The sequence below is a fragment of the Raphanus sativus genome, chromosome 1, assembly GCF_000801105.2.
Source record: "Raphanus sativus cultivar WK10039 chromosome 1, ASM80110v3, whole genome shotgun sequence".
Classification (NCBI taxonomy): Eukaryota; Viridiplantae; Streptophyta; class Magnoliopsida; order Brassicales; family Brassicaceae; genus Raphanus; species Raphanus sativus.
The window spans coordinates 21,134,875-21,194,773 of NC_079511.1; the positions used below are offsets into that span (position 1 = coordinate 21,134,875).

Below are 59,899 nucleotides of genomic sequence, written 5' to 3' on the forward strand. Positions count from 1 at the left end.
CTTCTCTTCTTTTTCTAGCACACTCTCTCTCTAAAGCTCTGATATCTGCGGCTCTTGGAACAAGGTTTGATGTACCCTTGCTCCTCAAGTTCATACACCTGAAAATCACAAAGAGGTGAAGAAGAGAATCAGTAACTTACAAAAATAAAAATGACTTAGTCTCAAGCAAATGACTAAATCTCAATGATCAAATCAAACTCAGAATTTGGCAACGGCGCCAATTTGATGTTAGGAGTTTTGAGGCTCCTAGGTCAAATGATAGTATAGTGATAGTAAGTTGTCAAACCAGTTTTGAGGGATTCAAATGCAGAGAGAATGCAAGTATTTGCCTAATCTAAGTGCAGCCAGTGATTTGATGATTTCTAAACTAATGATTAAAGCTAATGCAAAGCAATAAAAATGATACTTTTAAGCTATTGGAAAGGAGAACTCATGGGTATAGGGATTTCAGACCTTGGGTGATCAGGTTTCGAACTAAGGATGACAAATGAATCAATCAAACTATTAACCTTAAGCCTAGACACAATTCTAAGCAAGCTCTATGTCTAGATGAATGCTCATTTGCTAACATGTCTCAAACATCAAATGTCTTTGGTTGAATAACATGCAAGCAATCATTACTAACAAGTCTATTAGCTATCTTAGCATCTTTAACAACAAATCTCTTTGGCAAAGTACACTAAAAGCCTAGGAGAGTTGACTCAGGCATTTCATCAAACACCTTTTGGGTGGGAAATGCCTAGAGATCACCCTTTGAGTGGCCTACTCAAATGATGCATTAAGATCACTCTACTAGCAAGGAACAAGTATGATCTACACCTAAAACATCCTAGAACTAACCTAATCACCCTTAATCACCTTAACCCATGAATCCAAAAGGTGATTACTCACTAATCTCCATGATTCCTCTTAAACCCATGGTGGATTTCAGATGAATCATATAGAGAACTAGAAAAGAAAATCACAAGAACACAAGAACAATCAAATCAAAAGAGAACTTTCTTGAGAGAGTTTTGTGTATTCCATAGATAAAAGATAATCTGCCAAAAGGTGGCTACCACCTCCTTAAACATTAGGTTTTTCAGAGTAAAAACGTGCATAAGAAATTGCAAAAAGGTCCTTGAAAAATCATAAAATCGTGTAGCAAAAGGGGCTGGAGCGACCTTGGGGGGTCGCTCTGAGAGGTCGCTCCAGCCTCCATTTTTGTGTCTCCGGGCGATGAAAACGCGAGCTACTTAGGTGGGTCGCTCTGGTTGGTCGCTCTGGTTGGGAGACCTTGGGGGGTCGCTCCGGAAGGTCACTCTGCGGTTCTCGACCAGGATGGATATGCCTCTAGTAAATTGATCGTAACTTCTCCATTACATCTCCAAATGACTTGAAACCACTTCCATTAGAAAGCTAACTCAATTTCCTGTGTCTCCACTAAATCTTAGCAACAGAAGATTTCTCTAAGGCCTCCATCCATGCTCATATTTCACCCCCTTTTTGATCATAATGCTTCCAAATGTCTCCAAGAACTCCATGTGGTGTTCCAATACCTGATAGAAACATATGTATGCCAAATGCAACCTAAACATGTCTAAATCCTAATCTATATGATGCAAATGCTTATGAATGAATGGTTAAAACAATGCAAATATGCAAGATATCACTTACCTAAACAAAACTCCAAAATTTGATTTATAGAGGATATTATTGTGATATTTTTTTTACATCTGAATTGTGATATATAGAAAGTCTTAAGAGAATTGATTTAGCTACATATGTCACCAAAGTGCACTTATCTTTTCCGGCACACATCTTTTTAAAACTTCAGAGTTAAGCGTGCTTGAGCTGGAGTAGTGGAATGATGGGTGACCTATCGGGAAGTGATTCGCGATAGCGTGCAAGTGAGGTCAAAGCACGGAGAAATGTCATATAGTGACTGCAGGTCAGTAAATAATAATTTTGTGCCTTTTAAAAAATTTATGCACCGACCGTTGGAACATGATAGGGCCTACGGGCCGAGAAAGCGGGCGTGGATGGCGCATTAGCCGGTCGGGGTATTACATGTGGTATCAAAGCCAGGTTAACCATCTCGGTTCTGATCCGAGAGGCGTCTTGAGACCTGTCATGCCGAGGACGTTGCATTCTTTGAGAGATGGTGAATTGTAACATCCCGAGTTTTGATATATGGAAAGGCTTAAAAGAATTGATTTGACTACCTACATCACCAAAGTACGCTTACTTTTTTCGACAATAATCCGTTTAGAACTCCAGAGTTAAGAGTGTTTGAGCTGAAGTGGTGGAATGATGGGTGACCTATCAGAAATTGATTCACGATAGCGTGTAAGTGAGACCAAAACACGGGAAAATATCATATGGTGACTGCAGGGTCGGTACACAATGATTTCAAACCTTTTGAAAAATTTACACACCGACCGTTGGAACGAACAAGCGTGGATGGCCCATTAGCCGTGGACGGTCGGGGCGTTACAATTTTATTTAATATTTTATAGAATGATAGATGTGATTTTATATATGTAAAATATTTTATTTGTTGTAAAAGATAAAAGGAAAAATTGCCAATAGAGAACAAAAAAACAAGGGTGTTGTCCCTTTGGTATAAATCTTTTTTTGTCCAATTTTTCTCCTTTTTACCATTTGTATTTCTGAAAACTAATGAAATAAATAGTTTTGTGAATCAAAAAAATATTAAAAATACAAACAATTAATAAAACACCTATATGCACAAGCTGGTATTTTTTTGTTTCAAAAAGTTGATAAATAAAAATTTGAAAATACGTTCTAATAAAGGTAGAATGTGCCTTCTACGGAAAATGGTATAGTAGAAAACGATTTCTAAACTAAACATATTCATCTACTATTTTTAGAACGTACATTCTACTATTTACTAAATTTCTAAATAAGTGGAATGCGCATTCTACTAATCCTAAAGCTATCTACTTTTCGTCCGAATGCATATTCTACTTTTATTAAGTATTCTAAATTTTGCGGAATGTGTTTTCTAAAATGTACTCTTACGTTCGACAAAAAAAAATGTACTCTTACGTCTACTAAAAGTAGAAAGCGTGTTCTAGATTTTTGTCAATCTTCTAAACTTTTAGAAGGCGCCTTATACGGATAAGATTACCTGATTTTTGCGAAAATTAATGAAAGTTTCAGTTAAGGAAATATTCTAAAAATCTCCTAAAAATATTCTAACTTCTTAAAACGTGTTATTTTCGATTTTACTTGTCAAAATTTTTTTAAAAAATGATTTTCCCTTGTCTTCTTCATTAATCTATGGTTTTTCCATAGTTTTTCTTTTATTTTTTTTCATAAATTCTTGTTCTATATGATACATATCTATACAACATGTGGTGTTTTGAATTTAGGTGCAATTTTTTGTAAAGTTTTATTTTTATTTTATAAAGTTACAAATTTTATTTTTATTAAAAACTTATTTTTATTAAAAAGTTCGATAAAATTAAAAAGGTTACAAACATTTTAAAATTTTTATAAAAATAAAACTTTGTAAAATGTTTTTTAATAAAGTTAGTTTAAAGTTTTTATTAAAAAAATTGTAAAGTTTTATTTTTATTTTTATAAAGTTTAAATTTTTTATTTAATTAAAGTTTTATTAAATACGTTTTAAACGTTTTATAAAAATAAAAATTTGTAAAATGTTTTTAATAAAATTTGTAAATTATTTTTAGTTTTACAAAGTTTATTTTTATTAATATAATTTAAAAGTTTTATTTTATTTTCCCTTTTTAAAACGTTTATAATTAAATTTTTTAAAATTCTTTTAGTTTAATGTGTTTAATAAAATTCTAAATAAACTTTATAAAATTTGTAAACTTTATAAAAATAAAAATAAAACGTTACAAAAAGTTTTTTATAAAAAGTTTAAACAAACTTTATAGAAATACAATTTAATATTTTTTAATTTTTATTAAAAATTTTGATAAAATTAAAAAGTTTACATACATTTTAAACTTTTTATAAAAAATATAACTTTGTAAACTGTTTTTTTATTAGGTTGATTTAACGTTTTTTATTAAAAAAAAATTAAATTATTTTTATTTTTATTTTTATTAAGTTTTACAAAGTTTATTTTTATTTAAAAAATTAAAAGTTTTTATTTTTATTTTCCCCTTTTAAACGTTTTTAATTATTATTATTTTAAATTCTATCAGTTTACTGTGTTTAATTAGATTAATCAATGGTTAGTTTTGGGATTATGAAAAAAAATTATAAAGAAACAACTAAATGATGGTTTTATACTATAGGGACAACCATGCTGAATTTTTGTTCCGTTTTGGCAATTTTTCCAAGATAAAATTAGTCGTAGCATCTGGGAAAACTAATAGCACTTTTTATTTCTCAATTTGAAGTTCTTTAATAAATTAGAATAATTTCAATAATTGTTATTTATATTTATTTAAATTAATACTTTTGAGCATATATTGAATATATGTAAGTAAAGTTGTAATAATATTTTTTACATTCTAGTTCTCATGGTTATTTCGAAGTTATTTTTTACATTCTACCTCTCATGTTAAAAGTTAAAGTGGTTAAAATATATGTGCCTTAATGAATAATTATGTAATACTTATATAAGTAATTTGATATATAACTGCCGACATAATTTTGTTTCAGAAATATTTTTTTTCTCATGTTATGAGCCACATATTATATTCTCTATTAAAAGAACTACATTTTTTATCTACAACAAAAAATCATAATATGTTCATTTCATCAATTACATATATATGACTGTTTACATTATCTACTAATTATATAATAATTTTATAAAATATTAATAAATATGAGTATTTTAATAATAAATCAAGTTAATTTTAATTTTAATTAAATTTAATTATAACAAAATCTATTGAGAAAAAATCTAACAAAATCTAACTAAAAGTTTTAAATATTTTTTAGATGCATGCATTTATTAATTTCTTAATTAAAATAATATATTATTATTAATTAATTTAAAAATATAATATTATAAAACAAAATATAAAATCCAAGGCTATTTATATAAATTTAATAACTATAGTCTATATTTTAAATTAAATTTGAAAATAATGATAAATTAATATATTTTAAAAAGTTATTTTTATTTAGTTAAATAAATAAAATATCATTCACTATTTAAATGTATAAAAGATATTATACATTAATAATGTCTTACCAATAAAATTATAAAGTTACACAATATATAATACTAAAATGAATTATATACTTAAAACATTTGCGATAATATCAAACATTATATATTTATAAAATGAAAATTACCTGCATGGACATGCGGGGAAAAAATCTAGTTAATCATTATTATCTTGGGATTCTCACATTATATAATCCTTATAATCTAAATTTATATAGGTAAACTTGTGTATATGGATAAGTATAATATACACATAGGATTATATCACGTGCACATGAAATATTAAAATGTATTTGATTTACAAAACCATGATAATGTTATATTTGTTATATCTTATTAATTTATCTTATACTTACTAATGTGAGCGTTCCTATTATTTTAATTTGATGTTTATTTTATTTGTTTGACTGAATAAATAATAACATTGATTTTAAAATTAATAATACATTTAATAATAAATATTCAAAAAAATAAAAATGTTATTTTCATATTAAAACTCTATACTAAATAATATTTTTTTCTTTAAATTATGAAGTTTATATTTAAATATATGTAAGTAAAAAATAATAATATTTATAAATCTTCAATTATTTTATAAATAATATTATAAGATTTTTATGTATAATTTGATTAAAGTTCTAACTAAAAATTTGGGGATACAAATAATACATATTTAAACATTTATATAATAAATAAAATTAATTAAGATTACATGTTATCTATAGAAACAAGGATTAGTTACATATTCATATCTAATAATTAGATTTAGGTAAGCTGGCTTTCCTTTTTCTTTTCTTTTTTTATTTTTCTGAAACACAACTTTCCTTTTTTCACATATTCTATTTTATATATAAAGGATTGACCCATCAGTTTTTCATTCACTCATCAGTTTTTCTAGAGGTTTCATAACTTGTTTGAATCTTGAACCGATAATCGTCAAGGTGTTTTGAGATAGTTCTCAGTCGTCATGGAGCGTAAGATAATTGACTTTGAGCAAGGATGGGGGAATATACATGTAACGACCCGAATTTTGGTTTCAGTATTTGTTAGCATGCTAACGGCCGTGCATTTACATGAGACCCAAAATTTGTCTATAAATAGCCATCTCTTAGTCTTTGCAACATTGTTTTCTCCACCTGCAAACAAAGAAAAAGAAAATGAGAAGTTGAGAGAGAGAGAGAGTTCAAGAAAGAGAGAATGAGAAACCTTTGAAGTGAAGCCACAAGAGAGTGTTGATCATCAACGGAGCTCGCCATCGACCACTGCACGCCAAGACCAAGTCGAGCTCGTCCTCACCGTTCACAACAGCAAGAAACCGCCGGAGACCACCATGCTTTTAAGCTTTGTTTCGGCCGTTTTGGTAAATCGCCCATATCTTTTTAACCGTTGCGAATCTGGTGCATGCAAAGCCACCATCGCGTTCCTCTCGTCGAGACGAATCCGTAGCCACCAGAATCGCCGCAATCGGAGCTAGGACGAAGCCGTACGCGCCCTCCAAAGTTTCGCCGGAAATCGCCTCCGCCACCGCCGGACCACCGCTGCTCCGCCGTAGTTCGCCACCGTCGCCGCCGCCGGACCACCGCTGCTCCGCCGTAGTTCGCCACCGTCGCCGCCGCCGGAACACCGCTTCTCCGCTGCCGGACCGCCGTTACCGCCGGTAAGCCTCCGCCATCACCGCCGGTGACTGGCGCCGGTGACTCGCCGGTGACTCGGCCACTCGGCCGAGTCGACTCGGTGAGTCAACTCGGTGACTCGGTCAACCGGTTGGTTTGACTGGTTTAAATTAATTGCGAATCGGTTAGGGTAAACCGGTTGGTTAAAATTAATTAGATTTCGGTTAGGGTAAACCGGTCGATTTAATTAATTAATTAATTTAATTTCGGTTAAGGTTAAACCGGGCGGTCCAATTGAAATCGATTTAGGTTAGACAAACCGGCCGGTTATCTCAAATTGATTTCTGGTCAAGGTTTGACCGGGTTGACCTTTGACCAGCGGGTTGACTTTTCCGTAGACTTTGACCAGACCCGTTTTCTTTTTTTTTTTTTGTATGAATGTTAAATTTTATTCATCAAAAAGCCTTTTTACAATCAATGAAACATGAATACTTGTGCAACAAGCAAAAAAACCAAAAGGAGAAGGAACCTAACAACACGAAAACCAACTTCAAAAAATCCCTATTCCAAGAACCCCCATCCCCCTCAAATTGACCATGTGAAACAAGTCAAATTTGGAAATGCTATAAAGTTCTCCTCATTAAAACCCATATTAGAGAAAACCCAAATGGGACAAAACTCTAATAGGGAAAAAGAGTAAGAACCTTATAGCTAGGGGATAAATCTTTTGACAAACCTTCCACAGCTCCCAACCAATTTTTAAAAACAACTTCAAACACTCCGACAACCCCAAAAGCTCCAAAAGCTCCTAATCTCTTGTGCTGAACCAGAAAGTAAGAACTCCCCCCATGCCCTTCCCGCTATTCTTTGCTACCAGACTAAGCTTATTCCTTATGCTCTTATCAACCAACTTCTGCAAAATACGAACAGGAGTAGCTTTCTCTCCATGCTTAATCTTATTCCTTTCACGCCAAATAGCATAGAGAGTTGCTTGGAAAGCATATCTAATGCAAAAAGACCAATGCCTACCTTTATCATCACCACACAGCAAAGACACCATGACAGCCCAGTCATTAGAGTAAGATCTTTGCAGAAGACCAGCCGCTATATATTCCCAAATTTGAGAAGAGTAGGAGCAGCTAAAGAACAAATGGTTTCTTGACTCAGTTGCCATATTACAGAGCACACAAGTGGAGTCAACACTACTATCCCATACAGAAATTCTGTCCATGGTAGAGAGCCTATTAAGCATAGCCAGCCAAGTCATAAACGCAAATTTCGGAGTGGCCTTTGGGAACCAGACAGCTTTAACCCAATCACACCTTCCATAATTCTTCCTGATCATTAACCACGTCTCTTGAGTCAAGAAAGTTTTCTTGAATCCAGATCTTCTCATCCAAAGAAACCCATCCTCTACATTTTCATTCAATTTCTCTTTGACCTTAGCCAAAACTTCTTCAACGGAATTAAGAATCTCCACCCGATGTCTTTTCCTTCTTCTGATACTCAAACAGGCGTCCTCCACTGTAGCTGTTCTCTTAATCCCCAAATCAGTAATACCTCTATCACCTAGAAGATCAATCAACGGACCAAGGTCTGACCAGTTATCGAACCAAAAGGAGACATGTCTACCATTCCCTATCTCACATTTTAAGAAACTCTTAGCAATCTCTCTTAACTTCAAAAGCTTCTTCCACATCCAAGAGCCAACTTGAGTTTGCTCTTTAACTTCCCAAAAACTCTTACTCTTCAGTAGATAAGTTTTAATCCAACGCCCCCAAAGCGAATCACCCGATAAAAGCCTCCATATGATTTTTAACCCATAAACCAGGTTCACTTCCTTAAGCACCCGAACTCCCAAACCACCTTCATTAAGTTGCTTACATACATCTTGCCAAGCAACTTTGGCACCAGTGGATTTGAGAACCGGACCAGACCAAAGAAAGGAAGCACACAATCTCTCAATCTCTTTCATACATTGACTTGGCAACCTGAAAACAGAAGCCCAAAAGTTAACAATACTCAAGAGGACCGCCTTGATCAACTGCAGCCTTCCTGCATAAGAAAGGAAACGACAAGTCCATGTACCAATCCTGTTTCTAATTTTCTCCAATAGAGGCAGATAATGTTGACGTTTCATTCCTTTAGTCAAGAGGGGAAGGCCTAAATACTTCACTGGAAGAGAACCAACAGAAAACGGAAAGTTCATCAAGATTCTACTCTTCTCTGCTTCAGAAACTCCCGCCATATAAAGGGTAGATTTTTCAATGCTAATACTCAATCCCGACCACTTTGTAAACTCATCAAACACAGAAAGAGCCCCCTCTATTGACTCCTTAGAGCCTTCAGCAAAAATCATCAAGTCATCAGCAAAACAAAGATGAGTGAGAGACAAAGATTTGCACCGAGGATGAAACTTGAACTTCTGATCACGAACAGCCTTATCAATCATGTGAGAGAGTACATTCATGCACAACACAAAAAGATAGGGAGAAAGAGAACACCCTTGTCTCAGCCCTCTTGAACTTTGAAAATAGCCCCCAAGCTCACCATTAACCTGAACTGAAAACGACGGAGTAGTTATACAAAGCTTAACCCAATGAATGAATTTCCTAGGAACACCAATTGCCTCAAGGCTTTGAAGAACAAAGGACCACTGAACAGAGTCAAATGCCTTTGATACATCAATCTTCATCACACAACGAGGAGGAACAACTTCCTTATGGTAGTCCTTAACAAGCTCCGAAGCTAAAAGAACATTTTCCATCAGAAGCCTACCACTGATAAAAGCCGACTGGTTTTCAGTAACCAACCGAGGAAGCAAAGTCTTGAGCCTGTTTGCAAGAATCTTCGAAACTACTTTATACAGAACATTGCAACATGCTATGGGTCTATAGTCCTTCATATCCAATGAATCCGTCTTCTTAGGTACCAACGCAAGAATAGTTGAATTTACCCCTTTAGGAAGAAAACCAAATTTAAATACAGATTGAACCGCCATCAGAAAGTCATGAGCTACCACCGGCCAAGCAGTCTTATAAAATTCACAGGGAAACCCATCTGGACCAGGGGACTTATTCGAAGGCATTTCAAATAGAACTTTACGGATTTCCTCCAGCGAAACTTCAGCTTCCAACCTGTAACAATCTTCCTCCGTGCAACGAAAATCCAGAAGATCCCTCAACTCCTCCGTTGTAGTACCAACATAAGTATCAGGCTTAAGATTAAGCAGCTCAGAAAAGAACCGCACAGCTTCTTCTTTCACTTCGGACTGGCTAGTCACAATTCTACCATCCATACATCTCACTTCACGAATGGCATTCTGAGCTTGTCTAGATCGAATGGCATTGTGAAAAGTTTTATTATTCAAATCACCTTTGTCTAGCCAATGAAGTTTAGCCCTTTGTTTGAGAGAATGCTCCTCCAAACTAGCAACATAGAACCACTTCTCATAAGCATCCACTTCCTCTTTTATATTATCATCATTAGGATTTGACAAAGTTTGCTGCTGCTTTTCACACAGAATGCCATGAGCTTCCTTAGCCCGCTTCGTAAGATTACCCAGCTTATCTTTCCCTATCTCTCGAATAAGAGGCTTCAGATTTTTAAGCTTCCTAGAAAACCTGAACATTGCAGAAGTTGAGTGAAAAAGCTCCTGAGTAGAATCCCAATACTCCTTGATCTTTGGAATAAAACATGGCAAACTCCCAATCACATTTACATACTTAAAAGGCCTTCTTAACTTTTCACTAGGCGGAAGCATTTGAATCTTACAGCGCATATGATCTGAGCACCCACCAGCCTCAAACACTGAATAAGCATTTGGAAAACTCTGAAAAACTGCTTCATTAACAAGAACCCTGTCTAATTTCTTACAGATCACCCCATCTTCTCTTTTATTACACCAAGTGAAGAGCGGCCCTTGATAACTCAAATCAGACAGATTACAACGAAGCACCATCCTCTGAAAGTCTCTCATACCACAAGGCGGCCTCCCCGACTCCAAGAAACCAGAACTCTCTTCAACTTCCAAAATTTCATTAAAGTCACCCATAATGATCCAAGGTTTATTTTGAAACAGACCTGAATCATTATGATGACAGAGATCCTCCCATAAAATCTTCCTCTCCTCAGCGTTATTACTAGCATAAACTCCAGTGTAAAAGAAAACCTCCCTATCCTTCAGCTCAACAGCACAAGTGATCAGTTGGTCTGATTTATATACCGGAGTTATACTAACCTCATCCTTCCAAACAAACCAGATCCTTCCCCCTTGACTATCTTCATAATTTGTCATATGAGACCAACCACTAAAGACTGAATTCAGAATTCTCACCGCTTTGTTTTCTTTGACTCTTGTCTCCAAGATACATCCAAACTTCAACTCATTGCCTCTAACCCACTCTTTCACTATGGAATGCTTCAAAGGTTTGTTGAATCCGCGCACATTCCAGAAAAAGCTCGACATAATTAATTATTCCGGCAAGAAGACCTGATACTCTTCACTGCGTTAACAGCTTGAGACTTAGCCTTCCGACCTCTACCTCTGCCTTTTTTAATTCCTGACTTGACCTTCTCCCTTTCCTGTTGATCAATTATGCCATCCTCTAGGAGATCTGTTGCATAAACCTCTATCTGATCATGCTCTACCTCCAACTCTTCCTCACCAACAACTATTTCCCCTTCCTCTTTGTCCTCTTCGACATTAAGAACCGAGTATTTAGACGCCGAGATAATAATGTTTTCAGACTGCTCAACAGGAGGTGAATATACTCTACCTGATTTCGCAGGAGAAACCAAAGCCCATTCATTGCCACCTTCTTGACTATCAGCTAGTCTCATCTCCAAATTAATAGTAGCTTCTTTTATCACTTCACCATTCGCCATAGCAGCCTCATCACACAACTCCTGAATGTTACTCTCATTTCTAATCACCTCTGGAGTCCTTTTTTTGATTGAACTCTTCACTTTCACTACACTACCATTTTTGTTTTTCATCTCCTTAATTTTCTTAGCACACACAACTTCACCATGCCCCCATTTATCACAGTACGAACATCTCGCCGGCAACCAAGGATAGTAGTACTTAACTGTGAACTCTTTGTCATTTTTCGAAAAAGTGATCTCTTTGGGAAGTGTCTTAGTGACATCAACCTTAACAAACACCTTAGCTTCATCAAAGTTTGAACAAGCGATGGTCTCTGGATGAAGCTTCACTGGATGACCAACAGGACTTGTTACAAAACTTAATCCTTCCCACGAGTACATATGTAACGGCACCTTCTCAAGATGAACCCACATAGGTATGGCTTCCTCTTCTTGCTTCTCATCCTCAACTGTTGGTGACCATTTAGAAACAATCATAGGAACCCCCACTATATTCCACATCCCACGCCTAAGAATCTTCTCTCTAGCCTTTGAACTTGAGACCTTAAACCTCATGGTAGTAGCATTCACTTCAAAGACCTCGACTTTAACTGACGGATCACCATAACGCCATATCTTGTTTAACACCATATGAACCTTTGCTACATGAGGAGCTAGATCCAGAAACTTTCCAACCACAAAGTCTTCCCACAAAGGGGTCGAGTTATCCAGAATCGCATCAGGAATCTCAACCTTATGGACACCATCCTTTGTAGAAACCTCAACATCATACTTCTTCAAGACCTTCTTATCCATCGCCGCTGCAACCCAGTCTGATTTCGAACCAATCTCTTCATCCCGAACTTCCTTCATCTTCCCTACCACAATCACTTCATCCCGAGTTTCCTTCGTCTTCCCTACCACAATCACTTCATCCCGAGTTTCCTTAAACATCCGATCCTCCATTTCACCCTTATCAACCTCCGGAGAGCTTGATCGATCCGGCGGAAGAGCCAGATCTGACATCGAGAACACGTTGTTTCAGAATCGCCAAACCAATCGCCAAAATCGCACTACAGTAAAACGCTCTTTTTTAACACCAACCAGACCCGTTTTCACCCGTTCGAAGGGCGTTCTGACCCGAAATTTCGCCCTGATTTCAGATTTGGAGTCTATTTGAGCATCTGGAGTTCATAGATACCACTTCTCTACATTTTCTAAGGTGAGGGCTATTCCCGAACTTCTCGTATGCGGCTTAGGACCTTGAATAATTATAATTTATTTTTAATATGTTCTGTCTGCGTGAAATCGAGTCTGTCATTGCTTGATTAGTTATTTAGGTTCTTTGCTTAAACCGGAAATAGGTTGTTAGATGGTTCAACATTGATTGCTTCACTTAATGAAATTCTTGTATGCTTTACTTAGTTAGAATTGTTTGTAGACGGCTACAGGAAGGTGTTCCTGTATGTCATGTTGTGTGGAGGGTACGGCCAGTTCAGTCGACCGGCTGGACCGTATTCTGGAGGTGTCGATGAATCGTCTGAGGGCGGTGTACGAGCACTATCTCGAGTGGTTGTTACATTTTTGGCCTGTTAGTGGGCAGCGAGTGCGCACCTCGCGTAGGACCATTGTTTGTTACTTGGGTACTTTAGGTGCCGTGCTTGTACGTATTAGATTTAAATTATCTTTATTCAGAGTGTTATGACCGGGTCCACGGACTTCGGGGTAGCATCCCATACCTCACTGAGCGATTCCCCTATCGCTCACCCCTCTTTCTTCCCCCATTTCAGGTGAGACAAGCATCAATGTGATATTTGGACGGACTCGGTGCTACTGGACTTTTCCTTCGGATTTTATTTTGGGCTTGGGCTGAGAGTATAGTTAGGTATATGGCCTTTTGTATTATGTGTTATGGTTGGTGGCCCGCCGTTCACTATTTAGTGGAGACTGGTGTCACATTGTTATTTGTTGAGGTGTCGGTTGACACGTGGCCATTTAGTTAGAAAGTGACGGGTGTCACAATTTTTGGTATCAGAGCGCGGTTCCGTCCCGGTTCTGTCCCGGGATGGCGGTCAGGGGATTCGGTTTTCAACGTTTTCAAATATTTTATATACTATATAATAATAATAAAAAGTTTTTGGAAATTCTTTTAGCACCATTCTGTCCAGTTATTACTAACTCAATTGTCTCTTTTTATGACGATGAGTAAAATCATCGTCATTTGTCCTTCGGCTAACAGAGATCTACCAGATGTTCAGCAGATGCGTGATGTCTCAGTTTTTCAGATCGCTCAGGAGTTTACCAGTTTCTTCTATTCCGAGGTGGTTTCAGAGTGGATATATGACGTTTCTGCCACCACCTAATTTCAAGCCATTGTTCCACGAGTTTTTGTTACATGAGTTTTATGTGATGTCAGTTTTGAGCCATTGGTTGGCACGTATTGTGTATGAGTACGAGTATTGTGATTATTTTTGAGGGTTTATAAACTCGTGGAGATCGCTTTTGAATTAGGGTGTGGCAACTTGCGTTGTGTTGATGTTGGAGTTACACTTAGCATGCTTGCCAGTTTTTGGATGTGTTTATCATTTCAGAGATGTGTCAGTTAGACAACTGGCATAGGACGTTGGGAGCTATTTATATTCATCGGAGTTGTACTAGTCGTACGTGGGGAGGTCAGGTTATTCAAGAATCGTCAGAGTTGGAGCTGAGTTTTATGATGTCTCTATTAAGGTGGATTGGTTATCATGGTATCAAGTACTGTTGATTTTTCAAAGGGCAAGAGTTCGGATTCTTGGAGTAGATGTTGTTATTATTGCATTATGCTGAGGAGTTATTGATGGAGATGCAAATGGATTTTTGGTGACCATTTCGATGGTTTAAGATGATGGACGACATTAGTCGCATGACCTTCTAGTTATTGCAGAATATGAGGATGTATTTGAGGTTTTGGGAAGACCATAAGTGGATAGAAGAGACGTTTTTGCAATTGTGTTGGAACCAATGATCGCACCGGTTTCACAAGTTCCATACGGATTAGTGCCAGCAGAGATGGCCGAGCTGAAAGGACAAATGGAAAATAAATCAGACCAGAGTTTTACCAGGCCGCGTACTTCACCGTGGAGAGCGCCAATATTGATCGTTAAGAAGAAATATGGAGTTTCCATGATTTGTATCGACTGCAGAAGCTTGAACATGAAGCCATTAAGGAGAGTTACAGCTTTCGTATTTTGATGGGTTATTGGATTAAGCTGCATGGAGATTCATTGTTTTCGAAGACTAACTTGGCATCGGGATACCATCAGATTGTTACAGCTGAAGAGTGTGTACGGAATACGGTCCTCCGTACATGTTGTAGATATTAATAGATTGTAATGATATTAATTGGGGAGACGAATGCTTGGATAACACTCATGAAACTTAAGAATAAATTCTTTTGTGAGCACTTGGATAAGTGCGTGATTGTATATATCGACGACACCCTGATTGATTGTTGGAGTATATAAGAGCATATTGAGCATTTTCGGATTTAGTAATTGACGCAGTAAGATCAAGTCATTGCATAAGCATGGAGTCGGATGGGAAACTTGGATATGGAGCTTTTTGGAAGAACAATGGATACTACAGTTGCACGTGATTGGGAGATGAGTTGAAGCGGAAACTAGGAATTTATTGAGTGCCTACCAGAATTGTTCTTATATTAACTATGCAGTATTTGCGTGGAGATGCGCTAGTATGATGCAAAGGATTACGATGGAGTCACATTGGACATGATAAAGTTACCTTTGCAGATTTTATCCAAGAGTCGACATGAAGTACTTTGCAAAGGAAGCTATGGATAGGAAGAAGAGCGTCATCGAGCATGTAAACCAAAGAACCATGATTATCAAGGAATATGAGATTGGGATCAGTAGACTTTGAAGATTTTCTAGAGGTGGCATTTCAGCAGGAGAACTAATTAGAGAATTTTGGATGAGATGCGAGTAGAGCTTCACACCAGATGTTGTTACGTCAATCACTGCAGATTGAAAGATTCAGTAGATAAAGCTACTCATCAGGAGGTAAGTCTAGAAGAGAGACAAGAACTTCTTTTATCAGATTAGACTAAATCTAAAAGGGCACCATAGTCCCATAAGTGAACAGAAAGCCAGTATGGGAAACCGAGTTATCTACGTTGCCATCACCGTCATAGTGGAAAGTTTACTAAGCTTTATGTTTGCGGTCAATCATCACATTTTTCGAGGCTAATCATTCTATGCACCGCTTGAAGCTAGCACCAGTGGCATTTGCGTTAAAGGTTGGAGATTGTAATTGTACGTAAAGGAGTTAAGGTTCATTGGGATCTAAAATATATATTCACTCACAAAAAGTTGTACTTTGGACAGTACATATGATTTGAGTTGGTAGCAGTCTACAGTTTGGATATCACACGCCATTTGGTAAGGTCAACCATGTGGTGAAAGCCTTGAATAGGCACAAGAGCAATGTCTTAGGAAACAAGGAAGGTTCAAGAGTTTACTGGAATACTTGCAAGTTTGGATTATGTTTAGTTCAGTAGAGGAGGATACACCTTATTTTGAAGCACTAAATGTGCAGATTTACTGTGGAGGATGCACCAAGTATTTGTTAACGATAAAGTTATGGTTAAGTAGATCAGGTTTGAGAGATTTGGATACTCTACATTTTCGAGCGGGATGTACTTGTGCTGAAACTGAGTTTCTGTGTCAGACGATAAGCTGTTAAGAAAAAGAATCTTACAGCAAGCACACCACTTGCGTTTCCTTATCTACCCGGAAAACGTTAAAAAAATTCAAAGGTATGAAATGTTATTATCATCGGACTAGTATGAAAAAAAAAATGGTTGTAGCTACATTGCATCGCAGCAACATACATGTCAGATGACCATGTATGAGGATGAGTTACCTATCATTGTTATGTTGAGCTTGCTTTTATCAGAGTAGAAACGAGGTTTGGTGGTTACAGATATTGTTACTGGATTGTCGATCACCACATGTGACAAGGATACCACATGGGTAGTCTTGGATAGACTCACCAAGTAAGCTCATTTCTAAGTAACTAAGGAGACAGACAGAACTGATCAGTTGTATTACATGGAGTTCTCGCCAGCTTTGTATCAAGTCGGGAAGCATATGTCTGCATCTTGGAGAATTTCTCAAAAGGCGATTAGGACAATATTTATTTGAGTACGATTTATCACCCGCAGTTAGTCAGTCAGACATAGAAGACCATTCAAATGTTAGTGGAATTGCTCAGGGCTTGTGTCTTTCAGTGGGAAGGAAGCTCGAGGATATCTACCCCTCGCACATTTCAGTTACATCATAGCTATCATTCTACTATTAGGTGGGCACCATATGACGCTCTTTATAGTAAGCCTTACCCTACACCACTTTTGGACAAAAGTGGGGGAGCAACAAGTTATAGGACCATCAATAGTTCAAAAGAGAGTAGAGCAATGGAAATGCTCAAGAGTTCAACCTTACGACTCCCATGACCGTCAGCGAAATATAGTTAAGCGCCGCAAGAATCTAGAGCTTCAGGTAAGCGATCGAGTACACCCGAAATCAGGAAATTTCAGGGATGATCTAAGATTCAGATGTTAAAAAGATTAAACCGGGGTATTCAAGACCATATACTATTGTGGAGCGGATTGGAACAGTTGATTAAAGATTGGATTTATCAAGAAGAGATATCAGACTTCTAAGAGGTGGTTCATATGTTTGTTTTGAAGAAAAATCGTGATAGAGCCAGAGCTCAATTTACAGCAGCTGATAGATGACTTCCGAGAGATTGTGTGCATCTTATTAGCCGGCGGAGATTAGAGATCGTCAAATGAAAGTATTTAATGGATTGTCGACAATGTATGTTAGAGTTCATTAGAAAAGAGATGAGATTCAGTAGGAGGCTTCAGAGATATGGCAGATGGATTATTCAAAGATTTTTTTTTTTTCGTTGATATTGAGGAGTCAACGGAAGACTCGAATTCGAGGACGAATTCCTTATTAGTGGGGGAGAATTGTAACGACCCGAATTTTGGTTTCAGTATTTGTTAGCATGCTAACGGCCGTGCATTTACATGAGACCCAAAATTTGTCTATAAATAGCCATCTCTTAGTCTTTGCAACATTGTTTTCTCCACCTGCAAACAAAGAAAAAGAAAATGAGAAGTTGAGAGAGAGAGAGAGTTCAAGAAAGAGAGAATGAGAAACCTTTGAAGTGAAGCCACAAGAGAGTGTTGATCATCAACGGAGCTCGCCATCGACCACTGCACGCCAAGACCAAGTCGAGCTCGTCCTCACCGTTCACAACAGCAAGAAACCGCCGGAGACCACCATGCTTTTAAGCTTTGTTTCGGCCGTTTTGGTAAATCGCCCATATCTTTTTAACCGTTGCGAATCTGGTGCATGCAAAGCCACCATCGCGTTCCTCTCGTCGAGACGAATCCGTAGCCACCAGAATCGCCGCAATCGGAGCTAGGACGAAGCCGTACGCGCCCTCCAAAGTTTCGCCGGAAATCGCCTCCGCCACCGCCGGACCACCGCTGCTCCGCCGTAGTTCGCCACCGTCGCCGCCGCCGGACCACCGCTGCTCCGCCGTAGTTCGCCACCGTCGCCGCCGCCGGAACACCGCTTCTCCGCTGCCGGACCGCCGTTACCGCCGGTAAGCCTCCGCCATCACCGCCGGTGACTGGCGCCGGTGACTCGCCGGTGACTCGGCCACTCGGCCGAGTCGACTCGGTGAGTCAACTCGGTGACTCGGTCAACCGGTTGGTTTGACTGGTTTAAATTAATTGCGAATCGGTTAGGGTAAACCGGTTGGTTAAAATTAATTAGATTTCGGTTAGGGTAAACCGGTCGATTTAATTAATTAATTAATTTAATTTCGGTTAAGGTTAAACCGGGCGGTCCAATTGAAATCGATTTAGGTTAGACAAACCGGCCGGTTATCTCAAATTGATTTCTGGTCAAGGTTTGACCGGGTTGACCTTTGACCAGCGGGTTGACTTTTCCGTAGACTTTGACCAGACCCGTTTTCACCCGTTCGAAGGGCGTTCTGACCCGAAATTTCGCCCTGATTTCAGATTTGGAGTCTATTTGAGCATCTGGAGTTCATAGATACCACTTCTCTACATTTTCTAAGGTGAGGGCTATTCCCGAACTTCTCGTATGCGGCTTAGGACCTTGAATAATTATAATTTATTTTTAATATGTTCTGTCTGCGTGAAATCGAGTCTGTCATTGCTTGATTAGTTATTTAGGTTCTTTGCTTAAACCGGAAATAGGTTGTTAGATGGTTCAACATTGATTGCTTCACTTAATGAAATTCTTGTATGCTTTACTTAGTTAGAATTGTTTGTAGACGGCTACAGGAAGGTGTTCCTGTATGTCATGTTGTGTGGAGGGTACGGCCAGTTCAGTCGACCGGCTGGACCGTATTCTGGAGGTGTCGATGAATCGTCTGAGGGCGGTGTACGAGCACTATCTCGAGTGGTTGTTACATTTTTGGCCTGTTAGTGGGCAGCGAGTGCGCACCTCGCGTAGGACCATTGTTTGTTACTTGGGTACTTTAGGTGCCGTGCTTGTACGTATTAGATTTAAATTATCTTTATTCAGAGTGTTATGACCGGGTCCACGGACTTCGGGGTAGCATCCCATACCTCACTGAGCGATTCCCCTATCGCTCACCCCTCTTTCTTCCCCCATTTCAGGTGAGACAAGCATCAATGTGATATTTGGACGGACTCGGTGCTACTGGACTTTTCCTTCGGATTTTATTTTGGGCTTGGGCTGAGAGTATAGTTAGGTATATGGCCTTTTGTATTATGTGTTATGGTTGGTGGCCCGCCGTTCACTATTTAGTGGAGACTGGTGTCACATTGTTATTTGTTGAGGTGTCGGTTGACACGTGGCCATTTAGTTAGAAAGTGACGGGTGTCACAATACAAATTGGTATCACTGCGCTGAAACGGCAGTCTGAAGGTCTTCTTCCTGTGTCAGAATTGATGACATCTCAGCGTTATATGGAACTTTACACGATTGTCTACAGAATGTGCACCCAGAAATCTCCTTATGATCTCTCGTCGCAGCTTTATCAGAAGTATTGTGAAACAATGGAGGACCATATGAATTGAACAGTCTTACCTGCTCTCATTGAGAAGCATGGCGATGAATATATGCTGCTGCGAGAGTTGGTTGAAAGATGGTCTCACCATAAAAGATTGGTTGAACTCTTATCTTGTATCTTCTTATACCTTGACCGTTGCTATACTTTTCGAAGATCACTCTTATCAATTAAAGAAGTTGGCATGGGCTGTTTCCGTGACCTGGTTTATTACAAGCAGCAATCCAAGATTAGAGAAGCTGTACTAGCATTAGTTGATAAAGAGCGAGAAGGGGAAGATATTAATAGGAAGCTAATGAAAAGAGTATTCGACTTTTACGTAGAGATGGGAATGGAAAGATATGAGCAAGATTTTGAGAGGTTCATGCTTAAAGATACAGCGTCTTACTATTCTCGCAAGGCATCAAGTTGGATTCAAGAAGATTCTGTTAACGATTATCTTCTTAAGATTGAAGAATCTCTAAAAAAGGAGAAGGAGAGAGTGAGTCACTACCTTCACTTTAGCAGTGAGTCAAGTCTGGTTAAGGTAGTAGAACATGAGTTGTTTGTTGTTCATGAAAATCAGATTCTAGAAAAAACGCACTCAGAAAAGCAAATCAGCTTGGGACGTCTTGCAAAGATATTCAAGCAGCATGTCACAGACACAACTATTAATGACAAGGAACAGGTTCTTATCAGAAAATTAATCGAGTTACATGAAAAATACATGGTCACCGAGTGTTTTCAGAACCACACCCTCTTTCACAAGGCTTTGAAAAGGGCAGTCGCTGACGAATTACTGGCAACATTTTGCGACAGAATTATCCTTAAGAAATGGGGAAGTGATGAACTGAGTGACGAAGATATTGAGAAGGTGGTCCTATTCCTTGCTTATCTAAGTCATGAAAAGGATATTTTTGCAGAGTTTTACAGGAAGAAGCTGTCCCTTAGGCTCTTGTTGAATCGCGGTGTTAGCGATGATCATGAGATAAGTATCCTTACAAAGCTCAAACAACAACATGTTGGACAGTTTACTTTTAAGATGGAGAGAATGGTGAATGATTTGACATTGTCAAGAGAAAACCAAAACAGCTTCAAGGAGTATGTAGCCAATAACTCTGTTGCAAAACCAGGGATTGGTTTGACCGTCACGCTTCTTACCACCGGTATTTGGCCAAGCTACAAAACGTTTGGCATTAATCTACCAAGTGAAATGGTCAAGTGTGTTGAATTTTTCAAAGAGTTTTATGAAAAGAAAACTAAAGGTAGGAAACTTACATGGATCCATTCACTAGGAACTTGTCACGTCAATGGAATGTTTGATCAAAAGCCCATTGAGTTGATTGTGTCTACTCACCAGGCTGTTGTGCTTCTACTTTTCAACACAAGAGACAAACTGAGCTACAGTGACATCCAAACTCAACTGAATGTGGGCCATGAAGATCTAGTGTGGTTGCTTCATTCCTTGTCATGTTGTAAATACAAGATCCTTACCAAGGAGCCAGCCACAGAGACTGTTTCCAGGACTGATGTTTTTGAATTCAACTCAAAATTCACTGCTAGAATGTGCAGAGTAAAAATCCCTCTCCCTCATGTTGATGACAGGAAGAAAGTCATTGAAGATGTCGATAAAGACAGACGCTATGCAATTGATGCTGCCATTGTCAAGAAGGGGAAGAAAGCATTGGGACATCAACAACTTGTTTCTGAGTGTGTCGAGCAACTTAGCCGGATGTTCAAGCCTGATATTAAAGCAATTAAAATCCGTATTGAGGATTTAATAACCAGAGAATATTTGGAGAGGGACAGGGAGAATCCTAACATGTTTAGGTACTTGGCGTAGGGAACAAATCATATATATCTCTGTTGTGTGCTTTTTATTTGTTTCTTGGGATGCAATTGACCTAGTGGGCTTTGTTTCTTGGATATAAATAATTGGAGACTGAGAGGAGCCATGTGTCGTAGATTATTTCGAATTTTCAAAATTTCCTCATGGATTAATAGTTTAATACAAATGGCATAAGCTAATTTAAAAAAAAAACACACACACAATGGATTTCTTTTTTTTTTTTTGTCAAACACACACGCAATGGATTTCTTCAAAGCAATTATTAGTATTGTTTTCTGCAGTTAAAAATTTGATGCTTTAGATGTAGACATGAGCATGGATCGGATATCCGGATTTTTGAAGGTATTTGTGATTTGCTTTGAATGTATTTGTGATTTGCTTTGAATGTTACGAAAATCTAATTTTCCGATTTGTTTTGCTTCGAAAAATACGGATATTCGGAAAAATGGATATCCTGAAAATAAATAGATATTTGTGAATACTTACGGATATCTCATTTGTTTTGATTAATACAAATAATCTTAAAAAAATTATACAAACTTTTTTGTAAAATATTTTTTTGCATGATATAAAAGATAAAAATTATAAGAAGTAGTGAATCAACATATTTTGTAAATTTTGAAACTTAGTTAAAAATTATAATAACACAAAACTTAAGAAAAAAATATAATTATCATAAATGTTTTCTCTTCTTTTTATGTAATACTTTTATATAAATAATCATATAAATAGAACCTGTCAAATCATATGTTAGAATAATAAATATATAATTTTATACATTTAAAACTTTAAATATAATCAAGATATACATGTATTTATATATTGACGGATTAGATCGGATATTCGTTTCCCAAAATTTTAATATTTGTGATTTACTTCGATTTTAACGGAAATTGAATTTTAGTATTAGCTTTGCTTCGAAAGATTACATATATCCGGAATTTTCAAATCAAATAGCAATGAATAACGAATCGAATCAAATTTAACGGATAAAATATACAGCCCTATTTAGAAGGAATATAATTAAGGTCTTCTGGTCAAACAAAAAGGCACCAGTAGCTCCATCAGAAGTATATAGAGAGAGTTTTTATAATTTAAGAAAAAGAAAAATTAATTAAAGTAGCAAAGAGAATATAAATTTCTTTTTTTGGTAAAATGTTAAGATATATTATCAGATTTCCAATTTCTTACAAAAGCTACTAAGATAACAAGAAGCAGAGAAAACAAAACAAATTTACACTACAAGAAAAATCGGTATTAGTAGCATCCGAAAAACGCTATTATAGAGTTTTCGTAGCGTTTCGAAGAACGCCGTGACAGCCGCAGCTATAATAGACCTCCCCTCTATCATAGCATATTTTCGTGTGCTATAAAAAATAATGATATTGTAGCATTGATCGTATGCTATATTAAACTATTTTAATAGCGTCTTATTTTTGTTATTACATATTTTTATATGGCGTTTTTCCTGTGCCATAATATATTTTATAATGACACAAATATAACGTTATAGTTAAAAATTAAATAATAAGAGATTAAATTTATTAATTTATTAAATTAATTAAATTAATTGATTAAAACTAATTAACTAAAAACAAATGATTAAAAAATCAAGAATTAATTTATAAACAAAATAAATAAATTTCATTTTATTAATTATAATCTGTTTACCAATAAATCAGTTTACACACTGAACCAAAACAACACTAAAACAAAATTGGTTAACCGTAAACCAAAATATTAACCAAAAAAATTAACCCTAAAAATCCCTAACTCTTCGCTCCATCTCCGCCTCTTGCCATAGAGCTTCACCTCCGCCTCTGCTGTGCTCTTCCATCATCCACCATCATGAACTCCTCCAACAATTCTCCTTCCCGTGTCATCGTCTCACTGTCTTCCTCCGCTTACAGAATCTGACACATCTCCGACTATACTCTCTCTTCGACTCCGGCTAGTTCCGACTCCGGTGATAAGATATCTCCTTTGAATGGCATCGAGACAAAGACAAGGACTTTCTATGAGAATATGACCTACACAGAGATAAAACGAATCCATTAAACCTAGACTAATGAATGTCGCAGTGTACACAGAGACTATGACATACACGGAGATAAAACGCCGTCGCCTCCACGGCTGGTAACCTTCAGGCTTCGGATGAGGACAAACTCCAGCTGGTAACACCGTCTTGCTTAGTCTAATCCATGGATTATGAGTTTAAGGTTTGAAGAAGAAGAAGCAAAAACAATTGTCGTGTTGGTTGGTTTCGAGAGAGAACAAACAGATGAATGAAGAAGAAGAAGCAAAAAAAAATAATAAGTAAAATAGGATGAATGGAACAAACACAACAAGAGTCAATCTTGTCCATTGATTTAATCTAATCCATGGCTAAGATTTGCAATCCATACATATTATGTTTCGACCAATCAGAACGAAGGACGGAGATCACAAAAATATAGATTCTGAGCCTTTGGATCAAAATCAATCAAAGGCCCCAAAAAAGCTAACAGAAATTGTCTTTTCATTTATTTATAATTATTTAAAAATGTATAACTCTAGATAATTATGTAACAATTAAATAATACATTTACAATTATAACTAATAATGATATAAAGTTAACAAAATGATTAGATTTCATTTTTATAAGCAATTTTACGTTAAGTAAAACTAATAATATAAAATTAACAAAATGATTAATAAGTTTAGAGTTTGGAATATAGTGTTTTGGGTTTATATTTAGAGTTATGTATATGGGTTGAGTTTTGATGTAGACTTGAAGTTTGAGTTTAAAATTTATATTATAAGTTTGAAAATATTAGATTTGTGATTTTGTATATAGGACGGGTTTTAGGGTATTAGATATACGGTGTAGATTTAATATTTAGTGTTTGTGGTTTAAAATAGAAATCTAAGATTAAATTTTTAAAATTATTTAAATTTGATCTTAAGTTTAAGATTGAAGTTTTAAGAAACTAACTTCAAGTGTTAGGGTTTAGGGTTTGAAGTATGATACAAAGTTTGGATTATATGTTTAGAGTTTAGATATGCAATTTAATCTAAATATAAAATTTATATTTTATTAAATTTCCAAAATACATAATTTTAGTAATATTTTGTAATGGTATTTCATTAGAGTTAACGATATTTTTATTTCCCAATCCTCTAAAACCCCTAACTTTTAATAGATGTAGGGTATGTAAGTATGGTTTGGAATTTGAAATCAAATATATAGTCAAGATTAAGTTTTCTGAAATGACTAAATTTAGAGTTTTAATTCAAGTTTAAAAATATTATTGTTGAAATTTGTATTTAGGATATAGGCTTTGAGGTATGTATTTAGGGTTTAGGGCATGTTTAGGGTTTAAAACTTAATGTAAAAATGTACTTTTTCTTTCTTTTTCTAGTTTATTATTAGTGTTAGGTTTTCTTTTTATCATATTACTTTTTGTGTCATTTTTAGATTTTATAATGAAATATTTGAAAGTTAGGGGTTTTAGAGGATTGAGAAATAAAAATATCATTAACTTTATAAATATAAATGATAATCTAATTTTTAAACATAAATCTGAAACATACATATATTAAGTACTCGTCATCAGACTTGTATCCTTATAAGTCCTTCCTAACCTAATCATTCAAATAAAAAATCAAAGAAACTAACTTAATTCTAGTAAAAAAAGCTTCTCGCTCCTCAGCTTCTCTTTCTCAATGTCCTGAAACACATAAAACGAAACCATAACTTTCACACTGTTATCCAAGAAAGACAGCAAGACACCCAAATAAGAATTGAAGTTACTGAATAAATCTATCCCTAAAAGCTTTGTCATTGTTCCAACTAGACATAAATTTATCAACCTATTGAAAATACAAGACACAGATTTATCAACGTTTACAGAATCTCACAAGGACACGACAAGTGTGGAAGGAGATTTAACAAGGGCAGAGTAGTTACTGATACATCCTTGTATATAAGTGATTATCAACAATGAATTTAAGTCTTTGAAGATTATTAGAGCAGAGAAAACTAGAAGGAGAGGCTAAAAAGAGTAGAATCATTCCCCTACACAACAAACACCATTAAAGTGACAACCTTTAGAACTCAATGAACAAACAAAGCCACTGAAAACATATAGGCATCTACAAAGCCATTTCATATAAACAACAAATCTACAAAGAGATATGAAAGAGACTTGCCTGATTATAGAGCAACTCCGAGTCTGTTACAGCAACCACAGAGCGAAGATTGTTCTGCAATCTGGAGAGTGGGATATTGTAGATGTACTAATAAGAGTACTTGGTTCAATTGCTTTGAAGTGGATGGTATAATAACTTCACAGTTCATTTGCTGTACTTCTCAATGTCCTCCTTGTTTCCAGCCTGTCAACATGAAAATGGCTACTAAGGCTATGCTCTTTCGGTAGTAAAACAAGTAACTCGACAGGTAAGTAAGAGTGACAAACCTCAATAGCACCACTCAAATCTGCAGTTGCATCAGGTCTCTTGGAGTAACTGAATCAATAGTCCCTAAGTGAAACATTTAGAGAAAAGAATGTGACTTTTCACTTCTTCAGTCTACTAAACTGTCAAACTGCAGAGAAGCTTTGCGAGGAAACAGAATCCTAGCGAATTGGATTTGAAAGCAAATTATACAGAGAAACAACCGATGATGGTGAAATCCAAATAAAATCATACCCGACGAAGAAGAAGAATCAACGGAACTTGAAATAGACAGAGAAGCAGCGATGGAGAAATATATATGAGATCGAATCGAACAGACAGAGAGAGAGGCGGAAGAAGTTCTACCCGTCTCCAGGCTCGTAGCTTGCCATCTCGTCTTCTGAGACCGGATAGAATTAGTGTTCTCTACTTCTGCCATTGAAGAGTAGCAGGTCTTCTTCACCTCCAACGTCTAGGGTTTCGCAGAAGCAGAGGCTTGGGATTGCCAGAATAGAAGCGTCGCCGGAGCTGTGCCTAGTCTGGGTTTGAGATCAATACATCGAGTGGAAAAAGAATTGACCTTTTTCTCTAGACATGAATGATTTTTTTTTTGTTGAGATGAAGAAAGGACTTGGCAAAAACAAAAAAAATCCCAAACACAAAAAGTTTTGGTGTGAAAACCAAAATTTCCCAAAGTGTTGGCGGTTCAAAATGTTACCAAATAAAAACAGACTCGAAAGTGGGTTTTTGATTTCCCGCTTAATGAAAATCCGGTGTAGCGTTTATTTAATGGTATGATAAAGTTAGGATCTGAGTTTTGACATTTTTAGTAGCAGTTCGAGAATTCGTGCTACCGCGAACTGCTACCAATACTCGTATTTCTTGTAGTGTTAAACACAAACTCAGTTCTAACTAAGAAGGGACTGACTCTAAGCTAAGCCTCTAAGAGCAAAGGATACTTGACAATTTGAACAATCGCTTGTCGCAAAATGGAACCCGCAGAGAAACCAAGAATGAGAACTGACCCGGTAGAATTTGGCGTGCCCGATGATCAGTTCTTTAAGATAGGGTTCTTCAAAAACAGCTTACGAAGGCATCTTGACTTACAGCCTTCACAAATCGAAGCCTTCACACCGAGACCAAGGCACCCACTCAGACAAAGCCGCCACACACCACCGTACCTGCACCGAAATGACAGAGAAAACAAGCACTGCCTTTAGTCAAAGCGGTCAGAAAGAAGCCCAAGATCTATCCCTTGAGACCTGCAGACACTGCACGCGCCGCCACCGAAAAGAACAACCGTGGTTGACAAGTCCAACGACTGACCTCCTCGCACACGCCAAAGGAGAACCCGTAACGGACCAATCTGGCTTGGTACCGATAGCAACTCCGACGTGCCCCTGAGAGAAGGACTGACTGGCTTAACAAGAACAACACTGACGACCACCAAAGGAGCAGAAGAAACACCACAACTCTACCACTATGGAAACGCAGCACCGCCTTCAGCCTAGCGAGTCAACTCACCCGCACCGAGAAGACAAACAGAGAGGCAGAGGAAGAGATAGAAACCTGCTTCCGAATCCAAATCTGACCCATATCTAGACAACCACCACCACGATTTGCCAAAGAGAACCATACATCCATTCCGCCACCTCAATGTTTACATGTCAACGTTTAACATTTCTATTAGCTTTAAAAAATTACATATAAGTAAGCAAATATAATATCAATTTCTTTTTTCTTTTAGAAACTGTAATGGTTCCCAACCGATAATCATGTTCTAAAATGATTCATTCCCCACAGAATGTGAAAATGATCAGAAGAAACATGTCGGTAAATTAAGAATTGGTGCAAAGGCCTACTAGGCTTCACAACCGAAAAGCATCATGTCCAGTGCCGTGCCTAGTTTTTAAGAGACCTAAGGCGATATTTATGAATGTAGTTTTTCTTGTAAGTTAGGCTTTATGAATGTAGTTTTTCTGTTTGTATGGATAATTAATATTGTAGTAAAAATATATTTACTTTTCATGTGATATATAAGTATATTTATGTATATATGAAAATATTTTTGAAGATAACTATATATAGCATAAAATGGCAAAAATCAATATTAAAATTTTATATGTAAATATTGTACGATTGATCATCAATGCTAATTTAAGTATATATAAAACATATAAAATTATATAGCATATTCAGAATATATAATATCAAATGAGTTTAAAAAGTATTTAGCAATAAAAAGATGAAAAACAGTGGAAAAAAAATCTACAATGATAGATGCAAAGCCATAGAGTTTGTCTTAAGTTAAGGACAAAAAGATGCAAAACCCATAGTATAACAAAAATGAAAACAGATTAGTCCAGTAAATATATTTAAAATGTTTACTATGTAGTATACTATTAGGTGATTTTCTCGTGCTCATGTACAAATATAAATATTTATAAAATAATTCATTATGGCAATTATTAATATTTAATTTTGAATAATTTTAAAATTTATATTTTATTAATAGTTATGATTTATTTAAAATAATATTACATTAGTTTAATTATACAAATGCTTTTGGATACCAAATGTTGTAGTTTTTGATTGAGTGTATTTATGAAAAGTCGTAGCTAACTTGTGGTAGTTTTTGGCTTTTGTTTTTTTTTAAACCATTTTAGACAATAAAATTTTTAGAGAAATAGATTCTCTAAAATCTAGGGAAACTAGTTTTTTTCAAATAACTGTATTTTCTAAAGAAAAACCAAAATCTAAGTTTTTATGGTTGGGGAGCCTCATAGACCAATCAACAAGCAGCGAGACATCGAAGTGAATGCTCACGTCTCATCTCTTATGACGGAAGGAGGACAATGGAATGTGGAAAAGCTTCAATCTCTTTTCCCTGAGAATGAAGTGAAGCGTATCCTTCAAATGCCGATTGGAAATATACCTGACCAAGATATCTGGGCCTACTCTCCACATGGCTCCTACACAGTGAAGAGTGGTTTTGAAGTTGCTTCGAAGCTGAAAGAAATGATCGCACGTCAGGCTGAATCAACACAACCGGGATTGCTAGAGCTGGAAATAAGTATTTGGAAAGTCCCTACCTTGCCAAAAATTAACTTCTTATGGCGAGCTGCATCTGGAGCTTTAGCCGTTGCAGAGAGGTTGAATAGTAGAGGTTTGAATCTTGATCCCGTTTGTAAGTTGTGCAAGGTTGGAACAGAGTCTATCGAGCATGTCCTGTTCAAATGTGATATAGCGCAGGAGGTGTGGGCAACTGCGGGTTTCCAACCTGTACCAAATTTAGTTTCTATGTCTTTGGTGAAACTCTTAACAGATCACTTGCAGTAGATGTCTTCTATGTCGATTCCTGAACCACAACGACGATCTATACCCTGGATCCTGTGGATGATATGGAAGAATAGAAACATGATCTTATATTCTGATACCCAAGAATCCCTTAGCCATCAACTTCAACAAGCCATTGAGGAAGCTCGACTCTGGCATGAAGTCAACACTAATAGTTCTGACACTGATATAGATCAAGGTCTGTTAGGAGCAAAGAAGAAATGGGAACCTCCTCTCGCGGGTTCTGTCAAGTGTAGCGTCCACTCAAATTGGCGAAATGCGGTACTACATAGTGGGGTAGCCTATATTGTCAGAGATTATCAAGGTAATGTGTTACACCATTCAAGGGATGCCATTACGTCTTCGCCAAATAGACTCACAGCTGAGCTACGTTGCTTGATATGGACGCTTCGCAGCATGAAAGACTTGGGATACCAAAACTTGGTGGTTGGATCGGATTCTAAAGAAGCTATTGAGGCAGTTAGAACTCCTAAAGACTGGCCTCGGTACCGTTCTGACCTGACTGAGATCACACACCTTTTAACTCTGTTCCGATCAGTCACTTTTGAAACAGAGTCGATGGTCTCGAATCAGATAGCTAGAGAGATTGCACGGAGTGTCCTCCGGGATGGGCGTTTTAATTCTTATTTAGCGCTAGGAGGTCCTCCTTGGTTACATCAGAGAATTTTAAGAGAAGCCACAGCTTTTTGCTCATAGATCTTGTTTAGGTTGAGCAATCTGTTTTGTTTTCTCTTCTAAGGTTTTTGCGTTTGCTTTTTGTACTGAACTTTGCTTGCTTTCATCATCAATGAAGTTGTTAAAAAAAAAAGTTTTTATGGTTTTCTTCAATCTTCCGTTAGTTTTTTATTTTATTTTTTAATTTAAACTTTTGTTATATCAATATCATTAAAAGAGAACCATTCACATTTTATGCTCTTAATGAAATACTTAAATTTTTCAAAATTGTCCTTAATTTTATGAACAATTAAAATTTTCATTAATGGCATTACTGTCTTTCGGTTTTTGGGCCTATAATACTTTTAAATGAGTTATGTTTATATATAATTCATTTCATAGTCTATAAACGTTTTTGATAATAACAATAAATTAAATTCTGTAATAACTTTAAAAAATAATATTAGATTTTGAAATTTTCTACCTAATTATTTTACGACTTTATCACAAAACTAAAAAATAAAATTGTTAAATATAAAATATTTTTCAAGTAAAAGTTTCAAGTACAACCATTGTTTAACTTATTTAAAAACAAAAAACGATTGTGTGAGACATTGTAAAGTAAAAAATTCTTCATACTGTACACACTATAAACTTTCTTATTCTATACAATTTAAACATATGACCTATTTTTAACTTATAGAAATAATCAATAATTCAGATACTCGCACTTTTTATATAATTAAGTAACAAATAGTAGACCTGCATAACTGAAACTTGATCATGTGACATTTTATATAATCAAAACAAAAAGCTTGATCATGTAACTAATACCCGTACTTTTTAAGCGGGGGTCAAAAATCTAGTTTTTTTGCATTAATACATGCAAAGAAATAAAAACAATAACTACTTTAAAAAAATCAGCTATATAGTAAAGCCTTTGTTTATTAATTATGATAATAAAAATAATTTCTATTACAAACATTTTTTAAACTTGTCAATAAAATAAAATTAGTTATTTAAATTTATTTTTATATAAAGTTTTTATGCTTTATTGATAATCTACTTTCTCTTAAAACCAAAATCTAAATTCTTTAGGTTTTCCCCTAGGACCAAAAAAATTAGATGTTAAATTTATATACAATAGTTGAATAAAATATAAAAATAAACTCACTTACAAAAAATTATGTCTACACAAAGGTTTTTTATTTTAAATAGATATATGGCATAAATATGTGTATTTTTTCAAATTTATGTATCTATGTAGGAATTACAATAGTTTTATTTCGTATTTATATTGTATAAAACATAATTTTTAAAAATATTAAATGTGTTTTGATGACAGTATTCTTTATTAGTTTAATATAAAAATTTATTAATATTTTCATTTTATTAACTTTAAAAGGAAAAACCAAAAGATAAAACCAAAATCTAAACCAATCATGTTTTTTTCAAAAACTAAAATCTACTGCAAAATGAAAAATCAAAAACTAAAATCTAAAAACCAAAAACTAAAAGTCAAAAACTAGAAACTAAATCCAAAACTATTAAAACAATCATCACCTTAATATATAAGAGATATTAATTAAAACTTATTAAATTAAGTTACCTAAACAAAACTCCAAAATTTGATTTATAGAGGTTTATTGTGATATTTTGTTTAATGTTTTATAGAATGATATATTTGATTTTTATATATGCAAAATAATTTATTTGTTATAAGAGATAAAACTAGCCTTAGCATCAGGGAAAACTATTAGTACTTTATATTTTTCAATTTGAAGTTCTTCAAAAATTAAAATAAGTTTAACAATAAATAATATAAGAGTAAAGAATGTGATTTATTTCTTTAAATTAATATTTTGAAGCTTATATTGAAATATATGTAATTAAAATTGTAATAATATTTATATTTATTAAATTAGTTTATAAACAACAATTTATGATTTCAAGTAAATTAAATCTTTTACTTAAACATTTTGTGAAAATCAGGTAATCTTATCCGTAGAAGACGGTTTCTAAAAGTTTATAAGATTGACAAAAATCTAGAACACGCTTTCTGCTTTTAGTAGACGTAAGAGTACATTTTAGAAAACACATTCCGCGAAATTTAGAATACTTAATAAAAGTAGAAGATGCATCCAGACAAAAAGTAGATAGCTTTATGATTAGTAGAATGCGCATTCCACTTATTTAGAAATTTAGTAAATAGTAGAATGTACATTCTAAAAATAGTAGATGAACGTGTTTATTTTAGAAATCGTTTTCTACTATACCATTTTCCATAGAAGGCACATTCTACCTTTAGTAGAACGTATTTTCGAATTTTTATTTATTAACTTTTTGAAGAAAAAAAATACCACCTTGTGTATATAGGTGTTTTATTAATTGTTTGTATTTTTAATTTTTTTTTGATTCACAAAACTATTTATTTCATTAGTTTTCAGAAATACAAAGGGTAAAAATGAGAAAAATTGGACAAAAAAAAGATTTATACCAAAGGGACAACACCCTTATTTTTTTGTTCTCTATTGGAAATTTTCCCAAAAAATTTTACTTATAGAAATAAAGATTAATTACATATTCCTATCTTATAATATGATATTTTTCAGAATTTGTTTTGATAATTAAAGATATTTTTTGTTGAAATTTAAAATTTATTGATCCATCAGAAAAGATGTTTTGTACAAGGTGCAAATTTTGATCTAAGAGATCTCTATGCTATGCTAGGGTATGAGTAATAATAATGAAATGTGTAATTATGTAAATTTACTTTAATTATTATAGTTTAATTAAATCATTAAAATTAATCAAATATCAATGGCATAAATCGTAATAAACACATAAGTTCAATATTGTTTTCATATTAAGACTTTAAACTAATAAATGTACCAAATAATATTGTTTATTTAAATTATGAAGTTTATATTGAAATATATGTAAGTAAAACTGTAATAATATTCATAATTTCTTCAATTATTTTATAAATAATATCATAAGACTTTTATGTCAATTTAATTAAAGTTCTAACTAAAATTTTGGGGGAATACAAATAATACATAATTAAAATTTTATATAATAAATAAAGTTAATTAAGATTACATTTTATCTACAGAAAAAGGATTAATTATATACTCATATCTAATAATTAGATTTATAGGTATATCTTACCTTTAGTTATCTATAGAAAATTAGAAATAAGATTTTTATGTATATCTTGTATCTCTATTATTAAAAGAGAAGTACACTTATAAATTAACCCTTAATTTTCAGTGTTATTTACAATAGTATGACACTGAAATAATTAAATGAACCATTAAATGAACCTATATTTAAGGAATTATTGTCTTTTTCTATTTATTAAACAGTTTCCTAAATCAATTTAACTTAATTTCGTATTTAATATATTTCCTAAAATAAATTAGCTGATTTTTAGGAATATTCATATTTAAAATTTATTTTAACAATATTAAAATTGGATAAATTCAAGTTAAATTCGACATTAAACAATATTTTGAATATTCCTAAAATATATGATTAACTTACCATTAATTATTTTGAATAATAAAATCTATATATGCTAAGATTTTAAATATTTTAAACAAGATGAAATATTTGTAACTCAATATTATTTTAATATAATTAAATCTCACCTAAGATTATATATTTTTTCAAGAATTTTTAAAGTATATGTTTAACTATTTTGGTTGCTATTAATTATTTTCAACAAAAAAAATTAATACTGAAATTTAAATATATTTGAATTATTTGTAAATCAATGTTTAATGTTTATTAACATATATATTTTTTCTAACGTATCTAAATCTTACCATATTATCCATATTTGATCAAAATATTTAAATTCTTTTTACATTTGGCAAATAATTTCATGTTACAAGAAATATTATTCAAACTATCAATAGGTCAATATTAATTTTTCAAAAGTTTAATAACAAGCACATGATACTATTTTTACAGCACATAAAGTATTCGATTTTTGTGTTTATAAAAATTTAGAAATATGTATTTTTTTTAAAAAAATAAACTGATAAACAATTAAATAATATTTATTTATATAATAATAAAAATAAATACATGTCCGGTCTAACGGATCCAGCTCTAGTTTAGTTATTATCTAAGGCGACTTTTCTTTTTTCACATAGTCTCTTTTATATATAAGAGCATCCCCATTGGGGTATGCTAATAAAGGTTCGCACGCGTTTCGATAAAAAAAAATAATATATTAATGTTTGCTTTGTGAACCCGCGCCGCGCAGGATCAGTTGGACGAACCCGTATCGTCACTATTTGCAGGCCCCACTGACGCGTGGCGCCCGCGATTGGTCCGTTAATTAAATTTTTTTTTTTTTTTTTTTTTTGGAAAATCAAACGAAAAAAAATTAAAAACTATTATAATTGCATTGGAAATCGAGAATGGACAAACTTGCTGATGGAGATGCTCTAAAGGATTGGCCCAGCAGTTTTTCATTCACCTATCCTATATATCAGTTTTTCTAGGGGTTTCATAACTTGTTTGAATCGAACCGCGGTAATCGTCAAGGTGTTTTGAGGCAGTTCTCAGTCGTCATGGAGCGTAAGATAATTGACTTTGAGCAAGGATGGGAGAATATACAAATTGGTATCACTTCGCTAAAACGGCAGTCTGAAGGTCTTCCTGTGTCTGAATTGATGACACCTCAGCGTGATATAGAACTTTACACGATTGTATACAACATGTGCTATCTGAAATCTCCTAATTACTCATGGCAGCTTTATCAAAAGTATCGTGAAACAATGGAGGAACATATGAACTCAACAGTCTTGCCTGCTTTCAATGAGAAGCTTGGCGATGAATATATGCTGCTGCAGGAGCTGGTTGAAAGATGGTCTAAGCATAAAAAGTTGGTTAAATCTGTTTGCCTTATCTTTCGTTATCTTAACAGGTACTTCAGTTTTAATAGATCCCTCCTATCACTTGAAGAAGTTGGACTGGGATGCTTCCGTGACCTGGTTTATAACAAGCTGGAATGCAAGATTAGAGAAGCTGTAATAGCACTAATTGATAAAGAGCGAGAAGGAGAAGATATTGATAGGCAGCTAATCAAACAAGTATTAGAGTTTTACGTAGAGATTGGAATGGAAACATACGAGGAAGATTTTGAGAGCTTTATGCTTAAAGATACAGCGTCTTACTACTCCTGCAAGGCATCAAATTGGATTCAAAAAGATTCTATTAATGATTATCTTCTTAAATTTGAAGAATGTCTTAAAAAAGAAAAGGAGAGAGTGACTCATTACCTTCACTTAAGCAGTGAGATAAAACTGGTTAAGGTAGTAGAACATGAGTTGATTGTTGTGCATGAAAATCAGCTTCTAGAAAAAACTTTCTCAGAAAAGAAAATCAGCGTGGGACCTACCGAAAAGATATTCAAGCAACATGTCGCAGAAGAAGGTGGTAAAGACAATGCTATTAATGATCAGGCTGCAAGCGCCAAGGAACAGGTTCTTGTGAGAAAAGTGATTGAGCTACATGAAAAATACATGGTCACTGAGTGTTTCCAGATACACACCCTCTTTTACAAGGCTTTGAAAAGGGCATTTGAGAGTATGCGTAGCAAAGCAGTCGCTGGAAGTGATGAATTACTGGCAACATTTTGCGACAGAATTATATTGAAGAAATGGGGAAGTGAGGAGCTGAGTGATGAAGATATTGAGAAAGTGGTCATGTTCCTTGCTTATATAAGTGATGAAAAGTATCTTTTTGCAGAGTTTTACAGGAAGAAGCTGGCTCTTAGGCTCTTGTTGAATCGCGGTGTTAGTGATGATCATGAGAGAAGTATTCTGACAAAGCTCAAGCAACAACATGGTGGACAGTTCACTTTTAAGATGGAGAGAATGGTGACTGATTTTACACTGTCAAGAGGAAACCAAAACAGCTTCAAGGAGTATGTAGCAAATAACTCTTTTGCAAGACCAGGGATTGGTTTGACCGTCACGCTTCTTACCACCGGTATTTGGCCAAGTTACAAAACGTTTGGCATTAATCTACCAAGTGAAATGGTCAAGTGTGTTGAAGTTTTCAAAGACTTCTATGAAAACAAAACTAAAGGTAGGAAACTTACATGGATCCATTCACTAGGAACTTGTCACGTCAATGGAATGTTTGATCAAAAGCCCATTGAGTTGATTGTGTCTACTCACCAGGCTGTTGTGCTTCTACTTTTCAACACAAGAGACAAACTCATCTACAGTGACATCAAAACTCAACTGAACGTAGCCCATGAAGATCTAGTGTGGTTGCTTCATTCCTTGTCATGTTGTAAATACAAGATCCTTACCAAGGAGCCAGCTACAGAGACTGTTTCCAGGGCTGATGTTTTTGAATTCAACTCAAAATTCACTGCTAGAATGTGCAGAGTAAAGATCCCTCTCCCTCATGTTGATGACAGGAAGAAAGTCATTGAAGATGTCGATAAAGACAGACGCTATGCAATTGATGCTGCCATTGTCAAGATCATGAAGGGAAAGAAAGCATTGGGACATCAACAACTTGTTTCTGAGTGTGTCGAGCAACTTAGCAGGATGTTCAAGCCTGATATTAAAGCAATTAAAATACGTATTGAGGATTTAATAACCAGAGACTATTTGGAGAGGGACAGGGAGAATCCTAACATGTTTAGGTACTTGGCTTAGGGAACAAAGCATATATCTGCTTGTATATTCCATATCATGGCTTCTATCTTTTTAACCCTTGTTTTTCAGTTCTGTTTTCCTGTTTTTCTTAAAACTCGGTTATGCTATTTATTTGTTTCTTGGAATGCAATTGACCTTGTGGGTTTTGATTCTTGGGATGCAATCAACTTCATCAAAAATAACGTCCAACAGCACCTGATTTTTGGTGATGAAATAAAAACCTAATATGTTTAGGGTACTTGATATTCTATATGCAATAAATAATTGTTTTTGTGTGTTTGGAACCCTTATTTCTCACGTCTGGCTCTAATTGTAACAGCCAACATAAACAGAGTACGTTCCTGAGATGTGCCATCAAAGACTTTCCATGGAACCAGGACTGAAGAAGAACATGTTTTACTCTCTGATTTATGAAAGCAAAATATTTGTTCAGTATAGTTAGATGGTCTAAATCTATAGTCAATAATCTTGATGATCTGAGATGCGACAATTGGGTTAAGTGTTGGTGTTGAATATGTACAAAGATATGGAAAAAGAAACTGGTACTTGAGAAAGGAAAACTTTTATGTAAATTTGGTCAGGTTAGTAAAACACTTCTGTAGTGTCCTCTTTTACATAGCATGACTTCCAAAGAGAAGTTACCATGAAAGACATGATGCATTTTAAGTTGTGAAGCTTAAAAAGCTTTTCCACTACCGATTTCTCAATTTACAGACATGTTGCTTCTGATCACTTTTATATTCTGAGGGAAAGGAAGCATCATGATTACCATTTACCACCATCTCCTTAAATCTAAATTTTCTTAACATGACTCACACTTTTCTTCTCACATTATGGAAGACTATCTTTGGGATCCTGTAATAATAACAAGTCATTTTTCGTTTAAGCAAAATAACTTATATTCCTGCAAAAGCATAAGCCTTCTAATCTGCAGAAGGAAAAAAAAATATGAAAGTGCATATTGTGGCTAGTTCTATGTGTTTGAATGCATATAGAATATGTAAGAGCATAGAGTAAAGAACAAATATAGATTTGTTAATTGAGTTCGTTTCCTAGATCTTTAGGACCACATCCAAAATATTCACTAGAAAAGACCGTAATCTACAATTGCTATATGGTATCTAGCGCACACTTGTACCTACCAGGAGCGAATGTACATAGTTGTCTACGGAGGCACGTGCCCCCTACTACTTTAAAAAATTAGCTAAGTATAATTATGTAAAATGAGACATACCAAAGATCGTATCCATATATAGTTCAAAGTGATAAGTATAATTATAAGACCAAAGATCGTGTTCATATTTGAATAAAATGATGCAATAAATATAATTATAGGACCATAGATTTATATTGTCGCCAAATATATAAAAAACGAAGAAGATAAGTTCAGTTTTAAAAAGCCCAATCAAAAACTAATGAAAATTAATGATGGAAATTAAAACTTTGACCTAATTACATCGCAACCACGTTTTTGTATTGTGTCTTCTTTTTTTTTAGTTTTTACAATTTAAATCTTTTCGTAATCACAGAAATCTAAATGCAGGCAACAATTTTTTTTTGATTTATGAGATTTAAAATAATAAGAAATCATGAGAACTTAGAAACTCTAATATTATGCTATTTTTTTCAAAGAAATTTTAATTCAAAAAATTTCAAGCCTAAAAAAAAATTTGCATTTACATTTCGAAATTTTAATTGAGCATCAACAAGGTTTCTATATTGTCAATACTCGGAAATATGAAAAAGATTTAATTTGAAGGATTTTGAAAATAAATTACGTATGATGGTGAAGACAAAGAAACATTTATCAAATCCACAGGTTTATCGGTTTTTGAAACTAGTTTTGATTTTATATGTTATCACAACTACATTTGAAAGATGTTTTTAAGTAATGAAAATTGTGAAAACTATTTTACGGAACCGGATAAATGATCAATTTTTAAATGATTATATTATTTGTTTTGTTGAAAATGAATTATTTGAGAAATTAACAAATAAAATAGTATTGAAAGATTCAAAGTGTAGCATTTCGTAGGATAAATATGTATGATATTTTTTGGTTATAAAACTTTATTTTTATTTAATGAATTAGTTATTAAATAGTTTTGTGTCCCCGATTGATTGATAATAGTTCTAGATCCGCCACTGGTACCTATCATTCTTATTTAGATTTAAAATGGTTAGAGTAATTATTACTCGTTGTCTTTTCGTCGAGCATAGTTTTCTATAGCTAAACCACCAACAGATCTCATCATATGTCTGATGAGACAACGCCCACACTTGTGTGACTCTCCCTAGAATACCTTGGGCGCATGCCTTTTTCTTTAAGGATCTCCTAGATATTATCCTGATTGCTAAACTCTAAACCATAGGATCTCCAAGCAATAATTCCTTTTTTCTCCTAAGAATTAGGAAGTTCTTCCTAATCTTAAATAAACTATTAAATATTATTATACCTGGCCTGTTTAAGTTGACCCCAGGTCGTCCTCTTATATATTTAAGCAGCCGCTTCACAGCTCAGTTTCTAATACGACTTATGTATTACTTCTTGTATAACTTCGAGATTAGCACATGAAACACTACAATCGTTTGATAGTATTCATGACATATTAACACTTTCTCAAACCAGTCAGTATTAAATCTTCACGATACTCATAATATATTTGTGCCTTCTATTGAAGAAATCAATTGAGTTTGGTTTAAGAAAAATATGAGCTTGTGGCATTTGTACTAATCCATGAGGTTTATAAGGTTATTAGACATTATAAAAGTACTCTTATGCTATTTTGTGGTATGCATAAGAGAAAAAAAAAATAACTAAGAAACAAGAAAACAACTTTTTATTTAGGTGTGTCAAGGTATGTGTTTTGGAGGCTTGAATATTTTCTGATTTGTATGATTTTCTTTGGAAGTTTCCTGAAGCAGTGAGTTTGAGATTTACTCTGCTTCAGATTTAGTCGGGAATTTGCATTTCAATGGTTGTTTTCTTATTAATGAGACATAGCTTTTCTTTGCAGTTTTAAAAGATAATTAGATTTTGACCCGCGTTTTTGAAGCGCGGGATATTTTACGATGAAAAATTTCACTAATAAATTAACAAATATTTTGGTTATTTTTAAAGAGTGTGTATTTAAAATATTTTTGCATTTAAATCAGTATTTTTAAATTCAACCCAATTGTGATTATACCGGTTAATCCGGAGATCTGACAATTCAATTTATGTTTTTAAAATATTCATATTAAAAAATCACTAAAACCCGAGACTAACCGATTGAACTGATGGATGACCGATATGTAATCTAATTGGATTTAAATTGTAATAGTTTCATAATTTGTAATCTTATAATCGAAATTTTAAAGTTCACTATTTTGCAATTTATGAAATTATGACGTTTCTACAAAATTTTAAAGAGAAAATGATAGATATAAAATAACTAAGATTAATTATTGTATTATTTGGAAACATTGATAGTAGTATAAAAAATATATTGTTTGGAAACATTGATAGTAGTATAAAGAAATAAATATATTGTTTGGAAACATGGATAGTAGTATAAAGAAAGGAACATTAGTGACTTAATGTATGTTTAACTATAAAGTATAAATGTGTATTTAATTTAAAAACTTACAAAATAAATGTTAGGTCCAACAGAATGTTTCTGTTTTAATAAGATAGATGTCTTTAGTGTTAAGAAAATCCAACGGTACGATTTTCTTGGTTAGAGCTAAAATTTGGTAGAAGTTTTCTTTACTTGTTCATCTTAGATTTGTATGGTGATGTTTTCATTTGAGGTCCATAATCCTAATTAACTAAAGTCGTTTGTGGCTAGTTGTTTCTAAGCTATTGTATTACCCACTTATTGGATTTTCTTATGCTGAGACTACTCTTTGAACTCTTAATCTCTGGATTTTTTTTTCAAATGTAACAAGAAGGGCGTAGATGTAACTCATATTCATTATAGTGGAATTTATTGTGGAGTATAGTCTCATGGTTTATACAATTCTCACATCTAAAGAATTTTCCATATAAAAGAAGTTTGGTATCATTGTTTTTTTTTTTAACTTTTTTATGTCATCATCCAGATAGTTTTCTCAGAAGATGTTACCAGTTTTGTTGCAAATGTTGTTGTGTTATGTAATTTCCCCAACACACAAGTATCAGAAATTATGGTTTTAAGAGCTTTGAGTTACTGATTTTCTTGTGTGAGCGATCAAAAATAAATGTAGAATGATAAGTTTGAATAGTGATAAATGTGAAGATGGAGAATCTGATTTCTGTGAATAAATTAGATGTTCCAGTTTTATAGAAGAAACAAAATAATAACACCGACGATGAATGAAAATTGTTGCATCTCCAAAAGCAGGTGGTCCGGTAATGCAATGTAGATGATAATGTGTTGCAAATTGTATCCACATAAAACCAAAAATAACAAGATGTGAATGCTAAAAAAAATTGATTGAAGTGAAGTATCATGAGTAAATTTGTGCTTAAGAAAATTTTCAATAAGTATTATGATATTGGCATCAAGTTTGGTAATGGTATTCACATTTTGTGGTTTCGTGGTACATTTAGTGGCAAAGATTATGTAATTAATGTTGCATGCCAAGATACTGGGGTAATTAGTTAGGTTGTAGTCTTAAAGTATTTGCTGTTAAATTTAGTCTATAGAATATTTGTTATTGTAGATGTATCAAATGTAATTGTAAAATTAAATAGAAAAAAGTATTAAGAATATAATTTTAGTAAATAAAGGATTTACAGCCATTTATATTTTTCTGTAGCTTTTAAAATTAATTTAAAGTATGATTAGTAATTTATAGGATTTAGATAACAGTTAAAGTTAAAATATTTTTCTATGACCTAACCGATTACCCCCACCATCTGGGTGGTTGATAGTGGGATTTGTTAAGATGGAAAATGATGGTATATCTGATGTTGTTGGCATTAATGATTTTTTTCTTAAAGACAAGTATTGGAACTAGAGTTATGCTTAAAGCTGTTAAGAATGGTTTAAATGTTTGAATGAAATTGAAATCTGTAGGATAACTTGATGATGAAATTGTTATGATTTATTTGGTAGAGGTAAACGTAAGTTTTCACATGGTTGTTTAGTCGTGGATCGAGTTGCGAAGTATTTAGATTTATGTTGGATGCATGCTTATCTAAAAACATTTTTAATATATTGAAGAATGAAAGATGTCATCACAGGATATAAGACATAAGAGACTTGGCAGTGAAAAAGGATTGCATGTCTTGTGTAATAAAAAAAATTGTTGTTGACAAAAAAAAAAGAAATTGTTTGCATTTGTAGAAGTGTCTGCACTATTTTGGAGGGAGTCTTTCTGAGAATTAAATTATTGGCTAGATTACATTCGAGTTTTGGAATAAGTGGTTAACATGGTGGGTTGTAATAGACGATCGGTTTATCTCTTACCATTAGCAATCTCTTACCATAAGGTATTACAAATTCAGGTCATATTATGGTAGATGATCTACTATGTAGCAATAAGTGGGTTCCTTCCAAATCTAATGGATCAGTCGATAGGGTATATCAAAAAAAATCTATTGTATATTTTATGAAATCTAATGTATTTGATTTAGTGCATATATGTGAAGTACATGATCTAGTGTAAACAAAATTTCTAGTGATGCATTATAATTTTCACATTCATATTTCCTTTCCAGAAAGTTGGAGGATTTTTTAATATATATGAAAACAAAACAAGTGTTATAATATTTAAAAAAACACAAATCGATTTTCATCTGAATAAAGAAAAGCATGAAGCATATACAATATTCCTAAATTGAACTAGACATTTTATCTAGTACAACCAAGATGCAACAGATCTTACGGGCACTTAAGAAACCCAATGTCCTCATAAATCGGGCAAATACAGCCAATTACCTAAATTTATATTGATTAGCAGTGAATCCAAAATGGCTTAAGAAGAACACACTATGAGCCCTGTTTCATATCAGTGCGCATTCTGTATATTATACGACCACCTCTGCATACAAGCCTTTGTAGTTTTATATTTACTAGGGACTTTTTCCGGGGCTATGTCCAGGTTCGTATAAATTTTAAATTAATTCACTTTTTGGATCAAACTTTTTAAAATTTAATTAACCCTTTTGCACTTATCTTATTATATAAAGCTTGGTTCTTCAAAGTTACTAATTAACATGATCGTGACACATGTCAATTATATATTTAAGATTATGACATGTGTTAAATACTAATTTTTATAAAATAACTATTTAATAGTAATTTTCCTTTTTTAAGTTTTAAACAAATATTGTAAGCAAAAAAAATTCATACAAACAATTATTTAATGGTATTCCTTTTTTTATATCCAAAACAAAGAAAATTATAAAAGCTATGTGAAACTTGATTCTTCAAAGTTACTAATTAAATTTTATATTTAAGATTGTGACATGTGTTAAATAATTTTTTTATATAAATAATTATTTTATAGTAATTTTCCTTTTTTGAGAAAAAGTATTGTAAATAATAGTAACTAGCTTTATCATAAGATATTTTTTTTACAATTATTTTTTATGATTTTAGAAAAGGAAAATTAATGTTAATATTATTGTACAAATCGGTTTTGATATAGAATTTGTAAAAACGAAAATTATTATAACTTTGTTTACAAATCATGTTAATATGTTAATAATAAGATTGTAGTTTTTTTTTGGTTTATGATCTTTTAATTAGGATTTGAATAAAGAAAATTTAACATAAAACATTCTTTTACAATTTTTTGGTTTAAGATTTTTAAAAAGGATAATTACAATCAAATATTTTTTTGGTTCTTCAAAGTTAGTAATTAACATGATTGTGACACATGTCAATTTTATATTTAAGATTATAACATGTGTTAAATAAAAATTTTCATATAGATAATTATTTAATAGTAATTTTTATTTCTTGAAAAAAGTATTGTAAATAATAGTAACTAGCTTTATCATAAGATATTTAAAAAAAAAATTATGATTTTAGAAAAGGAAATTAATGTTAATATTATTATACAAATCGGTTTTGATATAGCAATTTTAAAAACGAAAATTACTATAACTTTGTTTTACAAATCGTGTTAATATGTCAATAATAAGATTGTAGATTCTTTTGGTTTATGACCTTTTAATTATGATTTGAATAAAGAAAAATTCAAATTAAACATTCTTTTACAATTTTTATTAAGATTTTTAAAAAGGATAATTACAATCAAATATTTTTTACAACTATCTATTCTTTATGGTTGTAGAAAATAAAAATTAGTGTTAAATATTGTACAAAAGGATTTTGGTATAAGAGAAAGAAAATTACTATTACATAGTCTTTTACATTATATATTGTTAAAAAATACTTTATAGTAATTTTCAGTTTAAAAAAAAAAATCTAAACAAAAATTAATTGTAAAAAGGAAGTGAATTTTATTTGTTATTTAAAAAAACATTGTGACATGTGTAGAAAAATATGATACAACTCTCTTTTGTTGATTTAAAGAGATTTAGAAAAGAAAAATTAATAACTTTGAAGAACCAAGCTTTAATTATTTTTTTGTGTGGTTTATGACTTTTATTTAGAGATTTAGTAACTTTATCAAAACTCTAAAAAAATCAAATTGTGAATGTGTCAATAAAAATCTGTCATTACTTTAAAATTATAAAATATTAGTGATACTGAAAAAAACGAATTTTGAACGAATTTTGAAATGGAACCTATTAAACAAAAAATATTTTTCACATTATATATGTAAAATCATACAATTTCACTACAAATATTTTCATTTTTATGGTTTTCATAAAATTAAAACATTAAACAAAACCCGTTGCAACGCAACGGGCTCATATCTAGTATATGAATAAGATTGTGTATATATATTGCAATCAAGTATAAACTATCAAAATGGTAGAAAAATAAAATGGTTTGTATTTATTCATTATCTTGTGACTACCGAATTGAACATAAAAAGAACTCCTAATTTTTTTTAATACAAATATAGAATGGTAAGTAAGATGGATTAAAATTTAACTAAACTTAATTATGATTTAAATACTTTGTATTTTTGGATTGTATTCGCCGGACGATGTTGTAAATCTCAATCTAATATAATCATATTTTCAGTGTTAAAAAAGCAATAGTAAAAACTGACTCAAACTTTGTTTTGACTTTAGAATCATTGAGTTCTAATACCAATTAATTTAAACTGAATCAAAATCAATTCATACTTAAAATAATATTATTCTCCAAACCAATTCATGAAAACATATTATAAATAAAAATAAATAAAACAGACCAAACCAAATTAAATAACAAAAATTTTAATCAAAACTTAATAATCAAATCATATAAACCAACGATGACTCTCCATATTAAGAATTAGTTAAGAATTTTGGCCTCGTCTCAAAGACCTTACTCTTTTATTTATGTTAGTTTGCAGTTTTAAAGATTTTTGTCATAAAACTCTAATGATTAAATTAATATGTTATTTTAGAGCTGAATGGGATTAATAGATCTGAGGACGTTACAGACCAAAAAAGATATAAGTCATTACATATGCTCTTAACATGTTTTCCAAGTAAATACCAAGTTGCTTGCAGTCTCATGAAAACCGTCTATACGTTACAATCCCTAAATGAATTACGATGATTAGACAAATGCAAACAAATATTCTCACACAATGTATAAGTTTTAAATATGTTTTACTGAGTGCACGTTCAAGAAGGAACCCATAAAACAAAGAACAACATAAAAAGCAAATTAAGGAAATCATATGTAAAGTTTTAGCTAAGAAAACTAAATAATAAAAATGTAGATATGGGTAGCTGGGTGGATAAAGCACTCATTGCATTCGTCCATCAATAATTCATATTCAGATTAGGTTTTGTTGTACTTCAAACCTGACTTCACTCTTCTGTTTTTCTCAGCTTCGCCATCTTTTTGCTGCATCTTTAGATTCTCTATCATTGGAACATCATTAGCTATTTTCCTTTTATCTTGGTTCTCACTTCACTTTTTTGCTGTAAAATTGACAATATAACTCTTGTTTGTAGGAACTACTCAGGAATAATTAGTGTTCACTGACCAAATTCGTGCTTTTCTTCCACACATCCATGAATTTTAAGCAGGTATCCCTATGACATTTGATGAAGCAGAACATGAGATAGCTAAGTCTACTCAAAGATTCTTTTAAACTTGAACATCTGGATATGAGCTTCATGGTTATGGAACAATGAAAGAATAGGTGAAAAGATTAAATCTTCCTACATCAAAGGTGATACTCCAAAGATTTGGCGAAAGATATAAGAGGCAGCATATCATCAAATCTGAAGTATCTGTCATCTTGTGTCCACAAAAGATATCTCGTAATGGCTCCAGTTCAACGGGTTTGGTATAATCCAAAGACACAAACTGAAAACAAAATTTCCATGGTGGAACGATCTCCTCTGGTGCAAAAAAATTAGTTTCTCCGGATGACTCAGTGTCTCAGGTTGACCTGTTACACCGCCATTCAGATATAGAACAAAGAAGCCGTTAATGTCACAAAAACTTACGCTTATGTCTTTCTCTCAGGTAAATGGCAAACCTGGCTCACTGTGCCATTCTGGTTCTTTCTCGTCATTTTCTTCTTCATGATCATGATCGTAGTAATGACTGTGACCAGGTTTGGTAAGACTGTTCCTGATATTCTTAGATTTTCTCTTACTTTCTTGAACACTTTATTTTCTCCAATCTCTTGATCATCTTCTTCCTCGTTTCATAACTCTTGTCCTGATTTCTGCATGAACCTTGCGTGATTCACATCTGATGTACATCTTGCATCTGTATTTTATCATATTGACCGAACTCCAGTCCAGTTTATGTTTTTGTTTTCACTCCTTAAGTTATAATATAGATATATGATGTGGAGATTAGTTAAAAAAATTACCTTATAGCATCTTCTCGCTCTTGTTTCACTCCAAAAGTATCAAGATTCGTCTGTCTTTGTTCTTGTTCTTTCTGCAACACTGTAGTCCTTGTCTCCAGAACTATCATGACTTGAACCTTGATAAACAATTCCACATTACCAATCAGAACTTAACTAATCTCTTTCTTAAACAAACATTAAAGAAATATCTATCATGCAAACGATTATACTTTCATGGGATGCGGTAGAACAATTTGCTTGCTATGTGTGTGAATCAGGCTGTCAAAAATAGAAGAAGATTTAATTAATTGTTTTCTCAAGAGAGGAAAATATGAGAAGAAAAACTTTTTTTTAATTTCAGAAACCATTTTGGTGCTACGCAACCTCATAAAGGACAATGGCTTTCTCCACATTGAGCTGTAGCAATGGCTACCCACCTGATTCACATTCTCAAATTAATATTTTTAAACTGGAAGATCAAGAGCCAAGAGGCAAACAAAATCTTAGATATTGGCATCTAAAAAACATTGAAGCATTATTGTATACCTTTTGTACTTTCTGCTCTTAGATAGTCTTTTTCTTTCACCTTCATATACAGTCTAACGTTAAAATGGTGAGTTCACAAAACAAATTATATATAAATGTCAAAGTTAACTTACAATATTTAATGCCTCTTCAAAGTTGTTTGGATGCCAATTGCTTCATTAATCTGCATGATCTCTCAATTTTTGAAGTGTAACCACGTTCTAGGACACCCGGATTGCCCACTAATCGTACAAACCTAATGATAACAAAAAAGAAGAAAAGGTCTCTCAATTTCGATCATGGTGTCCAACCCAAAAATTCCCATTTTATGTTAATTCCGATTGGTGTAAAACCTTTGAATTGTTCCTTTAGTGAACCAAGACACTGTTAATATCTTCATGCTTGAGAATAATCAAGTAGACACCTTTAGCAAGCTGGTCTTTTTATGTCTTCAAGTATGAAAGAAAGGATCAAGCAAACATGTAGCTATCTTCTCAGTCTTTCCATTAGTTGTTACCACAGATCACACCTGAACTATTTTGTGACAAAAGTTAGCCCCTTTACACTTTCTAAGACAAAGGTTAACTAAACGTTATGGAACAATCACCATTCAAAGACTTTTTGATCTTATCAGAGATCACTATGGAATAACGGAATGGATAAACATACCATGATTCGAACCGCTAGCGAGTCAGACGCGACGTCTGGATCAGAGAAAACACACCGATACGGATTAAGCATCTCTGTGGATTAAACAGCACCTCCCATTAAAATCATCAAAACGCTGGTGTTTGCAGATGCGAAAAGACATAGATAAGATATTTCGGTTGCATGTAAAATTCAATAGAAGTGTTTAAATAGAAGGAGCAAGGTTGAAGGAGACATAAAGAAATGAGTACAAAACACTTTTGAATAATCAAGACACTACAAGAAAACATTAGAGATACTACGACTTTCAACCTGGAGTAGTAAAGTTAACTTCATCCTTAAGTCAAAAAATATTGTTTCGTTGTAAAGCAGAAGTAAATTTATGAGTAAAATAATTCGTCGTAAAATCGACGTAAATTTACGTCTACATACGGACTAAAAACTTCGACGTCGTAAAGTAGTTGTAAAAGAATGACGAATTTACAACGATAAACTTTTATGTTGGTTTAACAATTACTCGATTAAGTGGTTAAGTTTAGCTTATATAACAAAATTTATCAATAAATTAATATAAATTCAATTTGAGACCTAAAATGTTCTAATTTATTGTGTTTATTAATTAATCAAATATTAAATTATTGAGTTTCTACTGCACTTAGTAGTTAATTTAGATGTATATCTGAGAGACAATATTTCAACACTATAAGAAGTTGGAGTAAAAATACTAGTGATCGAGCAATAGCAGGTTGTACATTCTTAATGCTTTGCTCGTTTATTTTCAAAGTTGTAAAACTGTGTAAAAAATTGGATATATGATGAAAAAAGGAAGGAGAATCGGATATTCTGAGAAAGTATTTATTTGCATACTAGTAAATTAATCTTTTTACTAGACCTTGACCCGCCCGACCGGGCGGGTATTTATTTTATGTTTTAAGTTTTTTTATACTAAATAATATATTTATAATATTTAAACGTTATTAAAATTTAATATTTGTAGTTATAATAAAAATTAAAATTAAAATTTAATTAAATATTTTGATATAAATTTTAAATTTCCTAATTAAAATAATATAGAGGTGGGTCATAATTTTTTTCAATTCCAAAATCTTAGCATCTCTTAAAACAAATAAAATAAATTTATAAATACACAAAATATATAAACATATTTGGAACTAAAATAAATTTGTAAAAAAATAATCTTGCGCTGTTGTTATTTATTTATATAGCTTGACTCGTCGTCGTATAAATATTTGTTTTCACTTTAAATTTGTTCTTTGTGCTAATGATTTTATATATATATATATATATATATATATATATATATATATTTGTAAATTAATATGCATTACATTGTTATATTAACAATTTAAAACGACAATATAATTTATTACTTTGAATAATTATATTTTGTGATTTTAACCGTCTATTATATCAAAATATAGCATATAGAAATCCAATATTTATAACTAATTTGACTTATATTATGAAATCGTTATACTAATAATTTATGAATAAATTTTACTTATATGATATATAAATTGATTTTGATACTGTTCATTTATAATAAAATGAAAAATTAATGGCTAATTCAATTTTGTACTTCTATCTTAAAGATATAGATTGCTTGGTTGCTAATTATTCACAAAATCTTTCATTTATTGTTGACTCTTACGCAAATCAATTGATCAAGAATTTATTTGGAAAACAATTATAGATGATATATATTTTCGTAAATATAATAATTAAGGAAAATCTAAGCTCTGGTTTCTATATTTTATACATACAATAAAGACTCCACATTAATTATAGGGTTGGATAGACTAATAAAGGATATTCTGTTTGGATTCTGAATTTATTGATTTGATTTGTGTAGAAAGATTACAAAAATCGATTTGTATAGATAGTTTGCATTTTATCTTCTAGAAATATATATGTATCTATCTCGGTTATATGTTACAGTAATTAATACTCCCTCCGTTTCGAATTATATGTCGTTTTGGAGCAAAATTTTTCGTTTCAAAATAAGTGTCGTTTTATGATTTCAATGCAAAATTTATTGACTTTTTAATATATTCTATTTTTCTATTGGTTGAAATCTGGTTAGTTGTATTGGTAATGATGTTTTTATCTAGTAAATATACAAAATTAAATGTTTTACTACCTCCGTTCCCGAAAGTAGGATTTTCTAGATTTAATTTTTGTTTCACAAAGATAGATTTTCTATATTTTTAAGGTACTTTTGTATACTTTTAAGAAATATTAGTTGTGAATATTTGAATTGATTAAATTTCATTGGTGGATAGTTATTGGAAAGTGTATAAAAAATAAATAGTAAATTAAAAAGTAAATATTTATTATGTTCTTAATAAACGTGAAAACTCTAAAAAATCCTACTTTCGGGAACGGAGGTAGTATTAATCTTTGTGCCGAAGTCTAGAACGACAAGTAAATTGAAACGGAGGGAGTATATGTGTTGATCATTGCAGTGCACATTTTACTTCACAAACAGGTGATATCCATATGATACTATGGAGAACGTGATTGAACATTGGACTTTGAGGATTAATTAATATATGTATAAAAGCAATGAAGACTTGAAGTCATGTTTTTTTGTTTTTCTTAAAAGCTAAAGTAATATTCCACTGTTTGTATGTGAAGAAGAAAAATGAACGTTACAGTCAAGCGATGGCACAATAAAAGAATATATTTTACCATCTCTATTTTCTTTATTTTGCACACTATAATTTAACTGATAAAATAGATTACGTTTAGTAAATTCTTTCCGTTTTTGTAGGTACGAATTTGAATTAGGAAAATGTATAGATTAACTGAAAAAGACAACATTAATTAATGTAAAGATTATGTATAATCTCAGTGGCATTAGAGTGTAAATAACTTGTAAATCTTAGGGTTATTTTATATTTGTACTTCTATTTTAATAGTATAGATACTTTGGTAACACCTAACATCAATATCTATTTTTTTTTACGTCAGACCAATAGCTTTTTATTTAGAAAAACTATATGCAAACTGATCCACATTAGTTTTTAGTGTGTGTAAGTTTTTAAATAATAGAACAAACCTGTAACACAACTAAACCACAGCCAAAGATATACTTTTGAGGCTAAACAAGAATGACTTATTCTTGGGTTCACCCCCTATGGTGAACCTTTAGATTCACCAACCAATACTCTTTAAGTATTTGATATTTGATATCTTTTAAAAAAAGAAACATAATTGAATTTTCAAATTAGATTAAAAAAAAAATATTAAATACATAAAAAAAATAGTTACAAAAAATAAATAAATTAATATTATTAAGCCTTCACTAAAATACTAAATTATATACCCTAAATCCTAAAACATATACCCTAAATCCTAAATCCAAAATTTTTAGGGTTTACTGTTTTTATGATTTAGGTTTTAATATTTATGATTTAGGGTTTAAGATTTATCAAAATCATGAATTATCCAAGGGTTCGGGGTTCACCCAAGGGTTTAGGGTTTAGTGATTAGGATTTAGGGTTTAGTGTTTTATGATTTAGTTTTTAATATATGTGATTTAGGGTTTAGGATTTATAAAAAGGTTTAGGTTTATCTAAAATTTTTGGTTTAGGATTTACCTAAGATTTTAGGGTTTAGGATTTAGGGTATAGAGTTTAATATTTTACTAAAAGCTTAATAATATTAATTTATTTATTTTTGTAACTATTACTATTTTTTATGTATTTATATTTTTTATTTTTAAAATACAATATAGTTTAGAAATTAAATTTTGTTTTCTTTTTTAAAAGATATCAAATATCAAATACTCAAATACTATTGGTTGGTGAACCTTGAGGTTCACCCTAGGGGGTGAACCTAAGAATAACTCAACAAGAAATGGGTGTATTGAAAGAAATAATAATGCATGCAACTCCTTTTTTCAAAAAAAAAAATTATCTTATTTATTTGTAAATTATAAATTTATATAAAATTAATTTAGACATGTGTTTGGATGTTTAGAGGTTTTGAAATGTTAGAAGAAACAAAATATGTTTAAAAAGGAGAAAAAAAGTTTAAGATGATAGAAGAAAAAGAGAAAGAGTAAAAGTAGAAGAGAAGAAGAGAAGAAGTATATGGTTTGGAGTTTAGGGATTTGAAGTTTAGGGTTTGAGCATGAGATCGTTGTAAAATCGATGTAAACCAAAACACGGGACCTCTTTAAATTCGTTGTAAACCGAAGTCGTCGTAAATGCGAAGTAAACCAAAAACACGGGGACCTCTTTAATTTGTTGTAAACAGTATTCTTCGTAAAGGCGAAGTAAAGCATATTCGTGGTAAAGTCGATGTAATGTAAAAATAAATTTAGACATGTGTTTGAGTGTTTAAAGGTTTTGAAATGTTAGAAGAAATACAGATGTTTTAGGAAAAAAAGAAAAAAAAAGTTTAGGATGATAGAAGAAAAAGAGAAAGAGCAGAAGTAGAAGAGAAGAAGTATATGGTTTGAGGTTTAGTTGAAGTTTAGGGTTTGAGCATGGGATCGTTGTAAAATCGATGTAAACCAAAACACGGGACCTCTTTAATTTGTTGTAAACCGAAGTCGTCGTAAATGCGAAGTAAATAAAAAACACTGGACCTCTTTAATTCGTTGTAAACAGTATTCGTCGTAAAGTTGAAGTAAAGCATATTCGTCGTAAACTCGATGTAATGTAAAAATGCGAGATCTCTTAAATTCGTCGTAAATTTACTTCTCTTTTACGATGAATGTAATTTCTCTATATATACCAACTCGCCTCACTTCTTTAGTTCGACGCCTCTTCCTCTCAACCTCCTCTGAACCTCTCAATCAGGTTAATAATTTTTTTTGTTTAGTTTAGGTGGTTAGTTTAGGTGATTAGTTTAGGTTTTAAATTTAGGTTTGAAATTTAGGTTTGAAATTTAGGTTTGAAATTCGATCAAAAAAAGTTTAGGTTTGGAATTTTCAGAGTTTAGATAAGACTTGGAATTTAAAATGTTTAAGTTGTAATTTATTTTTCTAATTTAATTTTTTTATTTAAATAGATGGCTCGGAGGAAGCTGCATAATTAAAGCGAACCAACATCCGAGACTTTTTCCAAGACGGGCTTCCATAGTTTTTTAATTTTATGTATAACATTTTAATTTCACTAGTTTTTTGTGTACTACATTATGACTCTTTTATATTTATGTAGTTCTTAATTTCAAAATTTTAAATTAAACTTTGAATTTAAATTTGAATTTCATTTTCGGGATCAATTAGTGATTAAAATTAAAATGTTTTTGTTATTTCGACGTAAACTTTGCGAGTAATAAACAACCTCTTCTACATAAAGTAGAAGTAAACATTTACAACGAGATAACATAATCGATGGCAAGTCGTTATAACTTTCACGTTTAATTAATGACATTTTTACTTCGAAAATTTACGTCTTCTTTACAACGATTATTTACTAATATATTACGACAAAATGTTTCGTCGTAAGTTAACGACGATTTTACGACATGCGCTCCACTTTACAACGAATTCGTAAAATTTACGACGATTTTGCATTACAACCAAAGATTTACGATGATTTCGTTTTCGAAGTTATTTCGTCGTAAAGAACAATTTACGACGAAATAACTTCGAATACGGTAGCTGTAATACATATGTTTTCTTGTAGTGAGAGTGGTAGTATAACGTTAATTTACATAGGGAAATAGAAGAGTCAAGTGATTTCCGCAGGTGGTCTTAGGGTTGAGAGATGGGCTTGATATGGACATAGAGATTTTTCTATCAGCCCACACAAATTTGAATTAGTTAGAGATGATGTGGCAAAACATAAACTCTTGATTAGTTGATTTTTTTTATCCTCGGTGGACAGTCTTTATGTTGAAGATTAAGGTCTTTTAGTATTGTAAGATATTTATATATATATATATATATATATCTACATATATTTTAAACATCATACATGATAATGTACACTAACTTCTTGATAAGTCCTATTATGTTAATCATATACATAGAATCTTAGAGATAAACTCTAATAAGAATTGGATGTTAATGTCGGTCATTTCTCTTGTATATAAGTTAACAGTCTATAGATACCTAAAATATGTATAGATTCACGTACAGACTATTAATTACGAGCTTAGGTCAAACCTTAGAGATGGTGATGGAATATATTTGCAGCAGGAAATCAAGATCAAATAGAACGTAGTGTTGTTAATTAGAATGTATAAAGTATGGCAAAATTTTGATTAAGTAAAAATAATGTCCACGAAGCAGACAAGAGCCTTTGTGTTTTATCCGTTGTTATACCGAGCGTGAACAATGTCGTCAAGCCATCCAAATCACAATGAAATAACTAATACGCATCAAATCAAATCTCAACGTATGAATAGATCATTAACCCAAAAATCTACCAACCCGTGACGAATCTGTGGGCAACATACACAAACCCGTGAATTCTTGCAACATACGCATCTGTGGGCACGTGGCGGATCAACCATTTACCGATTTTATTTAATGTCATATCATATCTGTCTCTGAATTATCATTTCTCGTAACTATTTTAGGTCGATGCCGTTTGAGTTATCATGCATCTAGTAAAGAAAGACACTCATTCTATATAATCTCTGTGCAATAATATTTTATTTTAGCTTACAACATTAGGTAGCTCAAATACAACTAAAACCTAACTGATCGTCATATATATTTCGATATTTACCTATTTAGTTTCTTTATAGCCACCTTGGTTAATTGCTTGATGCCAGCCTGCCGATGTTACTATATACATTGTGAATTAAATATGTTGTAAGTTGTGACAGTGGAATTATAAAGTCTTATGCAACAGATCGCAATACCATCTAGCATATGTAAACCATTATTCTTGACGTGTATTGTCAAAATGTGAGATAAATTTTAAAAAGTTAAATGTAAAATGCTTGATAAAAATTGCTTAGCATTTTGCATTTAACTTTTAAAAATTTATCTGATATTTTTATCGAAAAAAATTCCTTAGGCAAATTATAATATTAGTCATTGTTTAGTTACTATCCACAGAAAACTTATCAGTAGTTGCCAACAATAAACATAAAATCACCATAAACCCATATGCAAGACCCATTATACTTACAAATGGTCGAAGCCGGTGCTATAGTATGATATTATTTTATTGCGTGCTGTCGTAGAGACATAAGTGTACACACAAAAAGCTTGAATACTACGAATCTCTAACAGTTTGCGGCATCCAGATTCACAAACACGTGTCATACTTTTAAGGCTCTAAAAATAAAAAGAACCACTAAGAGAGAGCGTAGGGCGCGTGGAACTGAAGTCTCCACGTGGCATAGGTTGAACCACAAGCCATCGCAAAGAAAAAAAAATTAACCCCGACCCGTGAGAGAAAGTGATACATGTGACACATAGAGACGAAATAATAGACTCACACTTTCAAATTTTGTTGGTTCTCTCTTTTTATATAACTTCTAACCAAATAACTAAACAACTTTTGAATAGTGGCTTCGACCTTTTTAGGTTTGTTAATATAATGGATTCCACCTTTCGAGTTTTGTTTCACTAATAAAATACTTAGTACTTTCAGTTCATGCATATATATAGTAATAAAATTGGTTTGGTGAGTTTTTACCAAAAGAAATATTAATCGGTGAGTTGATAACTCCGTATTCGAAAGAAAATCCGTAATGTTTGATTCGCGCAAACAATTGACTAATGGATTATATTCATGACAGAAAGAGAAATAATATTATTTCTTTTGTAGCACTACTATTTTTTCCTTTTAATAGCTCAATTGCCACTATCGTCGCATATTGTTGTTATTTAAAAACCACGAACAATACACTACCATTTTTAAGTACTATTTGTTTACACTGCCAATTTGAGTTACAAATGTAAAAATATAATCGGATAAACGGTATTTTGTAGGTTTGTATGTATGTACGTATCTTGAATTATATTATTTTCATATACCAATTATGGTGTTTCACACGAAATACCATATTGGTATTTTCAGATATTCGTTCTTCCTATAAATCACAAAACTATAAAAAAGCGTATATGTCAAAACAAAACTATATAAACGTATGAAACACACATATATTGATATATTATATGTAGTATACAAGGGACTAGATGATGCACACAGACACATATATCATTATCTGAAAAATGATTGTACGTAGAGTTCAATAAAAAAACGATTGTACGTAAACCATAAATTATTAAAAGAAAAATTAGATTATAAATAATTAATAAACTGACAAACTACTTTATAGCTCGTAGAATAAAGTCGCTTTCTTGGTTAACTTTTACATGCAGTATGAAATTCCTACATGTATATTGGTCGACATTAAATGATTTTGGTTAGAAATAAAAGAGAGTAGAATTGTGGGTGGACAGCTCTTTGGAAGCATTAATACTAGAGGATAAAATTCCGGAGAGCCCGCTCAACTTTTCCTCCGTCTTCAACGTCCACAAGAAAAATATTCAACTACAATACAACCAAGTGTCACGAGATTTGTCTATTTGTATAGTTTTGCAACTCAATTATTTAGTTCGTTTATTTTAAAAAAAAAATATATATATATATATATATAAGAGTATGTAGATATATTGTTTCTAAACATACGTGTTTGCGCGTATTGTTTTAAATATATAGTATGCTTTATGGGATGTATATCAACACTCTTTGTGTTATAAACTATAAGATAATAAGAAGCAAAACGGGCGAAGGATAACATATGTAAATGATTTGTATCAGTGTAACCTATAATTTAGGGTTTGAGCTAGGTTGAAATGATTTGTCATATGCTAGGGTTACACGTAAACTCTATCATTCATATGTCGAAGCTTATGTTACATTTGGTTCCCATAAATATCAATCTATCGTATTTTAAAAATTCCTAAAAATAATTTGTATGTTAAAAAACAAATTGTATATAATTGAAATATATGTAGACGCTGAATGTAACATCTTTATCTATTAAATGGAGCTGGAGGTTCTTCAGTTTTGTAATATGTTGTTTGAGAGAGAAGGAGAATACACTTTTATATTAAATTTCATGATTCAATCAAAACATATATCAAAAGTTACTATTGATGTCTCTGTTCAAAAACGCAGCCTCAGAACATGCTCAATGATGTTTAAACGCTATTTAATGAATAGCCATGGCGATTTGAATTTTTGAAAGAAACAAGAACAATACACTTTTGAAATAAAAATATGAATCTTAGTATTTTATAAAATGAAAAAATATTATAATTATTTTTAATGATTTCAGTTAAAACTAGTACAATCCAAATATTAAATTTCATTATTCCATCAAAAATATATGAAAAGTTATTGTTGATGTCTACGTTCAAAAACACTGCCACACCAAACCTGTTAAATGTTGCTTAAACGCTATTTAGTGAATAACCGTGTTGATTTGTCCCAATTCGCTCAAAAACAAGGAATCTTATAAAAAAGACTCATTTTCTAAATTGTATTTTTATAATCCTATATATGTTTCGTTGAATAAATATATAAAAATTGTGTTAAGAATCACTAAAGACGGTTAAAAATCGAGCTAGAATGGCAGTGAAATAGAGAAATTAGGATTTCTGGTTCGACAAATAAGAAGAAGAAGATGAAGGCATTTCAATAATTTTGCTTTCATTAAAAAGATGTAAAATAGCAAAACAACACTTATCCAACTCAAGCCCCACGACATATTATAGCAACACACTAAACCGCTGGACCATGATAAATCCTCGATAGTGTTATATATGGCTCGGTAAATGAACCAAACCCGATCTAACAAAAATGAATTTGAACCGATCCGAATCTAGATATAAATACTGAATATATCTTGTTTTGTGGTCATTATGACTTTTATTCAAACCAAACCGGACATAAATGAATATCCAAGAGAACCCAAAAATTTTAAAATCAAAAAAAGCAAATATGATTTCAATTCATAATATGTATCTGAAATACACTAAGATATTATTGAACATCTAGATTAATTCTTTTTTTACATGAACAACTGACTCAAATACTCTGTTTAATATACATTTTGGTATTTGGTTAATATTAATGTTTCTATATTTTGACAATTGAATTTGAAATTCAACTATGAAACTATGAATAAGTTTGCTTATTTTAGTTTAAATAGTGTTTCTTAGGTTTATAGAGTTGTTAATTGTTAACTTTTAACTTGTTTACATTTCATTATATATGATTTTCGTTCGTACAAGGTTTTGGTTTGTCATATGCTATATCTGATTTTGTTATGTATATTTAAAAAAAAAGGTATCACATGAGTGATATACGAATATTGTAAAATTATTTTGAAAGAAAAATAATATGTTTTGAAAAATCCGCATAAACCAAGTTATTGAAGTTATTAGATATATACTGAGTTTAATCAAGTACAAATTTATATTAATGGAATCGATAACTCGATTAATATTCGAAACTGAAACTAACTCAGATGCAATCGGATCTTGGACATTTAACTAAATCTGAACTGAACTCCAATAAATCAGAATCCGAATCGAAACCCGATTGGAACCCCGATTTGCAGTCCTAGTTTTTTTTTGTACATATAATTTTATATATCTAATAACACATGACTAATTTTGATTAATCACCGACCAATCTTCGATTATTCCATAACTCATCAGAGCCGATATCCGAAGATGCGTACAACGCCTATCAAGTTTCCGAACGTTAGTATTGACGTACACGACTTCACACATATGGCAAACAAACTTCAAGTGGGCCATCCGCCCATGTAACAATACATGATTCGTGACGTCAGCATGCTCCGAACAATAGCAGTACGAAGAAAAGTGAACAAAGCGACCTTTCATTATTGAACAGACACACGCATCACGACTGTATACACAAGATTTCAAATCAATCTTCTCAGCATTATATGCTCTAATCATATGGTGTCTGCTATTTATTTTTGCGAAAGGATTTACTATATAATTTTTTAATCAATTTTATCTTTTCGCTATGCTTATCATTTGATGCTTATCATTTGTATAAATAACAGCTACGTAAGTCAAAATTACCTAAAACACTACACAAGTACTATTAACTTTTTTTGTAGTTATCTGATATTTAGGACGCCTGCTTTGTTCAAATTTTAAGGAATGTGTGAAATGTCATACAACCAAAATTTAATAGTCCCTCCATTCTATAATATATAAGATGTTTTGAAAAAGATTTGATGTTCAAAATATTTTTTAATATTTTAAGGTAATTTAATTTTAATGAAAACTAGTTGACCAATAGTATTTTACTGTATTATTATGATTTATTATTCTATTTTAAGTTAAAACTATTTATAATATTATCTTTCAAAAAGTTAAGCTTCTTAATTTTGATGTTTTATGCAAAACATCTAATATTACATAACAAAATTAATATAATTATTTAAGTGTAGTATTTACTATTATATACAATGCTGGTCATGCGGTCATGATGGAAAATACATAATAATTTATGAATTAAGTTTTTTATAAATTATTTACGGAATGGTATGGATCCACACATAAGTAGCGATGATTTATCTATAAAACTGGAGATTCTTCAAAAATCAAGATCTGTGAACTTCGAAAGTCTATTGAAGTGCTTAAGTTTTGAAAAAGAATTTGGAAGATTGCTATCAAACACACATAAATTACTTATCATATATTATTAACCATTTTGGTATTAATCACCACAACTGATTTTTTTTCCAAAGTTAAAGCTGATAAAAAATATTTATGTTCTACCATGTCACAAAAGATGTTCAATGGATTTTCTAGGTTCTTTATTGAAACAACTATGATTTAAAGACTTAACTATATAGGTATAATGGATTAATTTACATGGAAACAAATGTAGAAAAAAATTATATTACAACAAAAAAAGTTTTTATAATCTATTTCTGAAATTTGATTTTTTGTTGTCGATATTATTTTGTGATCTTGATAAAATATGTATAAACACATGAATTTAAACTTTGATTGGGCTTTATAAACTATTAGACTGGCACTGTTAGAGGCAAATCGACGTGAGATCTCTTTGA

At 32.4% G+C, this 59,899-nt stretch overlaps 3 protein-coding genes and 4 long non-coding RNA genes across 18 annotated transcripts; 4 read left to right on the plus strand and 3 right to left on the minus strand.

Annotated features, from left to right (window-relative positions):
• Positions 1–6,170: 6,170 nt before the first annotated feature.
• Positions 6,171–13,773, plus strand: LOC130495932 (uncharacterized). Its single transcript, XR_008934957.1, has 3 exons — positions 6,171–6,818; positions 12,804–12,862; positions 13,431–13,773. It is a non-coding gene; the product is annotated as an uncharacterized LOC130495932 (long non-coding RNA).
• Positions 13,774–19,828: 6,055 nt separating this feature from the next.
• Positions 19,829–21,598, plus strand: LOC108858899 (cullin-1-like). Its single transcript, XM_018632756.2, has one exon. The coding sequence runs from the start codon at positions 19,829–19,831 to the stop codon at positions 21,596–21,598; it is 1,770 nt and encodes a 589-aa protein (XP_018488258.2).
• Positions 21,599–23,238: 1,640 nt separating this feature from the next.
• On the minus strand, positions 23,239–24,102 carry LOC130499285 (uncharacterized). Its single transcript, XR_008938213.1, has 2 exons — positions 23,709–24,102; positions 23,239–23,634 (listed from the first exon to the last, which is right to left on the minus strand). It is a non-coding gene; the product is annotated as an uncharacterized LOC130499285 (long non-coding RNA).
• A 1,694-nt stretch (positions 24,103–25,796) lies between these two features.
• On the minus strand, positions 25,797–26,926 carry LOC108854850 (uncharacterized). 2 transcript variants are annotated; one of them, XR_001949967.2, is made up of 3 exons: positions 26,295–26,926; positions 26,063–26,126; positions 25,797–25,979 (listed from the first exon to the last, which is right to left on the minus strand). It is a non-coding gene; the product is annotated as an uncharacterized LOC108854850 (long non-coding RNA). The 2 variants fall into 2 exon arrangements; XR_001949968.2 differs by having other exon boundaries at positions 26,406–26,925.
• A 2,452-nt stretch (positions 26,927–29,378) lies between these two features.
• On the plus strand, positions 29,379–30,156 carry LOC108837392 (uncharacterized). The gene has a single exon (XM_018610446.2). The coding sequence runs from the start codon at positions 29,379–29,381 to the stop codon at positions 30,090–30,092; it is 714 nt and encodes a 237-aa protein (XP_018465948.2). The 3' UTR covers positions 30,093–30,156.
• Positions 30,157–34,560: 4,404 nt separating this feature from the next.
• LOC108858517 (cullin-1-like) lies at positions 34,561–36,932 on the plus strand. Its single transcript, XM_018632436.2, has one exon. The coding sequence runs from the start codon at positions 34,637–34,639 to the stop codon at positions 36,740–36,742; it is 2,106 nt and encodes a 701-aa protein (XP_018487938.2). The 5' UTR covers positions 34,561–34,636; the 3' UTR covers positions 36,743–36,932.
• Positions 36,933–45,386: 8,454 nt separating this feature from the next.
• LOC108837112 (uncharacterized) lies at positions 45,387–48,049 on the minus strand. Of its 11 annotated transcripts, none has more exons than XR_008934982.1 (10): positions 47,852–48,047; positions 47,317–47,716; positions 47,204–47,243; positions 47,042–47,094; positions 46,888–46,936; positions 46,679–46,794; positions 46,337–46,572; positions 46,018–46,246; positions 45,836–45,884; positions 45,387–45,762 (listed from the first exon to the last, which is right to left on the minus strand). It is a non-coding gene; the product is annotated as an uncharacterized LOC108837112 (long non-coding RNA). The 11 variants fall into 11 exon arrangements; XR_008934981.1 differs by having other exon boundaries at positions 45,387–45,770; XR_008934970.1 differs by having other exon boundaries at positions 45,387–46,246; positions 47,317–47,438; positions 47,536–47,716; positions 47,852–48,046.
• Positions 48,050–59,899: the final 11,850 nt, after the last annotated feature.

Excerpts from the sequence above, each read along its gene's own strand:
- LOC108858899 (XM_018632756.2), top strand. The coding sequence starts at position 19,829 with ATGCTGCTGCGAGAGTTGGTTGAAAGATGGTCTCACCATAAAAGATTG.
- LOC108858517 (XM_018632436.2), top strand. The coding sequence starts at position 34,637 with ATGGAGCGTAAGATAATTGACTTTGAGCAAGGATGGGAGAATATACAA.
- LOC108837392 (XM_018610446.2), top strand. The coding sequence starts at position 29,379 with ATGTCTTCTATGTCGATTCCTGAACCACAACGACGATCTATACCCTGG.